This window comes from Dromiciops gliroides, chromosome 3 (assembly GCF_019393635.1).
Source record: "Dromiciops gliroides isolate mDroGli1 chromosome 3, mDroGli1.pri, whole genome shotgun sequence".
Classification (NCBI taxonomy): Eukaryota; Metazoa; Chordata; class Mammalia; order Microbiotheria; family Microbiotheriidae; genus Dromiciops; species Dromiciops gliroides.
In genome coordinates, this window is record NC_057863.1 from 659,948,369 (window position 1) to 660,008,571 (window position 60,203).

Below are 60,203 nucleotides of genomic sequence, written 5' to 3' on the forward strand. Positions count from 1 at the left end.
TGACTTCCTTTTTTTCTATAATTTATTGCTTTCTCTGAGTGAATACAAAGGTACAGATAATCTGACCTAAGCAAGAAGCCCTCAACATAAATGAACATCTTTTATTTTTCAAGTCCTCTGAGATGTGGTCTTACTTAGCCTCTTTTATTCCTTTCTCATGGCCATCTCAGCCTTATTAACTGCAAGGAGAAACAGAGAAGAAAAAGTCAAGATTTTTAAAAGTACAGTTTCCCACACAGCTGTTGTTTTTTTACTGGCAGAGGAGACAGAAATCTTTCCTCCCAACACTTTCTCATACACCCTCCCACTGATTATAAGAAGCAATTGCCAATGAATAGTGGAGATGTAAAGAACAGTCTCTTCTCTCAATCGAAGGACAGGAGAATGGTCACATCTGCTGATTTAACCTGCTATTCTCTCTGCTCCTCTGAATAATCTCACTTCATCTAATTTTCACCATACCTGGTTATATTGATCTTATTATTTCAATTTTCTCCAATTCATACGCATCATTCAAGCCAAATGAATGGCCCATTATGCCCAACTCTACAGTTGTCTTATAAGGAATGGCATCCAAGGGAGTACTCTGTCCTCATATTCCAGCAGACTTTCTCTTATGACCATTAATTCCCTAAAGAGGTCTTTCAAGGTTAAAGATCCAGGACTTTGGGTCAATAGGTAGGAAGCCATTTCTTGACCATTACTTTTCTATTTTAATATCTTTAGAAGAGGAGCAATCAGGTCCTGGCATAGGACTTGCATTGTGGATATGTTAATTCCATCACGTTTGCAGACCACAATGTGTTTTCCATTCCCCAATTGAAGCTGAACTCCTCAGTTAACTATTCATTTTCATATAAAAAATTGCTATGAATATATATTATACATATGTGTCCTTTCCCTCTTTCTTTAACCTCTTTGGAATAAATGGTATCACTGAATCAAAGGGTATTATTCACAATTCAATTTCTTGTTGGGCATTTTTCCAAATTGCTTTCCATAATGGTTGGATCACCTTAGAGCACAGCAAATGATGGTCTCTCTCTTTTCCCACAGAGATTATATTTTAAAAAAATATTTTATAAGTAAATGCTCTTAATGGTAGAGGGAATCTTGGTAGCAAAATAGATAGAGCACTGACCCTGAAGTTGGGAGGAGCTAAGTTCAAATCTCACCTCAGAAACTTACTGTGTGACCCTGCCAAGTCACATAATCCAAATTAACTTAAACATCTGGGGCCATCTCTAGTCAAACTAATATAAATATTGCCACTGGACTATAATGGCTTTGAAGGGGAAAGTGAGGTTGCTGACTTTGCATAGCCCTCCCTCGCTTAAATCCAATTCACTGCAAATTATGATATCTCCACAATTTGAGGGTCCTCTTCAAGAGTTAAGGACAACAACAAGAGCCCTCGATGAAAATTTGTTCAATCAATGTGATTTAAATAGGAAGATACATGAGAGACTTCTGGGGCAGGTTTTCCAGGGATATAGCATCATCACCACAACATAGAACCAAAAGTCTGTGCAAGGCTAATGCATCATTACTTTTCAGATACCTCTCATATGTGAGAACCAAAAACTGAATCTCTTAAACTCTTTGTACCTGGACTGGGCAAAGGACATCTTCATCATGATATCTGAGATGATCGTGATAATGTACAAAGAAACTATCAAAAAGACTTTGAGGAATCCTATTTCCTGCATGACCATGTTGTTAAAAATGGACACAAAGAACTGGGTTTTGTATAAAAATTTTGTATGTACTAACTCATTTGTTCTGCTTAAAGACAGGGACATGATAGATGTGTGTCTGGAGAACATCAAGGTGTGGTCCAATATCAACAGCCTGGCTTGCAGGTAAAAAAGGAAGAAAGAGAAAGAAAATTTAGAGATAGGAAATAAGATAAAAATATGAAATTCACATATATATATATATGTATATAGTAGGTTAGAGAAAGAAAAGACGGAAGAAAAAAGGAAGGAAGGAAAGAAGGAAGGAAGGGAGGAAGGAAAGACAGATGGAAGAGAGAAAGGAAGGAAGGAAGGGAGGGAGGAAGGAAGGAAGGAAAGAAGGGGAAAACAAAAAAAAATGGGAAATGGGGGAAATGCATATCGTTCAAACCCACTATCTCCTACTAGAATCAGCCAACAAGCCTCCTACTTGCTGTTATTTTATCCAACCTGTGTTGCTCAGAGATGATATTACTGAATTCCCATACCATGGAAAAGATTTCAGAAATTTTCTTGGACTGCCACAGAATTATAAAGTTTCCATTGTTGTCTGGCCATCATAATTCTGTTCTTCTTGTTTGGGAAGCATGTTTTCCTTCAATTTCCACTATTATATTTGTAGCTGAAGTTGGACATGTTTGATAGGATGGCCCTAATGGGATCATTTTACCTTTGCTAGATAGTTCTTGCATTTCCTTGGGGACAGTGTCCCTGGTCTCCAGCCAAATACAGAGTCAGAGATCATTTCATTGAAGTAATTTTCTCTGGATAGAAAAAGACAAGGTGCCAAGTAAAGTCCTCTCAGGACCATTGGGTTGGAGTTTAAGACATAATAATTAATGTGCTTGTGTAAATATGAACTAGGGCTGTAGGATTCATTATATTCCAGGTTCCTTCAACATGATTTTAAAAGCCCTCTTCAAAATTCTTCAAAAGGCAAAAACATAGATTTCCAAGTTTCCTGAGCATGTTTGCCTTCTTTGCCTTGTTAGCTCAGTTGATACAAATATATGCTGGCTATGGTCATAGCTTTGACGGCATAAAGACCAGAAAGTTTCACAAATTTTATATTAAAATGTTTTAACATATATTTCATTTTTGCATCACATTTAGTTCCAAAGGATCTATCATAGCTTCGCCTTTCCTTACAAGAGGGAAGCTAGTTAAGGAAGCCTACCAACAGAGTAACATCATCTAACAGATTTTAAAATATTTAAACCCCATAGCTCCCCATCCTTCTACTAATAGGACACTGCTGTGTTGCACCTTGTTTACGTTGTTTTTGCTGGTCTTTTTACTCTTATCTTCTTTTACTCATAGCATTTGCTCTGTGAGTAAAATATATTTTCTTACACTAATATGTTGTTCTCCCATTTTGATTCATCTTATACCAAAAAATGGTTGCTATGGATATTCTCATAGATGTGGTACCTTCACTTCTATAAGTGATTTCCTTGGGTATGTGACCATTAATATCTCTCAGCATTCTTTTTTAAATTATAAAAGTATTTTATTATATTCTGGTTACACAGAGAGAGAGTTTTCAACATTTGTTTTTATGAGAATTCTAATTTCAAAATTTTCTCCCTTCCTCCCCTTCCTCCACCCCTCCACAAAATGGCAAGTAATCCAATAAAGGTTATACATGTACAATAACATTAAACATATTTCTGCATTAGTCATATTATAAGACAATAATCAGAACAAAAAGGAAAAAGCTCAAAAAAAGAAAAATAACAGCACCAAAACCAAAAGAAATAGTATGGTTCAATCTGCATTCATATTCCACAGTTCTTTATTTTTTCTGGATTTGGAGAGTCTTTTCCATCATTAGTCCTTTGGAACTTTCTTGCATCATTGTATTGGTGAGAAGAATCAAGTCTATCACAGTTGATCAACACATAATATTGATGATACTGGGTACAATATTCTCCTGGTTCTGCTCATCATATTCATCATCCGTTCATGCAAGTCTTTCCAGGTTTCTCTGAAATCTGCCTGATCATCACTTCTTACAGCACAATAGAATTCCATTAAATTCATATACCATGACTTGTTCAGCCATTCCCCAATTGATAGGCAGCCCCTCAATTTCCAATTCTTGCCACCACAAAAAGAACAGCTGTAAATATTTTTTTACATGTGGGTCCTTTTGCCTTTTTATGATCTCTTTGGGGAAAAGACCCAAAAGTGGTATTGCTGGGTCAAAGGGTATGCACAGTTTTATAACCCTTTGGGCATAATTCCAAATTGTTCTGCAGAATGGTTGGATCAGTTCACAGCTTCACCAACAAGGCATTAGTGTTCCAATTTTTGTACAGCTTCTCCAACATTTATTATTTTCCTTTTTTGTCATATTAGCCAATCTGATAGGTGTCAGGTGGTACCTCAGAGTTGTTTTAATTTGTAATTCTCTAATCAATAGTGATTTAGATCATTTTTTTCATATGGCAATAGACAGCTTTGATTTCTCAGTCAGAAAACTGCCTGTTCAAGGGACAAAGCTCCAACATCCAAAGCTTCCAAGAAAAATATGAACTGGTCTCAGGCCATGGAAGTTCTCAAAGGGACTTTAAAGAGAAAGTAGGAGAAATAGAAGATGTAGAGAAAGGGAGGAAAGAATGGAAAGAGAAATGAGAGTGATGCAGGAGAGTCATAAGAAAAAAGTCAACAGTTTGAAAAGCCAAATGGAAAAGGAGATTAAAAAACTGTATGATGAAAATAACTGCCTAAAAATTAGGATTGAAAAAATGGAAGCTAGTGACCTTATGAGAAACCAAGACACAGTAAAGCAAATCCAATTGAATGAAAAAATAGAGGGCAATGTGATATATCTCCTTGGAAAAACAGCTGACCTAGAAAATAAATCTAGGAGAGATAATTTGAAAATCATTGGACTATCTGAAAACCATGATGAAAACAAGAGTTTAGACACCATCCTCCAAAAGATTGTGAGGGAAAATTGCCCTGATATTCTAGAAGCAGAAGCTAAAATAGAAATTGAAAGAATCCACCCATCACCTCCTGAAAGACATCCCAAAAGAAAAACCTCCAGGACTATTATAGCTAAATTTCAGAACTCCCAGGTGAAGGAGAAGATATTGCAAGCAGCCAGAAAAAAAAAAAGAAATTCAAATACTGTGGAGCTCCAATAAGGATAAAGCAAGATCTAGCAGCTTCTATATTAAAGGACCAGAGGGCATGGAATATGATATTCCAGAGGGCAAAGGAATTGGGACTACAGCCACAAATCATGTACCCAGCAAAACTGATCAAAATCTTTCAGAGGAAAAAATGGGATTTCAATAAGAAAGAGGTCTTTCAGGCATTTGTGATGAATAGACTTGAACTGAATAGAAAATTTTACTTTCAAATACAAGACCCTGGAGAAGCATAAAAAGGTAAACAGGAAAGACTTCATGAGGGATATTAAATGATCAAACTGTTTACATTCCTACATGGAAAGATAATATTTCAAACTCATAAGAACTATCTCATTAAGGAATTCACAGAGGACACAGGTCTGAACTGAATATGAAGGAATGATATCTGTAAAGCATTTATGTTTTGTCCTTTGTGGCGCAAACAAGGTGGGCATGTCTTATGTCTGGGGCCATATTTGGGCTGGGTACCTGCTGGGTCCAGGGCTGGTGCTTTGTCCACTGTGCCACCTAACTAACTCATGATGACATCTTTAAAATAGGGTTGAGGTGTAGGAGCAATAGACTGGGGGAGGGGGAAGGGGAGAGATGGTCTGGGGAGAGGTAGTTCACATGAAGGAAACAAGAAAAAAGCTTATGGAGGGGAAGAGAAGAGGAGGAAGGAGTTGGGGAGTGAATGAAGCTTACTATCATCAGAATTGACTCAAAGAAAGACTAACATATATACTCAAGTAGGTATAGTAATATATTTTTCCCCTGAGGGAGGGGAGGAAGATAAGGGGGGGGGTGGGAGAAGGGAAGGAAGGAAGGGCAGATTTGGGGAGAGAGCAGTAAAAAGCAAAACACTTTCAAAGAAGATGAAGATGTTCTGCATTACTGCACAAACATGACATATTGAACTGTGTGATCTCATAGGAAGGGTTGAGGAGGGAGGGAGGAAGAAAAAATTAGAACACAGAATTAGCTCAGGGATCTTGATCTCATCGGAGTGGGCTCATGGAGGGAATAACATTCACACCCAATTGGGAGGAGTAATCTATTTAACCCTGAAAGAAAGTAGGAAGGGAGGAGGATAAGGAAGGAAGGGTGAAAAAAGGGAGTGCAGAGCAGGGGAGAGGATAGTCAGAAGTAAAACACTTTTGAGGAGAAATAGGTAAAAAGAAGATAGAGTAAATGTCATGGGAAGGAAGTGGGATGGAGGGAAATAGTTATGATGATTGATTATAATGGTAAAACATATGGTACCTACTTTGCTGGGCTATTGTCAAGAAATTCTCTGTCGAGCTTAAGGTACTATATACAGGTTATGATGAACAGGATACTATCAGGAAAACCTGGAAAGACCTACATGAACTGAAGCAGAGTAAAATGTACTATATACAAAATAACAGCAATAGTGGGGGATGATCTGCTAGGAAATATGTGGTCATTTTTGGCAAGGAAATGATCCAATATAACCCTGAAGGACTTGTGAAGATTGCAGCCCATCTGCAGAGAAAGAACTGATAGTATCTCAAAACAGATGGAAACACATTTAATTTTTTTTTCTTTTCCTCTTTGACAATTCCTTAATCTGAAGTTTTTTTTTTGGGGGGGGTGGTTTGACTGTTTTATCTCACAACTAGCTAATATGGGGGTTTTCCCATGGCTATTCATGTATAAATTATTTTGAATTGCTTGAGGTCTTGTGGGTGGCAGGTGGTAATGGAGGGAGGAAGAGAAGTTGGAACACAAAGTTTTAAAATATTGATGTTAAAATTTGTTTTTACATATATTTTGGAAAATTAAATTCTATTCAAAGTAAAAACAAAACAAAACAAAAAAAACCTGCCTGTTCAATAAAGTCAATAAACTCAAACATCCTAAAAATAAATCTGTTAATGAGATTTTTTCTTTATGGATGAATTAGGTTAGCAACATTGGGAAAAAGCTAGAATTCATCCTTTATTTTTTAACACAAGCTTCTTTTCATTATTATTCTTAGAGCCTCTTTTACCTGTTTATTACGTAGACTGTATATAATAGGGTTCAGAAAGGGAGGTATCATGGAATAGAATATTGAAAAAAATATATCTTTAATGGACGCAGAATGTGAAGGTGGTTGTAGGTACACATAAAAAATTGAAATAAGGAACAAAATAACCACAATAATGTGGGGGACACAAGTAGAGAAGGCTTTTCTTTGGTCTTCTTTCACAGGAAATTTGAGCACAGTGGACAATATCCTAATGTAAGATGCAGTGATGAAGGCAAAGCAGCCAACCCCAACTACCAGGGCAGAGACAAGCAAGGATAATGTATTGCCAAATGTCTCTGAGCAAGAAATCTTGAGAAGAGAGGGGATATCACAGAAGAATTGGTGAATCACATTGGATTGGCAAAAAGACAATTGAAATGTGTAACCAGTATGGAAACCTGCATACAGAAGGCCAGTGAACAAGCAGGTTAAGGTCATCTGCATACAGACCCGGGGACTCATAATCACTGGATAGTGCAGTGGGTGGCATATGGCAACATAGCGATCACGGGCCATGACAGTGAGCAAAGTAAACTCAAAATATGCAAGGAAAACCACCAGAAATATCTGAGCTGCACATCCAGTAACTGAGATAGCTCTGTTGTTCATCAGGGAGTTAACAGATGCCTGGGGCAAAGTTGTTGAAATGAAGCAGGCATCCACAATGGACAGATTCCTTAGGAAAAAGTACATAGGAGTGTGGAGTCTCTTGTCGAAAGTGGTGATGATGACAATGAGAAAATTTCCCATCAAGCTTGCTGAGTAAATGAGAAAGAAAAGCAAAGAATACAAGATCTGCAGTTCTCTGGTGTTAGAAAACCCCATGAGAAGAAATTCAGTCACAGCAGTAGTCAAGTTAGACATTTTCAGACTCTTTTATCAAACGAATGACCTAGAAAACCAAGAAGAAATCAATCACTTCATCAGTCAGCAACTTTAAAACATAATATCTGAGGGGCAGCTAGGTGGCGCAGTGGATAGAGCACCGGCCCTGGAGTCAGGAGTACCTGAGTTCAAATCCGGCCTCAGACACATAATACTTACTGGCTGTGTGACCCTGGGCAAGTCACTTAACCCCAGTTGCCTCACTAAAATTCAAAACAAACAAAAAACATGGCATCTATAAAGCCTAGAAGACTTCATTCTGTTTTTATCACTACTGCATAAGTCTTTGACAGGAAACATAACTACTGTTTTGTACTGCCCTGTGACCCTGGGCAAATCAGGTTACCTCTCAAGGAAACTCACAAGATTTTTATGTAGATAAGGACCCATACTTAGGAATTCCATCTATTAAAGACATGGATGCTTAAGCAATCAAACTAATGTTACCAGTGAGCCCACATCAACTTCCTTTTTTCTATAATGTATTACTTATCTCTGAGTGAGTGCACAGGTATGGACAATCTGACCTAGGTGAAAAGCCATCAATGAAAACTACAATCCTTTCTTTTTTAAAGGTTCTCTGAAGTATGGTCTTAGCTTCTAATTGTTTTCTTTTCCCATGGCCATCTCATCTCTATCAATAGCCATAAACAGCTTAGATGAAAAACTCAGAAAATTTTTAAAAGGCATAGTTTCTAACCATACCTGTTACTTTTGCTAACAGTGGAGTCAGGGACTAAAATCTTTCCTCCTACCGCTGTCTCAGACATACTGTCCCACTGAAGGAAAGAAGAAATTGCAAGTTAATAGTGGACTTGTATAGAACAGTATTATGCCACAATCCAAGGACAGGAGGGTGGTGAAGTCTGCTGACTTGGCCTAATATTCTCTCTGCTCCTTTGAAATAATCTCACTTCATCTAATTTTCATTATAGCTGGTCATTGCTTATCCTGATCTTATCACTTCAATTTTCTTACATTGAGAGGCATCAGGTGAGCAAAATGCAGTGCCAATCATCCCTAGTTCTACCCTTATTTCATATTGAATGGCATCCAAAGGAGCACTTTTTCTTGACACTACAACCCTTTTTTTACTTAAGCTCACTAGTTCTCTAAAGAAGAATTTCAAGGTTAAAGATCCAGGACTTTGGGTCAATAGGTAGGAAGCCACGTCTGGGCTTAAAGTCTCCATAATTTTTGAAAGGAGGAGCAATCGGGTCCTAGAATAGGACTTACATTTTGTTTATATGTAATGCATATATGCATACATAAGTGCATACACATACATACATACATACACACACCTATAATCATAAATGCATATTCATTTGTAGTCCTGAATTCTTTCCTAATTCCTCCTCCTCCCCCACCCATTGAGAAGATAACAAAACAAAACCTATTAAACATATGTATAGTCACTTAAAACAAATGACCACATTAGCTATTTCAGAAGGAAAGAAACAAAGGAAAGAAGGAAGGAAGGAAGGAAAGAAGGAAGGAAGGAAGGAAGGAAGGAAGGAAGGAAGGAAGGAAGGAAGGAAGGAAGGAAGGAAGGAAGGAAGGAAGGAAGGAAGGAAGGAAAAGGAAGCAAGGAAGCAAGGAAGCAAGGAAGGAAGGAAGGAAGGAAGGAAGGAAGGAAGGAAGGAAAAGGAAGCAAGGAAGCAAGCAAAGAAGAAAATATTCATTAATCTGTACCCTGACTCTATCTAAAGGTGGACAATGTGTTTCATCATGAGTCCTTTGGAATTGTTATTTGATGTTGTATTGATTAGAATTACTAAGTCTTTCAAAGTTGATTGTCTTTGCTATATTCTTTTTATTATATGTTGTTCTGTTTCTTCCTACTTCACATTGCATCAGTTTACATAGGTCTTCCTCTTCCCAGGTTTTCCTGAAATTATCCCCTTGAGTACTTAAAGTACAATAGTATTCCATCACATTTGCTGACCAAAATTTATTTTTCCTTCCCCAACTGAAGTTGATCCTCTAAGTTAAAAATTCTTTGTCATCACAAAAAAAAAAAAATGAATGTCTTTTCACTTTTTAAAATCTCTTTGGAATAAATCACTGAATCAAGGAACATTTTTCACAATTAAATAGTTGGTTAGGCATTATTCCAAATTGCTTTCCATAATGGTTGGACCACTTTAGAGCACCACCAATAATGGAACTTCTGTTTTCCCACAGAAAGACTACATTTTAAAAATATTTTAACAAATGACTGCTCTGGGAGCAGCTAGGTGGCACAGTGAAGAAAACACTGGCCTCCTTCAGGAGGACCTGAGTTCAAATATGGCCTCAGACCCTTGACACTTAGTAGCTTTGTGACCCTGGGCAAGTTACTTAACCCTCATTTCCCAGCAAAAAATACAAAAAGAAAAACAAACAAACAAACAAACAAACAAACAAAAAGCACAAACAAAACAAACAACAACAAAAAAACAAGTGACTGCTCTTGGGGGGTGATATTGAGGGAAAATTGATTAATCAATGTGATATAAAAAGAATAAAGGTACCAATTAAACATTAAATGATACATTGGAGACCCAAGCTACAAGTTTTTCAGAGTGATAGCATCATCACTACAATATAGAGAAAAAAGTTCCTGCAACGCTAACACAAAAATATTTTTTAAATATCTGTCATACATGAGAACCAAAAATTGAATCTCTTAAACCCTTGGTACCTGGATTGGGCAGAGGAGGTATCCATCACTATATCTGAGTCTATCATTGGGATAATGGACTAAGAAGCTATTCTGAAAAATCATATGAACTCCTGCTTCCTATATGTATAGGGTTTTGTGAATCAACACTAAAAGCTGAGGTTTATTTAAACATTTAATATGTACAAACCCATTTGTTCTAGTTCCAGAGAAGTATGTGATAAAATCTGTGGCTAGGCAGCATCAGTAAGTAATCCAATATCAGCAGCATGGCTACCCAATAAAAAGTAAGAAAAGAGGAATAAATTTTAGAGATAGAAGTAGTGAAAAAAATGAAATTCACAAATATTTAAAGTAGGTTAGGGAGATAAAAGCTCTCTTGTTTGAAGGTATAAGACATCACTTTCAGGTGACAAAAGGCTTAATTTTCTTGCTTTCTCTAACTCCTTGTTTTGTATCACCTGTTTTGTATCCAGATCTTTCTAAAGGTTTCACATCTCCCTGCTGAACATATCCATGCACTTGAAGTAGAAAACTTTGAAATATTGGCAACTACAAAAATGTATTATCTTCCTTTTGTTTACTTCTCCTTAATATTTTTGGCATTAGTCATGTCTACCAGCAGCCACTAGACCACATACTTTTAGGCAAATGATACTTGATTCAATGAAGGAAGGGTTTTGATTATAGATGGGTAGTAACACCAGGTTTGGAATTAAGCAGATGTGGTTTCATATTTGAGTTAAGCCTCTTACAACTGCAACCTTCAGCAAGTCACTTTTCCTCTCTATGCAGTTTCCTATCTCTAAAATGAAATTATTGTACTGGATGGCCTTTACTATCCATGCCAGTTCTTCATCTATGATACAACCATACACACCCACACAGCCATGAGTATATGAATGCATTCTCTGTACTCTAACCTGTACTCAGGTGTATAGCTGTTTTTTTTGCTCTTTTACAGACTAACTCACTTTTAATTGTAACCATGCTTACATTTTAATTTATTTTCCTAAGTTGTGACATCCCTTATCAGGAAAGGAATGAAACTTCTGAAATGTTTGAAAAAGGGAATATATAGAAGGATAGGGAAAGGAAGGAAGGAAGGGAGAAATAAATAAAAGGGGGAATAGGAAAAAAAAGCATTCCATTCAAACTTACTTTCTCCTACCTGAATATGGCACCAAGTCTTTTTGCTGTTATTTTCTCCAATCTCAGTTGCTCAGAGATGACATTACTGAATTTCCTGGGGATGGAAAAGACCTTCTGAATTCCTACTGTATTGGCATAAAATCATAGTTTCCGTTGTCATCATAATTGTATTCTCCTTTTCTGGAAGCAAGCTTTTCCCCAAGTTTTCCCATTATATCTGTAGCTGAAGTTGGGCAGCATGTTTGATAGGATGGCCCCAATAGACCAATTTCACATTTGCTAGACTGTCCTTGCATTTCCTTGGGGACAGTATCCCTGCACTCCAGTCAAATACAGAGAGGCAGACGGTATTGTCCTGAGGTAATTATCTCTGGATAGAAAAAGATAAGGTGCCAAGTAAAGTCTTTTCAGGAGTACTGGGTTGGGGTTCAAGAAATATTAATTAATCTTCATGTATTTGCATACTTACTATGACTGTAAGATTCATTATCCCTCAGCTTCCCTCAAAATAATTGAATAACCCTCTTCAACCCTCTTCTTCAAAAGGCAGAAAAGAGGGAGATCTACGTATGCTGAGACATGTTCGGTTTGATAGCTCAATTGATTCAAATATATTGTGGCTATGATTATGGTTTTTACTGACATATAAGCAAGAGAGCTTCACAAATTTTGTGGAAAACATTTTAAAATACATTTTACTTTTTACATCACATTCAGGTAAAAAAACCCCCTCATAACATTGTACAGAGTAACAGCAACATTATCTGATGATCAATTGTGATACAATTAGCTATTCTAAGGAATAAAATGATCCAAGACAAGTACAAAAGTCTCATGATGGAAAATGCTGTCCACATCCAGAAAAAAGAACTATGGAGTCTGACTGGAGATCAAAGCATATTACTTTCACTTTATTTGTTGATTTCTGTGAGTGTGTTTTTTTTTCCTTTTTATCTGATTCTTCTTTCACAACATGAAAAATATAGAAATATGTTTAACATGATTTTGCATATATAAACTATGACAGATTGCTTGCTGTCTTGGGGAGAAGAAAAGAAGAGAGAGAGGGAAAATTTTAGAATTCAAAATCTTACAAAAATGAATATTGAAAACTATTTTACATATAATTGGAAAAAATTAAGAAAAAATACACCTCTTAAAAAAGTATAAAATTGGTAGAGAAGGGTCTGATTATCAGTATTGGGGGGATTCCTCATACTGGAGTACTTGAAATCATAGGTCAATTGCAATCCCTAGACTTGTCACAAATAACTGCCAATTTTTAGAGTGTTATATAACACCTGATATCATGTGTCATTTTGACATAGCTATTAATTGGTAGCATTGAATATATCTCATGTCTTCCGATTTAAAATAATAAATTAGTAATGAAACAGATCAGGCCTACAATGTTCTCTTCTGAGTTTTCATTTCTCCTTCATCATATGGTGATGTCTTGACTTGCAGGTGGATCAAATTTAAGTGAGGCAGAGTTGCACAAGGACATCAGTCTCACTCTCTCATCTAGAGTCATAGAAATGTAGTGGCAAGAAAAAAGTCAAGATGATTGGAGAGGACCCAGGATGCAGTGAATGGCCTTCTCATCATCTCTGGTGTCTGACAAAATTCTAAATGTTTCATAGTTCCTGCTTCAATTGCCTTCATGACCATTGGAACAAATGGTTGTTATTCACCCATTCTGCTGATGGAAGTCTTAGTGCTAGCACTTTCTTAACTCTGCATGTACCCCACATTAAGGACATGGACAAATTGGAATAAATTCAGCAAATAATAAACAGATTGATAAAAATGTTAATTCCAAGCTATATTAGTGCCTCAGGCACTTGAAACTTACTAGCTGTGTGACCCTGGGCAAGTCACTTAACCCTAATTGCCCTGCAAAAAAAAAAAGATGAATTTTTTAACCAAGTAATGAGAAAACTTAGAGGGGACATGACAGCTGGCTTCAAATATTTGAAGGCTTTCATGAAGAAAACTGAGTAGTCCACTTTTTAATTTTAAAGATAACTAACACCTTAGGGACACTGTAGAAACACCTGGGTTGAAATATATGACTTTAGATATTCCTTCAGTCCTTCAAATTTGTTGATTATTTGAATTATTATAATATGAAATACACATACACACACATATATATACACATACATATATACATATACATATATATACATATATATGTACATATATATGTGTATATATATGTGTGTGTATATATATATATACAGAGAGAGAGAAAGAAAGAGGGAGGGAGACAGAATGGAGAGAATGTTTGTTTCTTTACATCAGTGGTATCAAACTCATATTGAAATGGATACCAATAAATTATAGATAAGGATGCCTGTGGGTAGCACATTGAATTAGAAAACTATACATTAACATTATCTATGTGTTTTTGAATATGTATTTGTTTCATTAAATATTTTCTAATTACATTATAATCTGATTAGGTGGGCAATTAGGAATATTGTGGCCTGTAGCCCAAGTGCATTACACTTCTGCTTTATATCATATATTTGAATTGATTTATTATAGATTTTTTAAATTCAGAATTTTATTTTCCCCCAATTACATGGAAAAATAATTTTAACATCCTTTTTTATTTTTTATTTTCCCAAATTATATGTAAAACCAAATTTTTACATTGATTTTTAAAACTTGGTGTTCCAAATTCTCTTCCTCCTTCCCTCCACATGCTCCTCTTAAGAACTCAAGCAATTCAACATAAATTATGGATATGCAGTCATGTAAAACCTAACAGACAAAAAAAAATTAGAAAAAGGAACAAAAAAATTATACTTGACCACTATCAGTTCTTTCTCTGTAGGTGGCTTGCATCTTTCATAAGTTCTTCTGATAGCATCCTGCTCCTCATTTCTCACAGCACAATAGTTTTCCATCCTAATCTCTGCTTTACATTTTTTTCACGTGTACTATTGTTAACAGTATTTCCCTCCATTCTATTCCCTCCCCTTGATATTTACTCTATTTTCTATCTTCTTTCACCCTATCCCTCCTCAAAAGTGTTTACTGTCCATTTTGAAAACTTTGTGTTCCAAATTCACTTCCTCCCTCCCTCCCCACCCCCTAATAACTCAAGAAATTCAATTTAAGTTATACATGTGTAGTCTTGCAAAACATTTCCATATTAGGTTGTGAAAGAAAACAGAAAGCAAAACTTAAGAAAAAGAAAGTTAAAAAATAATGCTTCAATATGTATTCAGTCAATATTTCTTCTTTCTCTGGAGATGTATTACATTTTTCATAGGTCCTTCAGAGTTCTCTTGGATCATTGCATTGCTGAGAATAAGCCAAGTCATTCACAGCCAATCATCTTATAACATTGTTGTTACTTTGTATACAGTACATCTCACTTTGCATCAATTCATGTAATTCTTTAGAGGTTTTTCTGAGGGCATCCTGCTCTTCACTTCTTACAGCACAATAGTGTTCCATCATTATCTCATCCCACAGTTTGTTCAGCCATTTCCCAATTGATGGGCATCTCCTCAATTTTGAATTCTTTGCGCCAAAAAAGTGCTGCCATAAATATTTTTGATATATAGATCCTTTAACTTTTGGGGGATTTTAATCTCTTTTTGGATACTGACATAGCAGTGGCATTACTAGACAAATAGTATGCATGGTTTTATAGCCCTTTGGACATAGTTCCATTATGCTCTACAGAATGTTGAATCATTTTACAACTCCACCAACAGTTCATCAATGTCTCATTTTCCTCATATCCTCTACAATATTTGACATTTTCCTCTGCTGTCCCATTACCCAATCCAATAGGTATGAAATAGTACACCAGAATTCTTTTGACTCACACCTCCCTAATCAATGGTGAGAGCAAACTTTTTCATATGGCTATAGATAGCTTTGTTTATTTAATCTGAAAACTGTTCATATCTTTTGATCCTTTATTGGCTTGGGAATGGCTGTAATTTTAACAGCTTTGACCCAGTTCTCTATGTGTTTGAAAAATGAGGGCTTTATCAGACAAAATTGCTTCAAAATTTTGTCACAGTTACTATTGTTAATTGAATTTCCCTCCATCCTGCTCCCTCCCCATGCCATTTACTCTATTCTTTATCTCCTTTCACTCTCCCTCCTCGGAGGTGTTTTGCTTCTGACTGCCTCCTTCCCCAATCTGCTATAACCTCGCTACCTTATCCCCTTCCCTTCCTACTTTCCTGCAGGGTAAGATAGATTACTATACCCAATTAAGTGTGTATATTATTCACTCTTTGAGGCAATTCTGATGAGAGTAAGTTTCACTCTCTTCCCAGCACTTCACCCTTCTTCCCCTCCACTGCATAAGCTTTTCCTTGATTTTTATGTGAAATACTTTACCCAATCCCACCTTTCCCTTTCTCTTTCTCCCAGTGCATTCCCCTCTCACCCCTTAATTTTTTTTTTAGTGAGGCAATTGGGGTTAAGTGACTTGCCCAGGGCCACACAGCTAGTAAGTGTTAAGTGTCTGAGGTCGGATTTGAGCTCAGGTTCTCCTGACTCCAGGGCCAGTGCTTTATCCACTGTTCCACCTAGCTGCCCCTGTCTTTAAGTTTTATTCCTTCCACCAAGAGTATAAGTTCTTTAAGACAATGAACTATTTTCTTTTTTTCTATTTTTATCACCATGATGTGGTTCAGTGTTTGGTTTAATGTAAGTGCTTAAGGAATGTTTTTTTTTTCCTTCACTCATTCCTTCTTACATTTTATTCATTTTGACCTCTGTAATATATATATATATATATATATATATATATATATATATATATATATATATATATATATATATCTTCTCTTTTGCTTCTTTTGTTCCAAATCAATCATTTTTTTCAAAAACAATTGTAGGGGCAGCTAGATGGTGCAGTGGATAGAGCACCAGCTCTGGATTCAGGAGGACCTGAGTTCAAATCCAGCCTCAGACACTTGACACTTACTATCTGTGTGACCCTGGGCAAGTCACTTAACCCCCATTGCCCCACCAAAACCAAAAAAATATTGTTAATATTTGTGCTAAATATTCTAATGTTTGCCCTGTTATTTTCTAAGATTCTGTTACTTATTATTCTAAGATATATTCTTCTTTGGGTTTTAAGGTTATTTTATTGATATTCTGACCATTTTGATCTTCTTCCACTTGTCCTTTCACATCTAGTACAGAATGATAGTTTGGGGTCACACTGTGAATGACAATAACTTCTACATATTATTGTTTGCATTGATTCACAGAGACAACAGGGAGCTATTAGAACTTTCCTAGTAGGAGAGTGACATATTTAGGCCTGTTCCTAACATATAGTCATTTGACAGGTGAAAATTGGAGAATTAATTCTAAAGGAAGGAATCCATGAGTCCTGAAAAACAAATAGGTGAACAAGAGTCTTCTGTAGAATCTGAATTAAATAGTTGGCCATATGAATTAAGAGAAGTTTAAAAAAAAAGAACATTTTCATATATAAGAAAACATAGAGGGTTTATTAACTGCAAATATCTATTCCATATAGCTTGTTTTAAAAAAGAATGATCAATCCAGCATTTTTTTTTTTGCTAGGCAATGAGGGTTAAGTGACTTGCTCAGAGTCACACAGCTAAGTGTCAAGTGTCTGAGGCTGGATTTGAACTCAGGTCTTGCTGAATCCAGGGCTGGTGCTTTAACCACTGCATGGCCTAGCTGCCCCCCAGCATATTATTTTTAAAAGACCCCCCCAGTGACCTTCAGGGGTATCCCTAGTATCCTAAGGTTGACATGAACTCAGAAATGCTATAAGGGACCAGAATTCTCTGCATAAATTAGGGTTGGGGAAAAAAAACCCTCTATCAATCCTATTTGGTATATATTCTTTCTTTATATGTCATAAGCAGTGCTGCCAAGGATCACCTAAGAACTAATGGAATTATAAATAATTTTGAATTATTGAGTAAACATAAAAAGGATAATGTTGCTATTAATATTGAAAATATCAATGTCAGGTCTAGGGGCTCTTTACTAATTTAGACCAATGATTCATCTGTTCCCAACAACACACAAATAGAAAACATAAACACATAATACTAGAAATAAAGCTATTACTGAGATTTTTTTTTATTTCTGGATGAATGAGGTTGAGCAACATTGGGAAAGAACTACAGTTTTTCCTTTCATCTTTAATACAAACTTTCTCTTCATTACTATTCTTAGAGCCTCTTTTATCTTTTTATTACGTAGACTGTATATAATGGGATTCAGAAAGGGAGGTATTACAGAATAGAATACTGAAAAGATGATATCTTTAATGGAGCCAGAACTTGAAGGTGGTTGTAGGTACACGTAAAGGACTGAAATAAGGAACAAAGAAACCACAATGATGTGGGGGACACAAGTAGAGAAGGCTTTTCTTTGGTCTTCTTTCATAGGAAATTTGAGCACAGTAGACAATATCATAATGTAAGATGCAGTGATGAAGACAAAGCCACCAACCCCAATCAGCATGGCAGAGGCAAGCAAGGATAATATATTGCTATGTGTCTCTGAGCAAGAAATCTTGAGAAGAGAAGGAATATCACAGAAGAACTGGTGGATCACATTGGATTGGCAAAAAGACAATTGAAATGTGTAACCAGTATGGAAACCTGCAAACAGAAGGCCAGTGAACAAGCAGGTTAAGTTCATTTGCATACAGACCCGGGGACTCATGATCACTGGATAATGAAGTGGGTGACATATGGCAACATAGCGATCACGGGCCATGACAGTGAGCAAAGAATACTCAAAATATGAAAAGAACATCACCAGAAATATCTGGGCTGCACATCCAGCAACTGAGATAGCTCTGTTGTTCACCAGGGAGTTAACTGATGCCTGGGGTAGAGTTATCGATATGAAGCAGGCATCTACAATGGACAGATTCCTCAGGAAATAGTACATGGGGGTGTGGAGTCTCCTGTCAAAGGTGGTGATGATGACAATGAGGAGATTCCCCATCAAGCCTGCTGAGTAAATGAGAAAGAAAAGCAAAGAGTACAAGATCTGTAGCTCCCGGGTGTCAGAAAACCCTATGAGGAGAAATTCAGTCACAACAGTGGTCAAGTTAGACATATTGAGTCTCTTCCTTCCGGTGAGTGACCTAGGGAGCCAAGGAGAAATCAATCAGTCCATCAATAAGCAAGTATTAAAAACATAATATCTGTAAAGCCTAGAAGACCCTATTCTGTTTTTGTCACCACTGCAAAAGACCTTGACAGGTAACATGGCCCCTGTCACATACTGTCTGTGTGACACAGTGCAAGTCAATTTACATAACCACAAAAACTCTCTGAGATTTTTGTTGGAGATGAAGACTTGCACAAATAAAGTAATTTTCTTTACCTGTGAATTCCATCTATTGAAGACATGTATGCTTAAGAAAGCAGTATAATCAGTGACTCCCCATTGACTTCCTTTTTTCTATAATATATTGCTATCTCTGAGTGAATACAAAGGTACAGATAATCTGACCTAGGCAAGAAGCCCCCAATAAAAATTAACATCTGTCATTTTTTAAATCCTCTGAGATGTGGTCTTAGCCTCTCTTTTTATTCCTTTCTCATGGCCATCTCAACTTTATTAACTGCAAGGAGAAACACAGATGAGAAAGTCAACATTTTTAAAAGTACAGAGTTTTTCACATAGCTGTTGTTTTTGCTGGCAGAGGAGACAGAAATCTTTCCTCCCAGCACTTTCTCATACACTCTCCCACTGATTGTAAGAAGAAATTGCCAATGAATAGTGGAGATGTAAAGAACGGTCTCTTCTCTCAATCCAAGGACAGGAGAATGGTCAAGTCTGCTGATTTAGCCTGCTATTCTCTCTGCTCCTCTGAATAATCTCAAGTCATCTAATTTTCACCATACCAGATTATTGGTTCTGGTGATCTTATTATTTCAATTTTCTCCAATTCATATGCATAATTCAAGCTAAATGAATGGCCCATTATGCTGAACTCTACAGTTGTCTTATAAGGAATGGCATCCAAGGAAGCACTCTGTCCTCATACTCCACCAGAGTTTCTCTTATGCCCATTGCTTCCCTACAGAGGTCTTTCAAGGTTAAAGATCCAGGACTTTGGGTCAATAGGCAGGAAGCCATTTCTTGGCCATTACTTTTCTATTTTAATATTTTTAGAAGAGGAGCAATCAGGTCCTGGCATAGGACTTGCATTGTGGATATGTTAATTCCATCATGTTTGCAGACCACAATGTGTTTTCCATTCTCCAGTTGAAGCTGATCCCCTCAGTTAACAATTTTTTGTCATCTCAAAAAGAGTTGCTATGAATATATATTATACATATGTGTCCTTTCTCTCTTTCTTTAACCTTTTTTGGAGTAAATGGCATCACAGAGTCAAAAGGTATTATTCATGATTTAATTTTTTTTGTTGGGCATTTTTCCAAATTGCTTTCCATAATGGTTGGATCACCTTAGAGCACAGCAAATAATGGTCTCTCTCTTTTCCCACAGAGATTATATTTTTAAAAACATTTTTTTACAAGTAAATGTTCTTAGTGGTAGAGGGAATCAAGGTGGCAAAGTGGATAGAGCACTGGACCTGAAGTTCAGAGGAGCTGAGTTCAAATCTGCCCTAAGAAACTTACTGTGTGACCCTGGGCAAGTCACATAACCCCAATTACCTTAATCATCTGGGCCATCTTTAGTCAACCTAATATATATTTTTCCACTGGACCCTAATGGCTTTGAAGGAGAGAGTGAGGGTGCTGACTTTGCATAGCCCTCCCTCACTTCAATCCAACTCAATGCAAGTCATGATATCAACATCATGCCATGATCCTCTTCAAGAGTGAAGGACAACAAGAAGAGCCCTTGATGGAAATATTTATCAAACAATGTGATCTAAAAAGGAAATAAGTTATCAATTAAATATAATATGATACAAGAGAGACCTCTGGGACAGGTTTTCCAGGGATATAATATCATCACCACAATATAGAACCAAAAGTCCCTGCAAGGCCAATTCAGAATTACTTTCCAGATAACCCTCATATGTGAGAACCAAAACCTGAATCTCTTAAACTCTTTGTACCTGGACTGGGCAAAGGACATCTTCATCACAGTACCTGAGGTTATGATTGGTGATGATGTACTAAGAAACTATCAAGGAAAAAAACCTAAACTATGGGGACTATTTCTTCCTGTATGACCATGTAGCTAAAAATGAACAAAAAGGACTGGGTTTTGTGTACAAATTTTATATGTCCTAACCCATTTGTTCAGTTGCAGATGGGAACATGGATAGATGTGTGCCTGGGGAACATCAGGGTGTGATCTAATATCAGCAGCCTGACTCCCAGATAAAGAAGGGAGAAATAGGAAGAAAATTTATAGATAGGAAATAAGATAAAAAATATAAAATTCATATATATGTATATATTTATACATATATAGTAGGTTAAAGAAAGGAGGGAAGGAAGGGGAAAACAAATAAAATGGGAAATGAAGGAAATGTATTCCATTCAAACCCACTATCTCTTACCCGAATAAGCTAATAAGCCTCCTTGCTCTTATGTTATCCAATCTCAGTTGTTCACAGATGGTATTACTGAATTCCTATGCCATGAAAAAGATTTTCAAAAATCCTCTTGGATTACCAGAGAATTATAAAGTTTCCATTTTGAAACTGAAAGAATCCACCAATCAGCATCTGAAAGAGATCCCAAAATTAAAACTCCCCTGGTACATCATTGCCAAATTTCAAAGCTCACAGTTCAAAGAAAAAGTATTGAAAGTAGCCAAAAATAAACAATTCAAATATTGTGCAGTGACAGTCAGAATTACACAGGATTTGACAGGTTCTACATTAATGTCTCACAGGGAATGGAATAGAATATCACCTCTATTATTTAATATGGTATTAGAAATCTTAGCTATGGCAATAAGGGAAAAAACAAATTAAAGGAATTAGAATGGCTAATGAGGAAACAACATTATTACTCTTTGCATATGATATGATGTTATACTTAGAAAATCCTAGAGAATCAACTAAAAAGCCACTTGAAATTATTGACAACTTTAGCAAAGTGGCAGGATTTTAAATAAACCCACATAAATCATCAGCATTTCTATATATAACAAATAAAGTCCAGCAACAACAGATAGAGAAATTTCATTTAAAATAATTGTGGCTACTTGGGAATCTATCTGCCAAGAACAAACAACCTAAGGTCATCTGCATACAGACCCACTGTATGCAGCCCCACTGCAGGTCTTCTTCTTCCCAAGTTTTTCTGAAATTATCCCCTTCAGTTTTTACAGTATATCACATGACCACTGGATATTGACGTGGGTGTCATATGGCAACATAATGATTATGGGCCATGGCAATGAACAAAGTAAACTCAAAATATGCCAGGAACACCACCAGAAATATCGGAGCTTCACATCCAGTAACTGAGACAGCTCTGTTGTTCACCAGGGAGTTAACTGATGCCTGGGGCACAGTTGTTGATATGCAGCAGCCTTCCACAATGGACAGATATCTAAGGAAAATTACATGGGGGTGTGGAGTCTCCTGTCCAAAGTTGTGATGTTGACAATGAGGAGATTCCCCATTAGGCCTGCTGAGTAAATGAGAAAGAAAAGCAAAGAATACAAGATCTGTAGCTCTTGGATGTCAGAAAACCCCCAAAAGACAAATTCACTCACAAGAGTGATCAAGATAGATATTTTTCAGACTCTTTCATCCCATGAGTGACCTAGGGAGCCAAGGAGAAATCAATCAGCAAGTATTAAAAATATAATCTCTGTAAAGACTATTCTGTTTTTTATTCTTATTGCCTAAGACTATGACAGGCAGTATGGTCCCTATCATATACTGGCTGTGTGACCATGGGCAACTCAAGTTACCTCTTTAGAAAACTCTCTGAAATTTTTGTGGGAGATGAAGACCTGCACCTGGTAATTCCATCTATTGAAGACATGGATGCTTAAGCAAGAAAAGTAATGTCACCAATTACCTTACATTGACTTCTTTCTTCTATAATGTATTTCTTGTCTGTGAGTGAATACAAAAGAACATCTGACCTAGGCCAGAAGCCACCAATGAAAATGACAGTCTTTTATTTTTTTAATGTTTTCTGAGATGTGGTCTTAGCCTCTTTGTATTCCTTTCCCATGGTCATCTCATCTTTATTAATAGCCATGAAAAACATAGAAGAGAAACTAAAAAACAAATTGACAAATAGAAGATAGCTTGTCCTACAGATTAGATATGGCTGATACCTAATTCTTCTTTAACATTAAGTAGTATACTTGAATGGGTTACTTAGGTCCTAAAGTGTCCAACACATTACTGGGGATAAAATGGAGAACAGAAGGGCCTGGTATGTGTTCGTACATACACACACACACACACACACACACACACACACACACACACATATACATATATATAGTCACATATATGTATATATTGATTTTTTCATTTCAGTTCTGAACTTTTCCCCCATTCCTCTTTCTCCCACAGGTATTTAGAAAGTAACAAAAATGAAGCCTATTTTACATATCTATAATCACTTAAAACAAACTAGCTATTTCAGAAGGAAAGAAAGGAAGAAAGGAAGGAAAGAAGGAGTAATGAAAGAAAAGAAAATATGTTTCAGTCTGCACAATGAGTCCATCATCTCTCTATCTGACGGTGGATAGCTTGTTTCATAATGCGTCCTTTGAAGTTGTGGTTTGACGTTGTATTGATTAGAATAACTAAGTGTTTCAAAGTTAATTATCTTTCAATATTGCTTTTATAAAATATTATTCTCCCATTTCCACTTACTTCACTTTGCAATACTTTACCTAGGTCTTCTTCTTCCCAAGTTTTTCTGAAATTATCCCCTTCAGTTCTTACAGTATAATAGTATTCCATCACATTTGCAAACCAAAATGTGTTTTTCCATTCCCCAATTGAAGCTGATCCCCTTAGTTAACAATTCTTTGTCACCTCAAAAAGAGTTGTTAAAATATATATTTATAGATATGGGCTCTTTCCCTCTTTCTTTAATTTCTTTGGAATAATTGGTATCACTGTGTCAAAGGGTATTATTCACAATCCAGTTGTTGTTGGGCATCGTTCCAATTGTCCATAATGGTTGTACTACTTTTAAAGCACCTCCCATAGTGATCCCTCTGTTTTACCACGGAGAGACTATACTTTTTTTGGGGGGAGGGGGGCAATGAGGGTTAAATGACTTGCCCAGGGTCACATACCTAGTAAGTGTCAAGGGTCTGAGGCTGGATTTGAACTCAGGTCCTCCTGAATCCAGGGCCATCTAGCTGCCCCTGAGACTATACTTTTTAAACAATTCCTATTACAGGTAACCACTATTGGGGTTGATATTGAAGGAAATGCCAATCAATCAACGTGATATAAAAAGAAGAAAGGTCCCAATGAAACATGAAATGATATATGAGAAACCTCAGCTACAAGTTGTGTAGGATAATAAAGCCTATCATCGTCACAGCATAGAGACAAAAGCCCCTACAAGGCTAAGTTAAAATTACTTTCCAAATACTGTCATATGTGAGAACCACAATGTGAATTGCTTAAACACTTAGTCCTTGGATTGGGCAAAGGAGGTATGAATCAGTATATCTGAGGCTGTGATTGGTGATAATTTGCTAAGAAGCTCTCAGAAAAAAAAAATATTCATAATCCTGGCTCCTGTATGACCACATTGCCAAGAAAGAACAATAAAGGCTGAGTTTTGTTTAATTTTTTTTACATGCATTAACCCAACTTTTTTTCTAGTTGCAGACAAGGATGTGCTAAAAATCTGTGGTTGGATAGCATCAGGGATTAGCTCAATATCAGCAGTCTGGTTACCAGTTAAACAAGTGGGAAAGAGGAATTATTTTGAGGGTTAGAAATAGCATATAATTGAAATTCACAAATATATAAAGTAGGTTAGACACATGAAAGCTCTCTTGGTTTGAAGCTGTAAGACATCACTTTCTGGTGACATAGGGCCAAATTTTCTTCCCTTAACTGACGTGTTTGCATTTCAAATTTTCTATTCAGCTCCTTCTAAAAGTTTCTTATCTCCCTCTTCAACATTTCCATTCATTTAAAGTCTCAAACTTTGAAAATATGTGCAAATACAGAAATGTATTGTCTTTTTTTTTCATTACCTATCCTAAATGTTGCTGGCATCTATCTTGTCTATCATGCCCCATTGGAAAATGTATTTTTAGTTCAATTATACTTGATTAAATGAAGGAAGGTTTTTGACCATAGATGACTAATAACAGAACCTTGAAAAGCAGCTGATGTGGATTCACATTTTAATTAAGCCACTTCCATGCGTATAATTTTGAACTAGTCACTTTTCTCTCTGCATTCTCATCCCTAAAATGAAATTATTTGATTGGATGGCATCCACTCTCCTTTACAGTTCTTCATCTATGATACAAATATACACACCCACACAGCCACACATATATGAATTGCTCCTCTGTACCCTAAAATGAAATGAGATGTTTGACTTTTTTTTTTGCTATTCTATAGACTGTCATTTTAATTCTAACCATGACTATACTGTTAATTTTCCTAAGGTATGACTTTCCCTCATCAGGAAATAATGAAACCTTGGAAATGTTGAAAGGGGGGATTCTTAGAGGTATAGAGAAAGAAAGAAAGATAGGAAGGAAGGAAGGGAGGAAGGAAGGAAGGAAGGAAGGAAGGAAGGAAGGAAGGAAGGAAGGAAGGAAGGAAGGAAGGAAGGAAGGGAGGAAGGGAGGAAGAGAGGGAAGAAAGCAGTGAGGAAAGGAGGGGAAAACAAATTTCAGGGGAAATGAGGGGAAATCATTCCATTTAAACTTACTGTCTCTTACCTGATTAAGTCAACAAGCCTCCTTTCTATTCATTTATCCAATCTGGGTTGCTCAGAGATGATATTACTGAATTCCTATACCATGAAAAAGATTTTCAGAATTCCTCCTGAGTAGGCAGAAATTATAGTTTCCATTTTCTCTGGACATCATAATTTTATATTTCCTTGTTGAGAAGCATGTTTTACCTCAATTAACACAATTATATTTCTATCTGTAGTTGGACAACATGTTTTATAGGATGAGCCAAATAGGACCATTTCACCTAGATAGTCCTTGCATTTCCTTGGGGACAGTGTCCCTGCTCTACAGCCAAATACAGAGAGTCAGAGATCACTGCACTGAGGTAATTGTCTTTGGATGGAAAAAGACAAGACACCAGATAAAGTCCTCTGAGGGACACTAAGTTGCAGTTCAAGAAATAACAATTAATGTGTATGTGTGTAAATATTTGCTATGTCTGTAGGATTCATTATTTTTCATGATCCCTTAAAATAAACAAGCCCCCTTAAGCATTCTTCAAAAGGGAGATAAGGAGGGATTCAAGTGTCCTGAGGATTTATTTGGCTTGTTATGTCAGTTGATACAGACATATTGTGGCTATTGATATGGATTTGACTGACATATATGCAGGAGAGCTTCACAAATTTCATATAAAATATTTTCACAAATTTTACTTTTTATATCACATTCTGTTCCAAAAAATTCATCATCATATTTTAGCCTTTTCTTATGGAAGGGAAACTAGTTAAGGAAACCTATCAATAAAGTAATGACATCTGACAGATTTTAAAATATTTTAATCCCACAGATCCCCATCCTTTTACCAAGAGGAAAGTGGTATGTTGCAACTTGTTTACTTTGTTTTCTGTAATGATTGGAATAATGCCACCTGCTGGAGACTTACTGTAGAAAAGCTCCACCATGAGGAGAAAGCCTCTGAGGGCAAGCCATGTGGTCAAGGTCCTTAGCGTCAGGAAGTGACGTTTGCTCGTGGGTACTGTCTATCAAGGCTACCAGTCAATGAACTTGAGGAGCCTCCCATTTCAGGGAGGAAGACATGAAGTAGGAAGTGGATGCTGGCAGAGGGGTTCTGGCTCTTTTGGTTCCTGACCTTGCCATGGTGGGTCAGTTGATGGGGTCTCTTAGAAATAGTTAGATTTTTACCTTTCTCTCTGATCCCAATGTTCTGTAATAAATACTTAAACACTTAAATACTCTTGATAAAGCTTATAATTCATTGGTGACCACTCATTAGATTTTAGATAGTATAGCTAGAATTTTAGCCCTTACAGTTTGGCTGACCACGAAGAGGAAAGCTGAAACCTCTATCTTCTGATCTTCCGGTTGGGTAAGAAATTTCCCCTACCCTGTCCCTTTAAACTGCTAAGTACCAGATGTCTTTCTTTTAAATTTTCAAATGGGTTTTTTCAACTCCCTAAATACCCTATTTCTGATTTTACTCTATTTAACCAGACAAATGGGGGATAAGATCATGTTAATGCTTTGTTTTTGTGGATTTTCTCTTTTAATTTTTGTTAGAAGAGCCAGCAAGGTGCTCACACAAGGGAATATAAATATCCCCCCCTCTCCCAACCATGCTTTTTCAGAGAAACCCTCTGATTCCTGCAGCTTTTCGAAGTTCTAACATTAATTGTTGCTCTAATTTTGCATGCCTGGAGGCTGTAACAATTGGAATGATGCCACCTGCTGGAAACTTACTGTAGAAATGAGATGAACATCTCTGAGGGCAAGACCATGCGTCTTTTCTTTGGCATCAGGAAGTGATGTTTGCTGGTGGGAGGAGGAAGGGGGAGCAGGGTGCTCTTTCTCTCTCTCTTTCCTGAGGATGCTGGTGGAGAAGGGAGCTAGAAATGCTCTCTCCCTTTAATAGATAGATGAATGTAGGCCTTTCTTTCTCTCTTTACCAAATTCTTATTCTCCTTAATAAATGCTTAAAAGTCTAACTCTTGCTAAAGCTTATAATTTATTGGCGACCACTCATTAGATATTTTAGACAGTTTAGCTAGAATTTTAGCCCTTAACAAGGCTTCTCTAGAAGCCTTTAATCCCCTAGAAGTGGGGGAAGGGAAACCCAGGCCTGAGTTCAAAATCAAGCCTGATTCAAATTGCCCTGGTCCCTTCCCTCCTCTCCAGACCCCACCCCCTCCCCCTCCCTTGGCCAAGCCCCTTGATCCTCCTTCCCAGGAGGTCAGGAGATCTAATCCACCCTCCTCAGATTCTGATCTTTGGAATGCACAGCTTTCTGTATCTGCATTTGCAGCTTCTACTCAGTTAGGCTCAGCCCTTCCCCAGCCTGGCTGTGATTCTGACTTGACCTGCTGTGGTTTTCCCAAGACAACCTTAGAAAACCCTTTAAATCCCAGATATGCTCCTTTTGTTCATAATTTTGTTAATCTGCTTTTGTCTTTAATTAGTAACCTTGTAAAGCATTTGTGTTATGAAAGGACTGACAGACAATATAGAGGGATTAAAGAAGACAAACTTAAGCTGAATAAAAATGACAATCATCATCATAGTTCAAGCCTCTGCTTCTTTTGCCATGGAGGGGTATATATTTTATAGAAATGTAGAAGTAAGCAGCAAGGTATTGATATGAGTATTGGGGATTTTAGATATCGGAATCAATAGTGTTCTAAATTCACTCAGAGAAATAATGTCAGTTCAGAGGTTACATAGGATTTCTATGCTATTACATCTACATTTTGAAATTAATGACATGGATTTATTTTCATAGAGATTTTCATGCTTTTGAGATTGTGTTTTATACTTCACTTTTAAAAAAAAGGAGAATATTTGCAAAAGCTTTTTGTAGTCATGTGATCAAGTTTATATTTTGTAATACTCTTATTAATGTTAAGTTCATATTCATTTAGATTTCCCTAGTTTGAATTTCATTGTCTTTTATTCTTCCATGTGTATTTTCTTCTATTCATTCATCTAAGTCTGAAACATTGCAAGATGGTTTTGATTTCATAATACAATGTTGATTCTAAGAGTATTGTGCTCCCATATTCTGAGTTGTTTGTTTTTGTTTTTTTTTTTCTCTCAACTGATTATTTGATCGAACTTTATAAAGCATTTCCCTGGAAAATTGGTTGCCATGACAAGTGTAAATTGATTCTAGAAGCATTATTTTTGATAAGCATATTGCAAAAAAAAAAAAAAAGAGGGGAATATTTGTAAAAGTTTTCTCTTTTTAAAAAAAAGTTTTCTTTGAGATTGTGTTGTGCTTTAATTCGTATTTAAATATGTTCCGATTTTTTCACAAAAGTAATTGTATACTTAGTAAAAACAGGTATTATTTGAAATTGTTGCATAATTGTATATTATATTCTGAGTCAAGGTACATTCACATTTTTTGCGATCATTTATTATCCTTAATTTTAAAATCCATATGAGACTTGGATTATGGGAATTTATCATTTAAGACATTAATTGCCTTCATTATAAGTTATCAGATGCTAGTTGGCCAAGATGCCATCCAATTGAAAGAGGAATACATGCAAGAGCAGACACTGAACTGTTCACATGAGGGGAGACATGCATGAAGTCAAGGTATGGCTGAGGAAATGGCTTTTGACAAATGTTGAGGTTGGTTTCTCTTTGTTTAATTTTTTCCCCACAATATTGTACAGATGGCTGGAAGTTTTGATCCCACCCATCTCATTTTACACCTGGCTTCTATGCCCCCTCCTATATGCCTGATGCCATGGACGTTTCAATCCCATGCATCTGATTACATCTGACTCAGTTTCCTCCAATATGTTCGGTGGCATGGACATATATTTCATCCACCTATTTTAAGCCTGGAATACTGCATAGCTTGTGCAATAGCTCAAGTGTGGGAATACTCATATCCCATCATTTCTCTATTCTTTTATGGTAACCCCCATAATTATCTCAGGTGTCATGATAAATACAGTGTTGGATTTGGCCTTGACATCTGTTACCAATTATATTAGATTTTTTAATTTCTCATAATGGCATGAGGATAATTAGGCAGATGATGTAAAAAGTGATGAAACAAAGATAAAAAATATTTTTTAAAATTAATATCGCAGCAATTGTTTTCTCAATTTACCCTCCATAAGGGGGGGGGAATATAGTAATATTAAGTTTTAGAGAATGTTTCAATTTTTGTTTTATTATATGTTTCATTTATAACAATTAAGATTCTGAATTCCCTTAGACATGTTTTTGAGAACTCTCATTGTTTGATTTGATTATTGACAAAGCTATTTTAAAGTTGTGTTAAGCTCAATTTTGTAGGAATTTTTCCTGGCTGATTACCAGCATCCACACATTAACCCCTGAAAAGACTTCTATTCCATGACTATACCAAGAGGACATCTGAGAAAAGACTTTCAGAGACTTTAAATGAACAGTTTTGTTTTGTTGTTTTTCTTTTCTCCTTCTGTTATAATATACACCATCTGTAACACGTACTCTCTGCAGAGGCCTTCCCTTTGCAAGACCAATGTCAAAGCGCCAGTTTTGAGGGACCACCCCTCTGGACAAAACTTTCCTCTCTCCCTTTTCTATATTGTTATTAACATATTGTTAGTTAGCATAGGGTATTATATTCTGTTATTTTTGACTGTTTCATCAAGGAAACACCCCATTTCTTGAAGAAAGAAAGGGGAGACTATAACGATTGGAATGATGCCACTTGCTGGAGACTTACTGTAGAAAAGCTCTGCCATGAGGAGAAGGCCTCTGAGGGCAAGCCATATGGTCAAGGTCCTTAGCGTCAGGAAGTGACATTTGCTCGTGGGTACTGTCTATCAAGGCTACCAGTCAATCAACTTGAGGAGCCTCCCATTTCTGGGAGGAGGACACAAAGTAGGAAGTAGATGCTGGCAGAGGGGTTCTGGATCTTTTGGTTCCTGACCTTGCCATGGTGGGTCAATTGATGGGGTCACTTAGAAATAGTTAGATTTTTACCTTTCTCTCTCATCCCAATGCTCTGCAATAAATACTTAAACACTTAAATACTCTTGATAAAGCTGATAATTCATTGGTGACCACTCATTATATTTTAGAGAGTATAGCTAGAATTTTAGCCCTTACATTTCTCTGGTCTTTTTACTCTTATCTGCTTATACTCATGTCATTTGATCTTAGAGTAAAAACATTTTCTTTCATTAACATAATAGTTCTCCCATTTAGTTTTTCTTATGCCAAAAAGAGTTGCTATGAATATTCTCATATCATGATTACCTTCCCTTCTGTACCTGATATTTTGGGGGTATTTGCACATTAATGTCTCTCAGCATTAAAAGTGATTTTAATCACATACAATTTCATGATTTTTCTTCCAAATTCTAAATCATTTTCCAAAAGTTTGGTTAGATATGAAACCTTAACAAAAGTTGATAAAAGTATCTATCTACCCCAACCAATATGTGACCCTCAGTAAGTCCTTTAACCTTCAGTTCACTAGGAATCTCTTTAAAAGTAGAATTGGTGCAAAATAACTGAAGACAATTTAAATTATTCGGGGGTCCATCTGCCAAGTCAAACCCAGAAACTCTTTGAACACAATTAAAAAAGAGTTTTCACAAAAATAAAATAGGATCTAAATAATTGGAAAAATATCAATTACTCATGGATAGGCTGAGCTAATGTAGGAAAATGACAATTCTACCTAAATTAATTTACTTATTTAGTGTCATAACAATCAGACTACCTAAAATTATTTTATATAAATAAAAAAAAAATAACAAAATCCATTTGGAAAAACAAAAAGTCAAGAACATCAAGGGAACTAATGAAAGAAAAACAATAGTAACTGTGAAAAACAGAAAAAGAAAAACATGTATAAAAACATTTATAGTAACTCTGTGGTGGCTAAGAATTGGAAATTGAAGGAATGCCCATCAACTGGGTAATGACTAAATAAGCTGTGGTATATGATTGTAATGGAATTTTATTGTGCTATAAGAAATGACAAGCATGATGATGTCAGAAAAACCTGGAAATACTCATATGAACTGATGTATAGTGAAGTGAGCAAAACCAGGAGAACACTGTTCACAGTGACAGCAGTATTGTTCTATTAGCAATTTTGAATGACTTAACTACTCTCAACAATACAGTAACACAAGAAAATCCCAAAGGACTAATCATAAGCATACTATCCACCTGCAGAGAAAGAACTAATATTGATTGAACTGCTATTTTGCATTTTCCTTTTTTTTGAACTTCAGTCTATTTATATAAAATGACAAATATGATAATGTTTTACATAATTGAACATGTATAACCTATATCTGATCACTTAGCACCTCAGAGAGGGGGAAGGGTGGGTTTGGAGGAAATGAGAAATGGATAGAATTTGGAACTTAAAACTTTAAATTAAATAAATATTTTTTTAAAAAGAAAAAAAAAGAAATTTAGAATTATACTCAAAGTCTAAGGGGCTAAGCATACCCTTTGATGCAGTAATACCACTACTAGGTCTGTATCCCAAATAGATCATAAAAAGAGAAAATGACCCATATGTACAAAAAGTATTTATAGGAGCTCTCTTTGTGGTGGCAGAGAATAGGAAATTGAGGGAATGCCCATCAATTGTTAAATGGCAGAACAAGTTATGGTATGTGAATGAAATGTAATACTATTGTGCTATAAGAAAGGATGAACAAGGCAGATTTCAGAAAATCCTGGAAAGACTTAAGTACACTGATGCTGAACAGAACCAGAAGAAAATTGTACACAGTAAGAGCAACATTGTGTGATGATCAAGTGTGACAGAATTATCCCTTCTCAGTAATCCAATGATAAAGGACAATTCCAAAGGACTAATGATGGAAAATGCTCTCCACATCAAGGAAAAATATCTGTGAAATCTGAATGCAGATTAAACTGTACTATTTCTTTTTTTTCTCTTTTGATGCCTGTCCCTTTTTTTCTGATTCTCCTTCTACGAAATGACTAATGCAGAAATATTTTTAATGTGATTGTACACATGTAATTTATATCAAATTGCTTTCTGTCTTGTGAAGGGCTGATGGAAAGGAGGGAGGGAGAAAAATTTAGAACTCAAAATTTTATAAAAACAAAAGTTGAAAACTATCTTTACACGAACCTGGAAAAAAATGAAATACTTTTAAGATTGAAAAACAGTATAGTTGCTAGAGAAGGAAATGGTTAGGATTAGTGTTGGGAATTTGCTTATACTGTAATTCTTTTGCCCAGTGAAATAACAGCTCCATTCCAATGCCTATACTTCTCACAAACAACTCTTCCAATTTTTAGATTATGATACCTAATATGATGTGTTTCATACTATTTTTGACATAGCTATTGATTAGCAACATGATATACATCTCATGGTCTCTGATTTCAAATAACTAGTTAATCATGAAACATATCAGGAATATGATGGTCTAAGTTCTCATTTGTTCTTCATCATGGGGTGATGTCTTGACTTGCATGTGTATCAAATTTAAGTGAGGCAGTCTTGCACAAGGTCATCAGCCTCAGTCTCTCTTTCAGAGTCATAGAAATCCAGTGGCAAGACAAAAGTCAAGATGCCTGGAGATGGTCCAGCATGAAGGGGATGAGCTTTCCACCTTCTTTGGTGTCTGACCAAGAGCTAAGTGTTTCACAGTGCTGGCTACAGCTGGCTTCATGTCCATTAAAACAAATGGTTATTATTCACCAATCCTGCTGAGGGAAGTCTTCACATCCTTAGGGTAGACATTCTTCTAACTCAGCAACAGGTTTAGGGCCTTTGGTTATCCTTAACCTAGTTTGGCCCATATGCTGAGTTGGTTTTACCAGGGTGTGGCTGCTATGCAGGATCCAGGTTTTTTGAGTCAAAGGTCAAATTGGCCAAATGGAAAAGGTGGTACAGAAGTTCTTTGAAGAAAATAATTGCTTAGAAATTAGGATTGAAAGTTTAACAACTTTAGGAAAGTTGCAGAATATAAAATAAATATAAATGTAAATTATCAACATTTCTATACATGACCAACAAAGGTCAGCAGCAAGAGATAGAAAGAGAAATTCCATTTAATGTAAATGTAGCAAACAGCTTAAAAGTGCTAGAGGCAGGGCAGAGCTAAGATGGTGGATGAAAGGCAGTGACTTCCTGGAGCTCTCCCCAAGAACACTCCAAATACCTTCAAATTGTGCCATAGGAGAATTCCTGGAGCAGCAGAACCCACAGGGGGATGGGGTGGGATCATTTACCAGCCAGGGAAATCTTGGAGGGTTGGCAGGAAGGGTCTATTGTGCCAGGATGAGAGTGGAACACAGCCTTGTACATACCATGATGGTGCAGATTCAGCCCCAGACAGGCTACCCCAGAGGAGCCTCAGAAATTGGCTACGGTGGCCAAATTCCAGAACTCCCAGGTCAAGGAGAAAATATTGCAAGTAGACAGAAAGAAACAATTGAAGTATTGTGGAGTCACAGTCAAGATAACACAAGATCTAGCAGCTTCTACATTAAAGGATCAGAGGGCTTGGGATATGATATTCTGGAGGGCAATGGAACTGGGATTACAACCAAGAATCACCTACCCAGCAAAACTGTGTATAATCTTTTTTTTCCCCCTTGGTTAGGCAATTGGGGTTAAGTGACTTGTCCAGGGTCACACAGCTAGTAAGTGACAAGTGTCTGAGGCCGAATTGGAACTCAGGTCCTCCTGAATCCAGGGCTGGTGCTTTATCCACTGTTCCACCTAGCTGCCCCAAAACTGTGTATAATCTTTCGGGGGGAAATGGGAATTCAATGAAAGAGAGGACTTTCAGGCATTCATGACAAAAAGACCTGAACTGAATAGAAAATTTGACTTTCAAATACAAGACTCTAGAGAAACATAAAAAGGTAAACAGGAAAAAGAAATCAAAAGAGATATGAAAAGGTAAAATTGTTTACATTCCTATGTGAGAAGATGATACTTGTAACTCAAAAGAACTTTCTCATTATTAGGGCAGCTGAATGGAGTATGTTTAGAAAGAGAGCACAGGCATGAGTTTAATATGAAGGGATGATGTCTTTAAAAAATAAAATTAAGGGGTGAAAGGAATGCAGTGGGAGAAAGGGAAAGGGACAGGTGGAATGGGGTAGAGTATCTCATATAAAAGAATCAACAAAAAGCTTATGGAGTGGAGAGGAAAATGGGGAAGGTGCAGGGGAGTGAGTGAGCCTTACTCTCATCAATATTGGCTCAAAGAGGGAATAACATACACACTCAATTGGATACAGTATTCTATCTTGCCCTTCAGGAAATTAGGAGGGGAAGGGGATAATGGAGGGGTTGAAAGAAAGCAGGGCAGATTGGGGCAGGACGCAGTCAGAAGCAAAACATTTTTGAGGAGAGATAGGGTGAAAGAAGATAGAAATAGAGTAAATATCATGGAGAGGAAATAGGGTGGAGGGAAACACAGCAATAGTAAATGAAAAAAATTTGAAGCAGAGGCAAGAGCAATGTAAGATGAGGAGGAGGAGGAGGATGATAAACAACATATGGTACTTTGCTGGGCTATTGTGAAAAATTATTTGTCAGGTATAAGGTACTATATAAATGTTAGCTATTACTGTTGTTGCAATAATCAACATCATAGGTTTATTGTAAGGAAATCTCTCTTTAAGGTACTACATAAATGTAGTTTGCTATAAAAAAAATGATAAGCATTTTGTTATCAGAAAAACCTGGAAAGACTTACAAGAGCTGATGAAAAGTGAAATGTATTGTAAGCAAAATAACAGCAATATTGTAAGATGATCTGTTGCAAATGACTTAGTTATTTTCATCAATGCAATGGTCCAAGACAACTATGAAGGACTCGTGAAAAATGCAATCCATCTACAGAGAAATAACTGATGGTATCTGAATGCAGATTGAAGCATAATTTTTTTATTAGTTCTTTTTTCTAAATTTTGTTGTCTGTTTTCTTTCACAATGTGACTAAAATGGAAATGTTTTGCATGACTACATGTATGACATATTGAATTGCTTAAGTTCTTAATAGGGTGGAGAGAGAGAGGAAAAGAATTTGGAACTCAAAGTTTTAAAATAAACATTAAAATTTGTTTTTACATGTAATTTAGGAAAAATAAAATTCTAAATAAAATATTTTTTAAAATCAAGTAAGTGTAGACAATATAAAATACTTGGGAGTCTACCAGCTAAATCAAACATAGGAACCCTGTAAACACAATTGAAAAACAATTTTCACGCAAATAAAATCAGATCTAAATAACTGGAAAAATGTCTATTGCTCATGGATAGATAGGCTGAGCTAATATAATAAAAATTACAATTCTACCTACATTAATTTACTTACTCAGTGCCTTATCAATCAGACTACCTAAAATTATTTTATAGAGCTAGAAAAAATAAAAACAAAATTCATCTGGAAGAACTAAAAGTACCAGTTTCTGGGATAGGAACTCAGTATTTGACAAAAAAAACTGCTGGGAAAACTGGAAGAAAATGTGGCAGAAAGTAGGCATAAACCAATATCTTACACTGTATCACAAAATTATTTTTAAAAATGCTAGATGAATTAGACATACATGGTGATACCATAGTTAAATTAGGAGAGGAAGGAATAGTTTACCTCTCACATCTATGGAGAGGAGAAGAATTTATGACCAAACAAAAGCTAGAGAATATTATGAAATATAAAATGGATGATTTTGATTACATTAAATTAAAAAGTTTCTGTACAAACAGAAGCAATGTAGCCAAAATTAGAAGGGAAACAGAAAGCCAGGAAACATTTTTTTTTTTACAGCCAGTTTTTCTGATAAAGGCCTGATGTCTAAAATATGGAGGGAACTAAATCAAATTTATAAGAATGCAAATCATTCCCCAGCTGAGAAATGATCAAAGGATAAGAACAGGCAGTTTTCTGATAAAGAAATCAAAGCTATCTATTGCCATATGAAAAAAAAATGTTCCAAATCACTATTGATTAGATAAATGTAAATTAAAACTACTCTGAAGGTACCACCTTGCACCTATCAGATTGACTAATATGACAAAAAAGGAAAATAATAAATTTTGTGGAAAAATTGGAACACTAATGCACTGTTGGTGGAATTGTGAACTGATTCAACCATTCTGGAGAGCAACTTGGAACTATGTCCAAAAGGCTATGGGGCTGTGCATACCCTTTGACTCAGTAATACCCCTACTAGGTCTATATCCCAAAGGGATCATAGAAAAGGAAAAAGACCTACATGAACAAAAATATTTCTAGCAGTTCTCTTTGTGGCAGCAAAGAATTGGAAATTGAGGGAATGCCCATCAATTGGGGAATGTTTAAGCAAGTTGTGGTATATGAAAGTAATGGAATATTATTATGCTGTAAGAAACAATGAAAAGGCAGATTTCAGAAAAACCTGGAAATACTTTAGTGGACTGATGCTGAGTGAGGTGAGCAGAACCAGGAGAACATTTTATAGACTAACAACAACATTGAGTGATGATCAACTGTGATGGACTTGGCTCTTCTCAGTAGTGCAATGATCCACAACAATTCCAAAGGACTCATAATAGAAAATGTTCTCCACATCCAGAAAAAAAGAACTGTGGATTCTGAAAACAGATTGAAGCATACTGTTTCTGCTTTTTTACTGTTTCTTTTTCTTTTTTGAGGTTTTTCCCTTGTGTTCTGACTCATCTTTCACAATATGACTAATACAGAAATTTGTTTAATGTGATTGTACATATATAACCTATATCAGATTCCTTTCTGTCTTGGTGGGGGTGGAGAAAAGAAGGGAGGGAGAAAAATTTGAAACTAAAAATCTTATAAAAAAAACAATTACCTCTTTCCTTTTGTCTATTTTTATTATCAGGGTTTTGTTTAGTGTTTAGTTTATTGTAAGTTCTTAGGAAATAAATTTTGCTCATTCATTCACATATTCCTTCTTACATCTTATTCCTTTTTGATTTTATTGATATATTTCCTTCTCTATTTGCTTCTTTTATTCCAAATCAGTCATTTATTTTTTCAAAGAACTTGCTAACATTTATACTAAATTCACTATTTTTGCCCTGTTATTGTTGATCTTATTTGTTTTTAATTTTAAAAAAATATTTTATTGTTCTTCTGAACATTTTGATCTTTTTCCACTTCTTGTTTCACATATATTCCTGAATGTTAGGTTGGAATCCCATTAATATAGACAATACTTTTTGAATTTATTCACAGACAAAATAGGGGGTTATTAGAGCTTTTTCTACAGAGAAATATGATTTGGCATGATCTTTTCACATAGTAGTTTGACAACTTTGTGAAGACTGGAGGATTGATTCTAAAGGAAGGAATCCATGAGTCTTGAAAGTCAATTAACAGAACAATCCAGTATAGAATAATCCAAATGGAATAATAGAAGTTATATATTTAGGGCAGCTAGGTGGCACAGTGAATAGAGCACCAGCCCTGGATTCAGGAGGACCTGAGTTTAAATTCAGCCTCAGACACTTAACACTTACTAGCTGTGTGACCCTGGGCAAGTCACTTAACCCCAATTGCCTCACCAAAAAAAAAAAAGGCTCATAAGAAATTATATATTTTATTAGAATACACATGGAGTAATCAAAAAGTCTTCAATATAGTATGAACTATGTAAGTGGCCATATGAATAGAGAGAATATCTTTAAAAGAACATTTCCATATATAAGAAAATCATTGAGGATGTATAAACTGTGCATCTCTAGCCCTTTTAGCTCTCTTTAAAAATATTCATTCCAGGAGGTTATTTGAAAAAAGACATGGACTGACCATTAGGTGTACATGCAGAACCTTTAGGTTCAGATGAACTCAGTGTTCCTCTAAGAGACCAGAACTGTCTGTGTAAATTAAAGTTGGAAAAATAACTTTATCAATCCTATGTAGTACCTAAGATCTAAGGGAATTATATACTTTTGAATTGTTGAATATGTCTCAAAATAATAATGTTGCTGTTAGTATTGAAAATATCAAAGTCAGTTCTAGGGGCTTTTTACTAATTTAGACCGATGATTCATCTGTACCCATCAAAAAAAAAATGGAAAAAAATAAGCTCACAAAATCATAAAAACTAACTAGGTTAATGGGATTTTTATTTATGGATGAAGTAAGTTGAACAACATGGGAAAGAACTAATTTATCCTTTACTCTTTAACAAAAGCTTTCTCCTCATTAATATTCTTATAGCATCCTTTATCTGTTTATTACGTAGACTATATATAATGGGATTCAGAAAGGGAGGTATTACAGAATAGAATACTGAAAAGATGATATCATTAATGGACCCAGAATGTGAAGGTGGTTGTAGGTACACATAAGAGACTGAAAGAAGGAACAAAGTAACCACAGTGATGTGGGGGACACAAGTAGAAAAGGCTTTTCTTTGGTCTTCTTTCACAGGAAATTTGAGCACAGTGGACAATATCCTAATGTAAGATGCAGTGATGAAGACAAAGCAGCCAACCCCAATCACCAGGACAGAGGTGAGCAAGGACAACATATTGCTGTATGTCTCTGAACAAGAAATCTTGACGAGAGAGGGGATATCACAGAAGAACTGGTGAATCACATTGGATTGGCAGAAAGACAGTTGAAATGTATAACCAGTATGGAAACCTGCATACAGAAGGCCAGTGAACAAGCAGGTTAGGGTCATCTGCATACAGACCTGGGGACTCATAATCACTGGATAGTGCAGTGGGTGACATATGGCAACATAGCGATCACGGGCCATGACAGTGAGCAAAGTAAATTCAAAATATGCAAGGAAAACCACCAGAAATATCTGAGCTGCACATCCAGTAACTGAGATAGCTCTGTTGTTCACCAGGGAGTTAACTGATGCCTGGGGCAAGGTTGTTGATATGAAGCAGGCATCCACAATGGACAGATTCCTAAGGAAAAAGTACATGGGGGTGTGGAGTCTCCTGTCAAAGGTGGTGATGATGACAATGAGGAGATTCCCCATCAAGCCTGCTGAGTAAATGAGAAAGAAAAGAAAAGAATACAAGATCTGCAGCTCTCGGATGTCAGAAAATCCCATGAGGAGAAATTCAGTCACAGCAGTGGACAAATTAGACATTTTCAGATTCTTTCATCCAATAAATGACCTAGAAAAATGATGAGAAATCAATAACTTCATCCATCAATCAGCAAGTATTAAACACATAATAACTGTAAAGCTTAGAAGACCTTATTCTGTTTTTATCAGTACTGCATGAGGTTTTGACAGGAAAACTGGCTACTGTTTTGTACTGCCCTATGTCCCTGGGCAATTCAGATTACCTCTCAAGGAAACTCTCAAGATTTTCATGGAGATAAAAACCTGCATTTAGGAATTCCATTTGTTGAAGAAAGGGATGCTTAAGCAAGCAAGTTAATGTTATCAATGACTCCACATTGACTTCCATTTTTCTATAATGTATTGCTTATCTCTTAGTGAATATATCATTACAGACAATCTGACCTAGGTCAAAAGCCACCAATGAAAACTATAATGCTTTCTTTTTTTAAGGTTCTCTGAGGTGTGGTTTTAGCTTCTAATTGTTTTCTTTTCCCATAGTCATCTCATCTCTATTAATAGCCATAAACAACTTTGAAGAAAAAGTCAGAAAATTTTTAAAAAGTCATAGTTTCTGACATACCTGTTGCTTTTGCTAGCAGTAGAGCCAGGGACTAAAATCTTTCCTCCTACCACTGTCTCTGACACACTCTCTCACTGAATGAAAGAAGAAATTGCAAGTTAATAGTGGAATTGTATAGAACAGTATTATGCCCCAATCCAAGGACAGGAGGATGCTGAAGTCTGTTGACTTGGCCTAATATCCTCTCTGAATAATCTCACTTCATCTAATTTTCACCTTAGCTGACCATTGGTTCTCCTGATCTTACCACTTCAATTTTCTTACATTCAGAGGCATCAGGTGAGCAAAATGAGGGTCCAATAACCCCCAGTTCTACCCCTTTCCCATATGGAATGGCATCCAAAGAAACACTTTTTCTTGAAACTCCATTCTCTTTTTACTAATGCCCACTACTTTCCTAAAGAAGACTTTCAAGGTTAAAGATCCAGGACTTTGGTTCAATAGGTAGGAAGACACTTCTGGGCTTAAATTCTCCATGATAACTTTTTTTTGAGGGGTTATGGGGGTCAAGTGACTTGCCCAGGGTCACACAGCTAGTACGTGTCAAATATCTGAGGCTGGATTTGAACTCAGGTATTCCTGAATCCAGGGCCGGTGCTTTATCCACTGCACCACCTAGCTGCCCCCCATGATAGCTTTTGAAAGGAGGAGCAATCAGGTCCTAACATAGGACTTACATTTTGGTTATGTTGAATGCATACATGCATACATACATATGTACATACATATATACACACATATATAATAATAAATACATATTAATTTTTTAGTTCTGAATTCTTTCCCAATTTATCTTTCTCCCCCACCCACTGAGAAGGTGACAAAAACAAAATCTGTTAAACATATGTATAGTTACTTAAAATGAATGACCACTTTATCTATTTCAGAAGGAAAGAAACAAATGAAGGAAGGAAGGAAGTGTGGTAAAAAGTTTTAACAGTCGGTTAGATAATGGAGAGACGCCAGTTTTGGGGTTTTTTTAGGACCACCCTTTTGGGGAGGAGACCAACAGCATTGCCTGCTGAGCACTCGACTTCTGACTTCTGGGGTGCGAGCTTAAAAGGCAAGGAGAGAATGGAAGTGGGAGCTTTTTCCTCTTCCGCTGGCTGCACCGCACAGACAGACGCGGACTGGAGTTTGACTCGGCCCGGCTCTCGGTTAACAGCACGCGCTTGACTCGGTCTCTCTCCCCAAAAGTGGCCTTGGGTTTTGGTGAGTTTTATACAGAATATAGACTAAGCCTAGACTTAAGACGATTTGTATTGTATTTCTACTTTCCTATCCTTCTAATCAACATCACCTTGTGACTACCATACAATAAAGGCTCTATCTAGAAAACCAGAAGCTTCTTCCATTTACTAGTCTGGGAGATAAATTAAGGGAAAGGTTAAGTAGGGGAGATTTATAATCTAATATCCAATTTTAATCTCACAGTTTGGCGACCCCTGAAGGGATCTTAAAGGACCCTCCCACCCTCCCTAGTTTGGCCATGAGCCACCTAATTTAGTGGACTTTCTCTTAAATACCCCCACTGACTTTGCCTCATTTGCCTAATCTCCCTTGCTTTAAGCCTCTAAAAGTCTTGCTTTAAACAGAAAAGCCAGTCCAGTTTAAAGGGCAAGATGCTCAAATATTCTACTATCCCTTTGATTTTTCTCATCGGAATGTATTGGGACAGCACAACGTCCCGACTTAGAGGAATAGTTTACTCAATGGTCCTTTATAACATTATTGGTTTTTTCCTCATTCAGGCAGCAAAAAGTTTTTTGTATAATAGTATAAGTGTGAATCTTTGGGAAAATACGTTTAATATAAGTAGAAATTTTATGCCTGCAATTGAAATACCTTTTAATAACACATCCATAGTTCATACGACTAAGGATTTTATTTTTGCTATTATCATTGTTATAATATGGGGGAAATTGTCACATATGGAGAGAGTCCTCAAGATGGCTCTTTCTACTAGAGATGATCCAAGTTTAGAATCAGATCAGCAGAAACTGCTCCCCCTGCAGGAAACTATAGAACATACCAAAAAAGGAGCACCAATTCAAGACAGAAAATATAGCCCCTTTAAACCAAGTGACTTGAGCGCATGGAAATCAATCATCCCTAGTTTTGAGAAAAATCCAAACACTGTAATTTCACAGTTAAGGACTATATTTAATATATATCAACCCACTTGGGCTGATGTTACTTGCCTTATGGAAACTTTACTGTCCCCAACTGAGATTACAGATATTATCTCAGCAGGAAATGCCCTTGTTGCGAAGGGTAAGGCCGATATGGAATGACCTCTAAAGGATCCAGAGTGGAATTATAATAATGATAGGGATTTCCAAAGATTAAAAGATGCTAGAGAAACACTTCTTAAGGGAATGGAATCTTTCTCTAGAAAACCGGAAAACTGGCAGAAATTTTTAAGCCTACCTCAGGAGGCTAATGAAAGACCAAACAGATTTTATGATAGACTTTGTGAGGCCGCTAGACAGTACACCAGATTGGATCCAGTAGATTTAAGAGATTCCTATATCGTTCTAAACACATTTGTTTATAATTCACTGCCAGAAATACGCAGATACTTTCCGAAACAATGTCCAGACTGGAGAAATCTCACAGTAGATAGGATTAAGGAATTTGCAAATTATGTCTTTGACTCACGTGAGGAAGGTCCAGATCACCCTAAACAGAGCATTCTGGCACCGGCGATTCCTAGTCAGGCATATGAACACCGGAACAAGGACACTAAGGTGTGTTGTTACTGTCGTAAGGAGGGGCATGAATTGAGAGAATGTAGGACTTGGAGAAGAAATTCTAATTCTAATTACAGGCAAAATCAAAATAGAAATAGATCTTTTCGGAGGAATACAGAAAGGCAGTAACAGAATAATGGTAATCAAGGTCCCACTCAGAGGAGGACACAGGAATGACGGTGTCTTGGGGAGGAATGGAACATAGATAATGAAAGCCATATATTCCCAGATCCGGATTTTTTGAATGCACTTGTGCCAGTCCATTCACCTCCCCACAGTAATGAACCACATGTCACCCTAAAAGTGGGGGAGACTTATTACGATTGTCTGCTAGACACAGGAGCCTCTAAATCAGTATTAGTAAGCAAACCAGATGCTGGGTGTAGACCTGTAGGATTTTTGAATGTAGTGGGAGTCTCAGGAAAGAGCCAGAGAGTGGCATAATCGAATCCTAGCATGGTATCTATGGGGCCCTTAACAGTAGAACATTCATTTTTACTCATGCCTGATGCCCCTGTAAATTTATTAGGTCATGATCTCCTTTGCAAGCTTAGAGCAACCATATCTTGTGCTCCAGATGGGGCTGTCTCCCTACAATTGCCAGAGGATACTGTTCATTTATTACCAATTTTACTTACAGAAGCTCAAGGAACAGTAGGGGAAGTATCCAAAATTCCCTCTGACATTCCTGAGTCTTTATGGGTCTCATCCCCTAATGAGGTGGGGCTCCTTAAGTCTGCCATGCCTGTTACCTTTAAAGTTAAGGGGGGACCACCCCCCTCCATTCCACAGTATCCACTGTCTAGGGAAGCAATAGAAGGGATCACACCTATAATTGAGGCTTTGAAAAGCCAGGGTATTATTATTCCATGTCATCACTCTCCATGCAATACTCCCATTTTGCCAGTTAAAAAGTCCAAGCCTGGGCCAGATGGTAAACCTGTTTATCGTTTTGTGCAAGATCTTAGAGCGATTAATAATGTTATTAATTAATTAATTAATATGTTATTCCTAGACATTCTATAGTTGCAAACCTGGCTACGATAATTTCATCAATTCCCTATGAATCTACATGTTTCACAGTGGTAGACCTCTGCTCTGCCTTTTTCTCCATACCAGTACATGAGGACTTCCAATATTTATTTGCTTTTACCTGGAAAAATAGACAGTGGACCTGGACTAGACTCCCACAGGGATTTGTAGACAGTCCCACATTATTTTCCCAAATTTTACAGCAGGATCTGGCCTCTATTACCTTTAAAGGCTCCACACTAGTACAATATGTTGATGACTTACTTTTGGCCTCTCCTAATGCTGAAATTTGTCAGGAAGATAGCCGTCACTTACTGCTGGAGCTGCACAAGAGAGGACACAAGGTTTCCAAGTCAAAGGTACAATGGTGTTTGCCCCAGGTAGAATATTTAGGATTTATTTTGGCTGCTGGAACTTGCTCTGTCTCTTCTAAGCGAGTCCAGGCCATTCAACAACTCTCTGCCCCCACTACTAAGAGGCAGTTGAGAGCCATTCTGGCAGCAGCCAGGTACTGTAGACAATGGATACCCTCTTTTGGTGAAATTACTAAACCTCTCATAGCTCTTACAAAAAGTTCTGTCCCAGACATTTTACAGTTGGATCCCCAGCATCTCTCAGCCATAAAAGAATTAAAACAGGCCTTGTTATCAGCACCTGCCCTAGGACTACCAGATTATAGTAAGCCTTTCACTCTCTTTGTGCATGAACAAAGGGGGGTGGTTTCTGGAGTTTTGACTCAATCACTGGGGCCTAACCAACGCCCTATAGCCTACTATTCAACTCAGCTGGACCCTGTAGAGGCTGGAGCACCACCTTGCCTTAGGGCAGTGGCAGCCACAGCCTTTTTGGTAGAAAAAGCCTCTGATTTGGTCCTAGGTAACCCTCTAACGGTGCAATGCCCTCACAAAGTAGGGGCTCTCTTACTACGTCACAGGACACAAGCCTTTTCAGATCAAAGACTGGCTAAGTATGAAATAACCCTGTTAGGTAATGAGAATATCACTTTAAAACGCTGCACAGTTCTTAATCTAGCAACACTACTCCCTAACTTACCATTCTCAGGGGAACCGTTGCATGACTGTGCTTCTTTAGTTGATATGGCTGAAAAACCCCGTGATGATCTTTTTGATACACCTTTAGAAAATCCTGATCTTGTCCTCTATACAGATGGTTCCTCATTTATGAGAGAGGGAACCCGTTTTACTGGAGCTGCTGTAGTTTCTGATTATGACACCCTCTGGGCAGCTTCTCTGCCTTGCCATTTTAGTGCACAGGCTGCTGAGCTTGTGGCTCTTACACAGGCCTGTAATATAGCTAAAGATAAGAGTGCCACCATTTTTACTGACTCGAAATATGGCTTTGGCATATGCCACTTTATTGGTATGATTTGGCGTCAATGAGGCTTCCTAGCATCCTCGGGCAAGGCTATTGCCAATGGGGACCTTATCAAGGACCTCTTAGATGCCCTGAAACTGCCTTCTTCCCTAGCCATTGTACATTGCCCTGCCCACACAGGGAATAGTGATCCTGTTTCAAAGGGAAATACACGAGCCGATTCTGCAGCTAAGCTTGCTGCATTAGAAGCTCCTGAACATGTATTTAACCTTTCACCTTCGGAGGATATTCCTTCCAACCTAACCTATGACGATTCTGAAGTAAAAAAGTGGAAAAAGAAATTTAAGGCGAAACAGATCAATGGCATCTGGGTGTCTCCAGAAGGTAAGCCACTTCTTCCCCGGAAATTCTACCACCAGGTATGCCTCTCTGTTCACAGAAAAGGCCATTTTGGTACACAAGGCATTGTAGACTCTATTAAGAGAACCTGGATAGCACCAGGTGTGACTAACACAGCATCTCAAATCTGCTCGGGCTGTTCCACATGTCAGTCTTATAATCAGTATGCTTTTAAAGCCAAAGCTTGTGGAGGGCGTCCTCTAGCATATACACCTTTTGAGCACTTACAAATTGATTATATTACTATGCCAAAAGCAGGACATTATAAATTTTGCCTTGTTATAGTTGATCAGCTCACTCAGTGGGTGGAGGCCTTTCCCAGCCCCCGAGCCACAGTTGCCTTTGTTGCCAAAATTCTTCTTAAAGAGATAGTACCTCATTTTGGCCCACCAGCCCGCATCGATTCTGACAAAGGCACACATTTCACTGATTCGATTTTATCCCAAATCTACTCTTTCTTGGGAGTGACTCCAAAATTCCACACGCCCTACCATCCACAAAGTTCAGGCCAAGTTGAACGTATGAATAAAGAGCTTAAGAGCATGATTGGCAAATTATGTACTGAAACCCATTTGAAATGGACTGATGTTCTACCTTTGGCATTATTCTATCTATGCAGTAGACCAAGAGGAGAATTTCATATATCTCCTTATGAAATGCTTTTTGGTCACCCTCCTATCCAAGCAAAAACTTTTCCCCCAGTTTATACATCACTGGTGGGAGGTGATACTTCTGTTGCCTCCTATATATAGGAATTACAAACCAGGCTATGTGAACTCCATGAGGCAGGAGCTGTAGTCCAGGCAGGACCATTAGACTTTTCATTGTATAACTTCAACTCAGGAGATAAAATATATGTAAAGAATTTTCAGAGAACCAGTGGAACCCAACCTGCCTGGGAAGGACCTTTTCAGGTATTATTGACAACTCCTACTGCCATTAAAATTGGTGAAAAAGACTCATGGATTCATTGCTCTCATGTAAAGCCTGCACCATTCATAGGTAAAGAGATTTCAGATAAACCTGAAGTAGACGCTAAAGAGCTAAAAACCCTAATGAAAGCAACTGTTAAAGAGCAAAGAGAGTTCAGAGGAAACAGGCAGTTCCCATTTGATAATCCCACTGATCAGTTAAATGCTTTGGGACTCAGTCTTCGTAAATTATCAGGAGACAGAAATTGCCTTTTTAGGGCCTTAACAGACCAGCTAGAAGGTCACTGTAGAAGTCATCTCAGACACAGACAAGAAGCTGCTTCTTATATGATTAACCATAGACAAGAGTTTGAGTCTTTTAGGGTAAATGACTCCCCTTTTGAAGAATATGTTGATGAATTAAAGAAATTTGGAAAGTGGGGAGGAAATGATACAATTGTAGCATTTGCTAAGCAGCATCAGCTGAATGTGGTGGTTCATCAATTAAATCAGCCTTTCTTGAAAATCAGTGGCACAGACAAAACTGATGCTAGAGAACTCCACATTTTCTACCATAAAGAACATTATGATAGCATTAGAAAGATCAATGACAATTCAGAAACCCCTGCCACTTTGGCATGCAGAGAACTGGGGAACCACTTAAAACAATGTGGCATACCCCAAACTCTAGCAGCTTAAATACCTTAAAATTTAACAAGCATTTCCTTCTACAGGCAAAGCACTGAAGCACATGGCCTAGGTTTCTGGCCCACCTCAATTTCCCCCACCCTTTACCTACCCTATACCTATTTTTTTTTAATCCTTTTTGTTTTTGTTTTGTTTTGACTTTTGAAAGGCACTGAAAAGACCTGGAATTCACCCCACCTTTAAGTTCTTTAAGAGCACAAAAGGGTGCTTAGCGAATCTTTTGCCTTTTATTTTTGGTTTTTGGTTTTGCTTTGTTTTTTGTTTTTTTTTTTTACTTTTGTTTCTTTTGCTTTTCTTTAAAAACCCGATTTTGTAAACTAAGTGACTTTTCAAAGGCATTTTAAGTATATGCTGTGGGTGAGGCCATCGGGCCTCAGAAGCTACCAGAATTCTTTTTTTAACTCTTTCTTTTTGAGAGAGGGTTATTGAACCCTATTGCTTGATACCTCACTGAAAACATTGAATATTGAATCTTGCTAATTGAAGTCTTATTTCTTTTTGATGAATTAATCACCACTTTAAGTATCTGCTACTGTTATACTAGAGAATTCATGTATAAGATGATGTGGTCTACTTGCTAAAAGAAGATTATGTAATAATGTCTAAAAGAAGATTATGTAACAATGTCTAATATAATCAGCTATTTACATTCGTTTATTATTTATATGTCATTATACTCTGGGTATGGTTTGGAATTATTGTATATATCACTAATATGTTCTCAGTTATGCAGCATAGCACGCATTTTTACCATCATACTGTCTTTGGTGAAATTAATGAGATTTCTGAAGTATGGAAACTTATCATTTCAGAGACTAACTTGCTGTGAACTCTGATGCAGGCCCTGGAGAGAATATATGTGCAACAAAAGGAGAGACAGGTATACGTAAGTCCATGGTTTGCTTATGATGGTGACTATGTAGAGCACAATTACTAGGCACAGTCCAGTATTCATCCTCTCTCCCTCCTAATTTAACCTAATTTAACCTAATTTAACTGAACTTATTTATCTTTTTATCTCACTCAGTTGAACTCACCTGTGGCCTAGCACAATCACTGGCTGTCTCAGAACCATGAGATATGGTATGATAACCTTTCCATAACATTTTCAGGTGTCATGAACACATACTAAATTTGTCTTTGATCCAGACACATGGTGGTAAAAAGTGTTACAGATTGCATAACTACCTCAACCCTCTATTAGAAGTCTAAGGATATAAAGGAGGGAATGTAATGGAATTTATTAATTTGATCATTGACAATGCTATGCTAAGGTTTAGTAAAAATACAGCAATTCAAACAGTTAAAGAAGAGAATCCAGCTTTCCAGACCAGAGTCCAGAATCCAGTTTTTCCAGACCAGAATCCAGAGCAGAGTCCAGAATCCAGTTTTCCAGACCAGAATACAGTTTCCTCCTGATGACATCTTGCCACTTCCAGAAGACAAGAGAACTCAGAGACTTTATATGTTTTGTTAGTTTTTTACTGTCTCCTTTCTGTTATAATATACACTATCTGTAACATGTACTCTCTGCAGAGGCTCTCCCTTTGCAAGACTAATGTCAAAGCGTCAGTTCATGAGGACAAAAAAAAAAAAATTGCCCCTCTGGACAAAACTTTCCTCTCTTCCTTTTCTACATTGTTGTTCACATATTATTAGTTAGCAATAGTTATTATATTCTTTTTACTGTTCCGTCAAGGAAATATTTTGTTTCTTGAGGAACAAAAGGGGGGAATGTGGTAAAAAGTTTTAACAGTCAGTTAGATAATGGAGAGACGCCAGTTTTGGGGTTTTTTTAGGACCACCCTTTTGGGGAGGAGACCAACAGTATTGCCTGCTGAGCACTCGACTTCTGACTTCTGGGGTGCGAGCTTAAAAGGCAAGGAGAGAACGGAAGTGGGAGCTTTTTCCTGCTCCGCTGGTCTCCTGGCTGCACTGCACAGACAGACGCGGACTGGAATTTGACTCGGCCCGGCTCTCGGTTAACAGCACGCGCTTGACTCGGTCTCTCTCCCCAAAAGTGGCCTTGGGTTTTGGTGAGTTTTATACAGAATATAGACTAAGCCTAGACTTAAGATGATTTGTATTGTATTTCTACTTTCCTATCCTTCTAATCAATATCACCTTGTGACTACCATACAATAAAGGCTCTATCTAGAAAACCAGAAGCTTCTTCCATTTACTAGTCTGGGAGATAAATTAAGGGAAAGGTTAAGTAGGGGAGATTTATGATCTAATATCCAATTTTAATCTCACAGAAGGAAGGAAGGATGGATGCATCAATCTGCACCCTGAGCCCATCACCTCTCTATCTAAAGGCAGATAACATGTTTCATTATATATTATTCTCCTGTTTCTTCTTACTTCATTTTGTATCAGTTTACATAGGTCTTCAACTTCCCAGGTTTTTCTTAAATTATCCCTTTCCATACTTAAAGTAACCTGGTATTCTATCACATTTGCAGACCACAATTGGTTTTTCCGTCCCCAATTGAAGCTCATCCCCTAAGTTAAAAATTCTTTGTCATCACAAAAAAGAGTTGCTATGTATATATTTATACATACATGTCATTTACCTTTTTCTTTAATATCTTTGGAATAAATGATATCTCTGAATCAAAGGAAATTATTCACAATTAAGCTGGCAGTTAGGCATTGTTCCAAATTGCTTTCTGTAATGGTTGGACAATTATAAAGCACCACCAATAGTGCTCCTTATGTTTTCCCACAGAGAGACTACATTTTAAAAATCTTTTTACAAGTGACTGCTCTTGTGGTTGATATTTAGCAAAATATTAATTAATCAAGAAGAAAGGTCCCAATTAAACATTAAATGATGCATTGGGGGCCTAAGCTACAAGTTTTTCAGGGTAATAGCATCATCACTTCAATATAGAGACAAAAGTTCTTGCAAGGCTAACACAAAACTATTTTTCAAATACCTTTCATATGTGAGAACCAAAAGTTGAATCTCTTAAACCCTTGGTCCCTGGATTGGGCAAAGGAGGTATTCATCACTATATCTGAGTCTATCATTGGTGATATTGTACTAAGAAGCTATCAGAAAAACTATGGGGACTCCTGATTCCTATAAGTCTATGTTTCCAAGAATCAACCCTAAAGGCTGAGTTTTATTTAAAAATTTAATATGTACTAACCCATTTCTTCTCGTTCCAGGCAGCGATGTGTTAAGATCTGTGGCTAGGCAGCATCAGGGAGTGGTCCAATATCAGCAGCATGGCTCCCAGGTAAAGAAATGAGAAAGAGGAGGAAATTTTAGAAATTGAAAGAGTAAAAAATATGAAATTCAAAAATATTTAAAGTAGGTTAGAGAGATGAAAGCTCTCTTGGTTTGAAGGTATAAGACATCACTTTCAGGTGGCAAAGGGATTAATTTTTTTGCTTTCTCTAACTTCTGGTTTGGCATTACTAGTTTTGTATTCAGCTCTTTCTAAAGGTCTCACGTGTCTCTGCCAACATTTCCTTGCATCTGAAGTAGAAAACTTTGAAATATTGGTATCTACAAAAGTGTATTGTCTTCCTTTTGTTTACTTCTCCTTTATGTTGTTGGCATTAGTCATGTCTACCAATGGCCACTGGACCAAATATATTTAGGTGAATGATACTTGATTCAAAGAAGGAAGGTTTTGAATATAGATGAATAATGGCACTGGCTTTGGAATAGGCAGGCATGGATTCACATTTGAGTTAAGCTTCTTACAACTAGAACCTTCAGCAAGTCGCTTTTCCGTTCTATGCATTTTTACCACCATAAAATGAAATTGATGGCATGGATGGCCTCTACTATCCATTCCAGTTCTTCATCTAAGACACAAACATACACACCCACACAGCCACGTGTATAGGAATGGATCCTCTGTAGCCCAACCTGAACCATGATGTTTGACTTTTTTGTTGTTCTACAGTCTAATTCACTTTTAATTCTAACCTTGCTTGCATTTTTCTTTTCTTTTCCTAAGTTGTGACATCCCATTATCAGGAAAAGAATGAAACTCCTGAAATGCTTGGAAATGGGGATATATAGGATAGAGAAAGAAAGAGTGAAAGAAAGATTGAAATATAGAAAGAGTAAAAGAAAGAAAAGAAAGGTGGAAGGGAAGAAGAGAGGGAGGGAGAGAGGGAGGAAGGAAGGCAGGAAGGTGAAAAAAAATAAAAGGGGGAATAGGAAAAAAGCATTGCATTCCAACTTATTTTCTCCTACCTGAATAAGGCAACAAGTCTTCTTGCTGTTACTTTCTCTGATCTCAGTTGCTCAGAGAAGATATTACTGAATTTCCATGCCATGGAAAATAACATATGAATTCCCCCTGGATTGGCAGAAAGTGATAGTTTCCATTATCAGCTGCCTATCATAATTCTATTCTCTTTTTCTGGAAGTGTGCTTTCCCCTACTTTTTTTCCATTTTATTTGTACTTGAAGTTGGACAGCATATTTGATAGGATGGCCCCAGTGGACCAATTTCACCTTTGCTAGATAGTCCTTACATTTCCTTGGGGACATTGTCCCTGCTTTCTAGCCAAAACAGACAGTCAGAGATCATTGCCCTGAGGTAATTGTCTCTGGGTAGAAAAAGACAAGGTGTCAAATAATTTTTTTATCAGGAATATGGTGTTGGGGTTCAAGAAATATTAATTAATCTTCATTTGTGTGTATATTTACTGTGACTAGGATTCATTGTCTGTCAGGTGGCCTCAAAATAATTTAATAGCCCTTTTCACCCATTCTTGAAAAGGCTGAAAAGGGGCAGATTCAAGTGTCTTGAAGAGTGTTTAGTTTGTTAGCTTAATTGATACAGATATATTGTGGCTATGATTATGGATTTGGCTGACATAGAAGCAAAAGAGCTTCACAAATTTTGGGTAAAACATTTTAACATATATTTTGCTTTTTACATCACATTCAGTTCCAAAAAATACCTCATAACATTGTACCCAATAATAGCAACATTAAGTGATAATCAACTGTGATACACTTAGCTCTTCTTAGCAATACAATGATCCAAAACAATTATAAATGTCTCATGATGGAAAACACTGTCCAAATCCAGAAAAAGAACTATGGAGTCTGACTGGAGATCTAAGCATACTCTTTTCACTTTATTTGTTGTTTTGTTTGTGTGTGTGTGTGTGTGTGTGTGTGTGTGTGTTTACTTTTGTTCTGACACTTCTTTCACATTATGACTAACACAGAAATATGTTTAATGTGATTTTACATAAACTATGACAGATTTCTTGCTGTCTTGGGGAGAAGAAAGAAAAGAGTGAGGGAGAAAAATTTAGAAATCAAAATCTTACAAAAATGAATGCTGAAAACTATCTTTACATGTAATTGAAAAAAATAAAATATCATAAACAAAAAAAAATACATCTCCTAAAAAAGAGACATAATTGGTAGAGAAGGGAATGATTATCAGTATTGGGGGGAATCCTCATGCTGGAGATATTTTAACCAATGAAATCATAGTCAATTGCAATTCCTATACTTGTCACAAGCAACTCTGCCAATTTTTAGGTTGTTACATGACACTTAATATCATGTCATTTTTGACATAGCTATTAATTGATGGAATGGGATACATTTTATGTCCTCTGATTTCAAATAATAAGTTAGGAATGAAACAGATCAGGACTACAATGTTCTCTTCTGGGTTGTCATTTCTCATTCATCACATGATGATATCTTGACTTGCTTGTGTATCAAATTTAAGTGAGGCAAAGTTGCAAAAGGCCATCAGTCAAGGTGACTGGAGATGGCCCAGGATGCAGTGGATAACCTTGCCATCATCTTTGGTGTCTGACCAAACTCTAAGTGTTTCACAGTTCCTGCTTCAGCTACCTCCATGGACATTGGAATAAATGGTTCTTATTCACCCATGCTGCTTAGGGAAGTCTTCACATGTTAGGGTAGACATTCTCCTAACTCACCAACAGGTTTAGGGAGTGTTGGTTATCCTCAACCTATTTTGCCCCATATACTGTGACGGTTTTACCAGAGTGAGGCCACTGTACATTCTCCAACTTTTTGGAGCCACAGGCGAGAGTTTGGTGACACGTAAACACCAAAAGTGGAGGAGCAGCCCTGAAAAGGGCTCAGCAAGCCCTCACATCAGTAGTGCTAGTACTTCCTTTCTTTTTTGTCATTTGGGCTGACAAGATCTTTCCTTTTTCTTTGTTGTAAAAGTATTTTATTATTTTCTAATTACATGTAGAGATAGTTTTCAACATTTGTTTTTATAATATTTCTAGTTCCAAATTTTTGTCCTTCCCTTCCCTCCCACCTCCTCAAGACAGCAGGCAATCTGATATAGGGTATATAGATCCAATCACATTAAACATATTTCTGCATTAGTCATGTGGTGAAAGAAGAATTAGAACAAAAGGGGAAAACCAAAAAAAAAAAAATAGAAACACTATTGTTCAATCTGCATTCAGAATCCACAGTTCTTTTTTCTTTCCTTCCTTCCTTCCTTCCTTCCTTCCTTCCTTCCTTTCTTTCTCTCTCTCTCTTTCTCTCTCTCTCTTTCTTTCTTTCTTTCTTTCTTTCTTTCTTTCTTTCTTTCTTTCTTTTCTATTGATGGACAGAGCATGTTCCATCATGAGTCCTTTGGAATTGTCTTAGATCATTGTACTGCTGAGAAAAGCCAAGTTTATCACAGCATCACCACACAATGTCACCGTTAGGGTGTATAATGTTCTCCTGGTCTTTGTCGCATCACTTGACATCAGTCCAATATAAGTCCTTCCAGGTTTTTTCTAAATTCTGCCTGCTTATCATTTCTTATAGCACAATAGTGCTATAAGTCCAATACATTCACATACCACAAATTGTTTAGCCATTCCCCAATTGAGGGGCATCCCCTCAATTTCCAATTCTTTGCCACCACAAAAAGAGCAGCTATAAATATTTTTGTACATGTGGATCATTTTCCCTTTTTTATGATCTTTTTGGTTTACAGAACTAGCAGTGACACCACTGGATCAAGGGGTATGAACAGTTTTATATCCCTTTTGGGATAGTTCCAAACTGTTCTCCAGAATGGTTAGATCGGTTCAGAGCTCCACCAAAAATGCATTAGTGTTCCAATTTTTCTACAGCTTCTCAAACATTTGTTATTTTTCTTTTTCATAATATTAGCCAATCTTACAGGTGTGAAGTAGAACATCAGAGTTGTTTTAATTTGCATTTCTCTAGTCAGGCAGGCTTTAGAGCATTTTTTTTCCCCATATGTCAATAGATAGCATTGATTTCTTCATCTAAAAACTGCCTGTTCATATCCTTTGACTATTTCTCAATTAGTAAATGATTTGCATTTTTATAAATTTGATTTAGTTCCCTACATATTTTAGAAATGAGGACTTTATCAGAAACTCTGTAAAAATTGTTTCCCTGCTTTCTTTTTCCCTTCTAATTTTTGCTGCATTGTTTCTGTTTGTACAAAACCTTTTTAATTTAATGTAAACAAAATCATCCATTTTGCATTTCATAATACTCTCTATCTCTTGTTTGGTCATAAATTCTTCTCCTCTCCATAGATCTGAGAAGTAAACTATTAATTATTTTCCTAATTTACCTATGGTATCACCCTTTGTGTCTAAATCATGTGACTTTAAAAATCTAATGTGTGGTCACCTTGTTTCTATCCCCAGTGTGGGGGGAGAATTACCTAAGGTTTACTTATAAGCTAGAAATGTCAGCACCAATTTTTGTTAGGGGTTAGTAAAGAACACATGGAGTTCAGAAAGTTTAAGGAAAAGTTTTATCTACCCTAGGGTTCAGAATGGAGTCCTCCTTCCCTCAGTCGCCAACCCATGGTTCTGGAGCCAAAAAAGACCAGAGCCCAGAAACTAGCCTCACTTCCTACTTCCTGTCCCTCTCCCCCAGAAGGGGAGGTCCTTCAAGCTGATTGATTGAGGGTGGTCTCATGTTGATGTTGTAGTCCACAGTCTCTGAGAACAACACCCCACTCAGGGCCAGCCAGGTGTGATCTCAGTTTAGTCAACCTTAAGTAGGTTCTCAGTCTCTTAGTCTTGTCCAATTCAATCAATTCCAAATCAATCTTCAGGTAGGGCCCTTGGGCATCTGCAAAATCCCATTATTTTCTCACAATCATGTACCCATTTTATCTTATTTTGATATATGGTATAAGATATAACTCTATGCCTAGTTTCTGACATACTATCTTCCAGTTTTCCCAGTAGTTTTTGTCAAATACTGAGTTCCTATTCTAGAAGCTGGAGTCTTTGGACTTATCAAACAGTAGATTGTTATAGTAATTTATAACTGTGTCTCCTGTGCCTAACCTATTCCATTGATCCACCACACTATTTCTTGGCCAGTACAAAATAGTTTTGATGACTGCAGCCTTATAGTATAACTTCATATTTAACATGGCTATCCCACATTCCTATGTATTTTTTATTAGTTACTTTTATATTCTTGAGCATTTGATCTTCCAGATGAATTTTATTACTATATTTTCTAGCTCTATAAAATATTTTAGGTAGTATGATTGGTATGGCATTGAATAAATAAATTAATTTAGGAAGAATTGTCACTTTTATTTTGGCTCAGCCTATTCATGAGCAATTGCCATTTTTCTAATTATTTATATCTGATTTTGTTTGTGTGAAAAGTGTTTTGTAATTGTGTTCATAGAGTTCCTGTATACCTCTTGGAAGGTAGACCTCCCAAATATTTTATTTTAGCTTTAGTTACTTTATTTTTTTAGCATTAAAAATGTTTATTATTAAAAAAAAAAGACAACCATAGATCAGGGAGTGATCAAGGCCAACTGCAGAAAACTCAAGATGAACCTTGCATTTTCAGACAACATATATTTGAATTGCTTTTGTGTGACAATGCCAACACAAGTTGATCTTTTTCTTTTATAAAAGTATTTTATTATTTTCCAGTTACATGTGTAACTGTAGTTTTCAACTCCAACTCTCCAAAAGAGAGTTTTCAATATTTGTTTTCATAGGATTTTTAGTTCCAAATTTTTCTCCCACCCTCCCTTCCCTCCTCTCTCCCCAAGATGGAAAGCAATCTGATATAGGTTATATATGTACAATCACATTGAACATATTTCTGCATTAGACATGTTGTGAAAGAAGAATCAGAGCACAAGGGAAAAACCTCAAAAAAGAAGGGGAAAAAAACCAGTCCAAAAGTAGAAACAAAATGGTTCAATCTGCATTCAGAATCCTCACTTCTTTTTTCTGGATGTTGAGAACATTTTCTATCATGAGTTCTTACAAATTGTTTTGGATCATTGCACTGCTGAGAAGAACCAAGTTTAAACAGCTGATCATCACACAATGTTGCTGCCACTGTGTAGTATATATTCACATCCATTTTATGGGAGAGTTTATCTCATTCACATATACAGTTATGTATGCAAGTCTTTACAAGTGTTTCCATCATTGAGTTCATCACTTCTTTTAGCACAGTAGTATTAATCACAATCATATACCAAAAATTCATGTTATGTTTTTAAAAAGACATAATATTAAAATCCAAGGGTACCACTAGGACCCCTAGGTTGAGAAGAACAGCCTTGTTTTAAGGGACCAGAGTTGTCTGTTTCAATTTGAGTTGAAAAAAGAAGTCTTTGAACCATAGGTGGTATACAATCCTTATTTATGTCATAAATAGTAATGCCAAAAGACACTTAAAAACCAAGGAGTTATATTGTTTTGAATTCTTGAATATGCCTCAAAATGATAAAAATATTATTGATCATAGAAATATCAAAGTCAATTCTAGGGATTTTTTACTCATTTAGACCAGTGATTCATCTCTACCTATCAACATACTAATAGTAGCCCAATAAATCAACAAAATAATTCTCCTTCTCTCTCTCTCTCTCTCTCTGTCAAGATCTACATATATATGTATGTATATATGTATATATGCACATACATGTGTCTATGCACAGGTATGAATATATATATATAAATATTTACATAATGATTTGTATATATGTACACTTGTATAGATACATGATATTTCTCATTTATGAATTAGGCTCAGCAATATTTGCAAACAACTGCAGCTCATGCTTTATTTTATTTATTTTTTTTGTGAGGCACTTGGGTTTAAGTGACTTGCCTAGGGTCACACAGCTAGTAAGTGTCAAGTGTCTGAGTACTGATTTGAACTCAGGTCCTCCTGACTCCAGGGCCAGTGCTCTATCCACTGCACCACCTAGCTGCCCCTCTTGCTCCATTTCTTAACAAAAGCTCTCTTCATTACTATTCTTACAGCATCTTTTATCTGTTTATTTCGTAGACTGTATATAATAGGGTTCAGAAATGGAGGTAGTATGGAATAGAATATTGAAATTATTATATCTTTAATGGACCCAGCATCTGAAGGTGGCTGAAGGTATACATAGTAACCTGAAATAAGAAACAAAGAAACCACAATGATGTGGGGGACACAAGTAGAGAAGGCTTTTCTTTGGTCTTCTTTCACTGGAAATTTGAGCACAGTGGAAAATATGCTAATGTAAGATGCAGTGATGAAGACAAAGCAGCCAACCCCAATCAGCAGAGCAGAAACAAGTAAGGATAACATATTGTTGAAGGTCTCTGAGCAAGAGATCTTGAGCAGAGAGGGGATATCACAGAAAAACTGATGGATCACATTGGATTGGCAGAAAGACAATTGAAATGTATAACCAGTATGGAAACCTGCATACAGAAGGCCAGTGAACAAGCAGGTTAAGGTCATCTGCATACAGACCAGGGGACTCATGATCACTGGATAGTGCAGTGGGTGGCATATGGCAACATAGTGATCACGGGCCATGACAGTGAGCAAAGTAAACTCAACATATGCCAGGAAATTCACCAGGAATATCTGAGCTGCACACCCAGCAACTGAGATAGCTCTGTTGTTCACCAAGGAGTTAATGGATGCCTGGGGAACAGTTATTGATATGAAGCAGGCATCCACAATGGACAGATTCCTAAGGAAAAAGTACATGGGGGTGTGGAGTCTCCTGTCAAAGGTGGTGATGATGACAATGAGGAGATTCCCCATCAGGCCTGCTGAGTAAATGAGAAACAAAAGCAAAGAATATAAGATCTGTAGCTCTCGGATATCAGAAAACCCAAGGAGAAGGAATTCAGACACAGTCGTGGTAAAGTTAGACATTTTCAGACCCCAGTAAATGACCTAGAGAGCCAAAGAGAAATTAAACAGTCCATCAATCAGTGATTATTAAGGACATATTGTAAGTAAAGATTAGAAGACAATATTACATTCTTATCATTACTGCATAAAACATGGTCCCTGATGTACTCACAGTGTCACTCTGGGCAAGTCAGATTACCTCTCAAGAAATATATATATGCATGTGTATATATACATACATGTGTGTATATATATATATACACACATATATATATATATACACACACACACACACATATATATATATATATATGAGTTATATGGGAGATTCAGATTTACACTTCAAAGGTGCAACTGGTTTCCATTTTTTTTGTCACGATAAAAAGGGTTTCTATAAATATATTTATATACCCGGACCCTTTCCCTCCTTTAATCTCTTTGGAATAAGTGGTGTCACTGGGTTAAAAGTTATCATACACAATTCAATCTCAAGGTGGGCATTGTTCCAAATTGCTTCCCATAATGGATGGATACATTCAATACTTCACCAATAGTGGTCCTTCTGTTTTCTCAAAGAAGGACTATATATTTTTTTAAATCTTTATTACAGATGAATGTTCATGGGGGTAATATTGAGGGAAATTTTAATCATTCAATGTGATATCAAAAGGAAGAAAGGCACCAATTAAACATCAAATGACACATAAGAGATCTCAGCTACTCGTTTTCCAGGGTTATAGCAGCATCACCACAACATAGAGACAAAAGTTCCTTCAAACCCAGCATAAAACTACTTTCCAAATACCTGTCCTATGTGAGAAGCTAAATCTGAATATCTCTATACTATTGATGGCTGGATTGGGCAAAGGAGATTTTCAGCGCCATAGCTGATGTTATCATGGGGGATTGTACACTAAGAAGCTATTGGAGAAAACTATGGGGATTCTTGCTTCCCATATTACCATGTTGCCAAGTGGTATTTGATTTTTACATGTGATTTATTAATATTTCAGAAATGAACATTAAAGACTATTGTGTTTAAAAAGTTTTATATGTACTAACCCATATATTTTAGTTCCACTTGGAGATTTAGTAAGATGTGTGGCTGTGCAGGGTCAGTGGCTGGTCTTCAGCCACTTGGGGGCCAGGTAAATGAGTGGGGTTATTTTAGAGATAGAAATAGGATAAAAATATGAAATGAACCAATACTTAAAGGAGGTTAGAGAGATGGAAACTCTCTGTATTTGAAGATATAAGACATTATTTTCAATTGCAAATGGTCAAATTTTGTTAGTTGCTTTGAACACCTGTGTTTGCATTTCAAAATTTGTATTTGGCTCTTTTGAAAACTTTGAAACCTCTCTGCTTGACATTTGAAGTAGTAAACTATGAAAGTATAGGCAGCTACAAAAATGTACCATCTTCTTTTACTGTTCCTTAGCATTGCAGGCATCAGTCATGTCTACCAGGGGTGACTGGACCAATTTTTTTTTTTTTTTAGTGAGGCAATTGGGGTTAAGTGACTTGCCCAGGGTCACACAGCTAGTAAGTGTTAAGTGTCTGAGGTCAGATTTGAACTCAGGTATTCCTGACTCCAGGGCTGGTGTTCTATCCACTGCGCCATCTAGCTGCCCCTGGACGAAATATTTTTACTTGAGTGATTACTTGGTTCAGAGATGGGATCTTTTTTTTTTACTATGTGTGAGGAATGGCACTGGCTTTGGAATCAGCAAACCTGAATTAATATCTGAGTTAAG

At 36.7% G+C, this 60,203-nt stretch overlaps 4 protein-coding genes across 4 annotated transcripts; all 4 read right to left on the bottom strand.

Annotated features, from left to right (window-relative positions):
* Positions 1-6,972: 6,972 nt before the first annotated feature.
* Positions 6,973-7,778, bottom strand: LOC122751119 (olfactory receptor 14C36-like). The gene is given in 2 exon segments (XM_043998059.1): positions 6,973-7,007; positions 7,010-7,778. Coding segments are annotated over 2 exon segments (804 nt in total).
* Positions 7,779-17,730: 9,952 nt separating this feature from the next.
* LOC122748387 (olfactory receptor 14C36-like) lies at positions 17,731-18,723 on the bottom strand. Its single transcript, XM_043994031.1, has one exon. It carries the CDS (start codon positions 18,721-18,723, stop codon positions 17,731-17,733), a length of 993 nt encoding a protein of 330 aa, XP_043849966.1.
* A 19,917-nt stretch (positions 18,724-38,640) lies between these two features.
* On the bottom strand, positions 38,641-39,588 carry LOC122748389 (olfactory receptor 14C36-like). Its single transcript, XM_043994032.1, has one exon. It carries the CDS (start codon positions 39,583-39,585, stop codon positions 38,641-38,643), a length of 945 nt encoding a protein of 314 aa, XP_043849967.1. The 5' UTR covers positions 39,586-39,588.
* A 17,925-nt stretch (positions 39,589-57,513) lies between these two features.
* On the bottom strand, positions 57,514-58,467 carry LOC122748390 (olfactory receptor 14C36-like). The gene has a single exon (XM_043994033.1). The coding sequence runs from the start codon at positions 58,465-58,467 to the stop codon at positions 57,514-57,516; it is 954 nt and encodes a 317-aa protein (XP_043849968.1).
* Positions 58,468-60,203: the final 1,736 nt, after the last annotated feature.

Coding starts and splice junctions, on each gene's coding strand:
- LOC122748387 (XM_043994031.1), bottom strand. CDS start 18,723: ATGTCTAACTTGACCACTGTTGTGACTGAATTTCTCCTCATAGGGTTT.
- LOC122748389 (XM_043994032.1), bottom strand. CDS start 39,585: ATGTCTAATTTGTCCACTGCTGTGACTGAATTTCTCCTCATGGGATTT.
- LOC122748390 (XM_043994033.1), bottom strand. CDS start 58,467: ATGTCTAACTTTACCACGACTGTGTCTGAATTCCTTCTCCTTGGGTTT.